At 39.0% G+C, this 72,089-nt stretch overlaps 1 protein-coding gene and 1 long non-coding RNA gene across 2 annotated transcripts; one reads left to right on the forward strand and one right to left on the reverse strand.

The window, feature by feature from the left end:
- Nucleotides 1-36,939: 36,939 nt before the first annotated feature.
- LOC138901197 (uncharacterized) lies at nt 36,940-37,338 on the reverse strand. Its single transcript, XM_070188940.1, has one exon. It carries the CDS (start codon nt 37,336-37,338, stop codon nt 36,940-36,942), a length of 399 nt encoding a protein of 132 aa, XP_070045041.1.
- Nucleotides 37,339-66,474: 29,136 nt separating this feature from the next.
- Nucleotides 66,475-69,390, forward strand: LOC104115992 (uncharacterized). The gene is made up of 3 exons (XR_004512037.2): nt 66,475-67,558; nt 67,665-68,336; nt 68,409-69,390. It is a non-coding gene; the product is annotated as an uncharacterized lncRNA (long non-coding RNA).
- Nucleotides 69,391-72,089: the final 2,699 nt, after the last annotated feature.

Raw genomic sequence — 72,089 nt, forward strand, 5'->3', positions numbered from 1 at the left:
GGATTCTATACTTGAGTTGAAGATCATTTTTGAGACTTATTGAAATACTTGGGCAATAAGGTTCTTGAGGCTCATCGAATTGTCTTTGGCTTGAAAGTTGTGATTGATGTTCATTTAGAATATTCATTTAATCACTATCCTTGATGATATTAATGCTTGTTACCTTGCTTGTCATTGATATGCATATGCTTGGTTAGGAAGAGTGTAAATCACGAAGGGTGATGTCGTGCTATTGCATATACATTATTATGTGAGGAAGAGTATAAAGTACGAAGGGTGATACCATGCCATTTTATTTACATTATCATGTGAGAATGAGAATTAAAATATAAAGGGCAATGCCGTGCCATTCCATTTACACTATCATGATCCCATTTATATTATCATGTGAGGATGATAGTAAAAACACGAAGGGTGATGCGTGCCATTTCACTTACATTATCACGTGAGGGTGAGAGTAAAAGCACAAAGGGTGATGCCGTGCCATTTCATTTACATTATCATATTTATAAATTATCATGTGTTTATGGCACGAAGGATGTTTCCGTGCAGGCGAGGACGAGGGACATGTATTATGTTGTGATATCTTTTCCTTGTGTACACATTCATGCCTCTACCTTGATCTGTTACTGTTGCACCTATGTATTTTATGTGATTTGTTGTTGTTGTTCGGTCTTTGTCCTCTGTCTCAGTTGTTGTTGTGTTGTTCATCCCTTCTATCTGTTTAACTTGCAAATATCATTTTTTCTTCTTGTTGTTATATCTATATCCATGCCGTTTCTCATTTGTTGCACTTTCGTCTAAGCCTTGTACCATATTAGTTGTTCATGCCTTTTATTTGTTAGCTCATGAAGATCATGCTATCCCTCTTATTTGTTATATATGCATCTAGGCCTTCTACCATGTTAGTTGGTGGAATTTATGTTCTTCTTTCCTAATTGTTGTCATTACTTCTATGCCTTTTACCTAATCTATCACCGTTGTCCATATGTAGTGCCTTGTTCGTTATTGCTACATGTGTGTTTTCCACTTTGACATTATTGTTATTGACATTCTTTCACCCAGTTATTACTGTTATAGGCATATTTGGTGAGGATGAGATAAATATACGAAGGGTGTTTCCGTGCCATTCGATTTGATATCTTAAGTATATTTCTCATACTATGAAAGTTATAGATTTACTACCATGGTTTGTTGGTTATCGCTTTAGGGAAAGGATTGGTCGTGATATTGAGGAATGTTAATCGTGATTTTCTTCTAGTCATCATTTATTGCTTCGCATTTTCGTTTCTTGTACTCTTTCCTGTTATGTTGTAGTATCGTTCTATTGCTAGTCTACTGCACAAGTTATATCAGTGACTATCTTTTAACTAAAAAGTCTCATCACTACTTCACCGAGATTAGTCAAGATACTTATAGAGTACATGGGATCGGTTGTACTCATACTACACTTCTGCACCTTGCATGCAGATCTTGGAGCGGAGCTGCGATGGATGACGGGAGTTGGCTCTGAAGACATTCGTGCCTTCCGTGTGTGGCTACCACTTGTCCCTGGGTAGTTCTAGAATTAAATTCTACTTATGTACATTTTGAGCAGAAGTTGTATCCATTTCATATCAATTTTTGCAATAATCCAGTCTTAGTAGCTCATGCCTTGTACTACTAGTCCTTGGGATATTGTATGGAATCCAAATATATCATTTGTTGATCACTTTTATTTTTTTAGAATTATGTTAACTGTTAATTGGCTGATTGAACAGGTTGGGTTAGGTGCCATCACGACTAGTGGATTTTGGACTGTAACAAATAAACTAAATATTTACCATAGTATATCCACTAAATAATTCTTTGTTATTTAATTCACTTATTATAGTCATATTATTATAATCTTGGTAAACTTGTTTACCAACCAAATGATCCCTTAGCTTATTCTTCACTATTCTAACAAAAATATTTGAAGAACATAACCCCTTAATCCATGTTCGAAAAAACATGAAAATTCTCCACTTGGTAGCTAGTCAGCACCTATCATTCTCTTCCTTTTTCTTTTTTATTTTTGTTGAGAAAATTACCTAGTTTGGCAACCTAGAGCAAAAAAAAACTATTAATATTAGTTCCACTAATTAAAATAAAATACTATGGTTGATAATATTGTTGACATTTATTGGACTTAATTTTGAAGACGTAACTAATGACGTCCACAACATAACTCTAAATGAGATAGATTCGGTCGTATTCAATATAATTAACTCAGCTATCAGTAGAAGTCGAATATCACCGAAAACCATATGAGGGCGATCAATCTAGTTGAGGAATTGTCACTAATCACTACAACTTTATGCATGTATAGCTACGGTCTCTTAGCTACGAATTTAAAAACAAACGTGGCTATTACCAAATATTAGCCACAAAAATTACAATTTGGTGGCTATTCAAAATTTCGTAAAATTTCTTAGCTACACAAGTTAAACTGACAAAGCTAATTTTTTTTATTTTTGCTATAGTTTCTAATTATCGTGGCAATAACTGCCAAAATAGCTACAAAAGATAAAAACTGATAAAGCTAATTTCTCATTTTTGTTATAGTTTCTAACTTTCCAAAATGATTTTCGAATCTAAAATCTACTAATGATAAAAACTAATCTACAAAACGAGTGAAATGATCAATGACAATCACAATCAAGGAAACAAGGTATTTTAGAACCTAGGAATTCAATTTAACTCAAGATTAATCCAATTTTGTCACGACCCAAAATTCAATCAGTCGTGATGGCACCTAACTCAACCCGCTAGGTAAGCTAGATAACAATCAATACAACTGTAATGAAGTAATAAGGGATCAATAAATGAAATAACTTAAACTTTATACAAAATTCCAAGGACTAGTAGTACAAATAATGAGCTTCTAAGATTTAGAATTTATAAAACTAGTACAAAATAAATATATCATCTGTTCGGAATATACATAAACAAGTGTGCAAATCTAAGCTACCAAGGACAAGTGGTGGCTATAACTGGAACGCATCTTCAATGCCAGCTCCTGCAATACAAAGCAATATCAACTCCAAGATCTGCATGCAAGGTGCAAAGGTGTAGTATAAGTATAACCAATCCCATGTACTCAATAAGTATCCTAGCTAACCGCATCGATGTAATAGAAGCAAGAACTATAAATGATACTCGCTGATCACCTGTGCATTTTATAAATTCAACAAGTACATAATAGATATATGATCAAATCAAGTAAATCACAAGTAAAATCACCTTGGTGCTCACAATTCTTTGTTTTAAAGTGTTCTACTCAGTCATCAATCCATCATATAAGGAAGATATGGAAGTAAATCAGTCGAGGAAATTGCAAGTAAAGATGAAGTGCAAAAACCATATATCAGTCCGTTGCGGCGTGCAACCCGATCCATATAACAATAAGCCAATAAGACAGTTACGACGTGCAACCCGATCCAAATAACAATAACCAACACTCCCAGAGCTTACTTCAACAAAAAACCCGTCGGTTTCTTACAATCCGCATGTATACTATCAAGAGAGAAACATGAGAGGGTGACCCTAGGGGGATGGATCCTTATCCGCACACAAGCACGACCAATTCAACGTGATACTAGCCCGTCATGGTCACAGGCTCAATATAACGAATCCGCCCGTCATGGTCACATGCTCAATATAACGGATCCGCCCGGCATAGTCATATTTTATATCACAATCCGCCTGGCGTGGTCACATGCATATCATCATAATCCGCCCGGCGTGGTCATAGGCATATCAACACAGTCTGCCCGGTGTGGTCACATGCATAACAACACAATCCGCCCGGCGTGGTCACAGGCATAACAATATAATCAGCCCGGCGTGATCACATACATAACAACACAATCCATTCGGCGTGGTCACAGGCATAACAATACAATCCACCAGGCATGGTCACAGGCATAACAATACAATCCGCCTAGCGTGGTCATATGCATCCAGTCCAAATCATATCATATAAGATCAAATGTACAAGAACACATGTATATGATCCATGAATATGAAATGTCATTCTCCTGGACTGGTATAAGTTACATGCTAAAGTGTAGGCATGTGCAACGTGTGCTATCATAGCTCATATTGGCAATTTTATCGCAGCAATAGCAATTATCAAGTTCATTCAGGAATTTAGCCTCTACGTAGTGTCAAACATGGACAAATAGTTCACAACAAGGTTATAACTATGAGAAACATTATAGCTTAAATATTAACAGTCTAACTCTAGGTATATCATGGCCTAAACACTACCCCGAACATGGATAAATATCTCGGTGCTCGCACATGGGCTCAAACTTCACACATATGCGCACCCATAACACGTAGCTACCACAAATTATTCAAGCAACTAGTACCTCAATCATGTTTAAATAGAATACTTACCTCAAGCAAACCAAATCAAATACCAAGCAAGCCATACAATACTCTAGAAACACCAATCCTGCGCAAACCAACCTCCGAACGGCTCGAAACTAGTCAAAAGCAATTTAAAATATCAAATAATGCCTTAGAAAATAAACCCAAGCAATAAAGGTCAAATTTTTAATCAATTACTCAAAGTCAACCAAAACGTCAAACCCGAGCCCACACCTCGGAATCCAACAAAACTCATAAATTTCGACAACCCATTCAATTATGAGTCGTACTATACTAATTTCACTAAATTCCGACTCTGAATCGATGTTCAAAACTTAAAAATTTACTTTAGGAATGTTTAAACAACCCCCCCTCCCCCCAATTTCTCTTTAAAATTCATAATCCAAATGCCAAAATCAAAGATATATCCATGAAATATAATCACAACTGAGTCAAAAATACTTACCCCAATCGATGTGGCCCTTCAAAATCGCCCAAAATCGAGCTCCAAATCTCAAAAAATGAATAAAATAACTCAACCTTGGAATAAATAGAACTGCCCAGGCATCTTCGCATCTACAAAAAAAATACCACACTTGCGGTGTCGCTTTTGCGACAACATATCCGCTTTTGCGGAAAATCGCCTAAGCGCGACTCCTCCCACATGCGGGAACTTATCCGCTTCTGCGACATCGCAGGTGCGAGCGACGTTCCGCTTCTGCGTACAATCTCACTTCTGCGCACTTCCACAGATGTGGCCCTATTCAACATCTGCGTTCTCTTGATCTCAGCTCCATTTGCTTTTCTGCGCTATGCCTGCCGCATCTGCACCCAGAATTCTGCAGGTGCAGTCACACCAGAACTTAGCCAAAACGAGCATTAATGAATAAGTTCTAAAATGATCTGAACCACGTCCGAAACTCGTCTGAGCCCCTGAGGACCCAGTCCAAACATACTAACAAGTCCCAAAACACAATACGAACCTACTCGAGGTCTCAAATCATACATAACAACATCAAAACACGAATCACACCTCAAATCGAACTTAATAAACTTTTGAACTTTTAACCTTCAAAACTCGTGTTGAACCATATCAAATCAACTCGGAATGACCATAAATTTTGCACACAAGTCCCAAATGACATAACGAAAATATTACAATCTTAGGAACAACAATCTAAATCCGATATCATCAAGGTCAACTCCCGGTCGAACTTATGAACATTCCAAATCTTAAAATTTCTCACTTTCGTCAAATGGTGTCGAAACCTTCTAGAAACATCCAAATGCAAATCCAGACATATACTTAAGTCCAAAAATCTCTATCCGGAACTAACAGAACCATCAAAACTCCGACCCGATGTCATATACACAAAAGTCTAACTTGGTCAACTTTTCAAACTAAAAGCCTCCTAATTAAGAATCATTCTTCCAAATCAATCCCTAATCACTTGAAAAACCAAAACCGATGATTCACATAAGTCATAATACATCATATGAAGCTACCCAAGACTTCAAACAACTTAACGGAATGCTAATACTTAAAACGATCTGTTGGGTCATTACATCTCCCCTACTTAAACATAATTTCGTTCTCGAATGTGCCAAGAGTCTTTCCAAAGACATCAAATCACTATGTAACCTTACCATGCACATACTCGGGGGTGATCTCACATCACCCCAGTCCAAGCAAGCCTGACAACACAATATAACCGAAGATTCTTCCTTCAACCTTAGTCCATAAACCTTGGAATCAAATCTCCAATATCCGGAATCCATTGCAAGACCCGATCCTCACATTTATACACTGTATAAGTCTAAACAAGCCAAATCAATCCATAACCACAACCCAAAAAGGTAATCACATGATATACCACATTACTCAGATACTCATAGCAATAACTTTCGATCACAATAGCTGCTTAATAATGAATATGGTACCGGTAACAAACCTCATATCTAATAAAATCTTGTTCTAAATCTTCGTACACTACCAATGATGAAAAAAGCATGCAGAGACTCATAACCACCCATCAAATCAACAAGTCACGAGGCTTTCTCTCATCCGACAAGAACCATTGCTAAATTCTAAGTTGATTAGAGACGTTATTCTTCCAAACATACCATAATCAAATTTGATGGCACTCATTCCAAGTCTAATGACCCCATCTCATCCAGTACAAGTTGATCAACCGATAAGCCACACCAATACCACCTAAAACCACAAATCGTGCAACCCGTGTACCAATAAGCAACAACTCAAATGCACCCCAAAATGGAATATGAATCAAATGAGAGAACCGTCTCGCAAGCACAACAGGTACCACCATGAGAAAAGTGCTATAAGCCCGTCACATAGGGAGAATCAAGACACACAAAATCAACCCAAAGGATCATAACCCAACATAACTCAGCTGCGATGCGTGACCCAATCCACACACCGGTCCACATAAAATACCTCGAGTCATAATGCTCAAAATCAACAACCACAAGCAAATCAACATCAAGTACACGAGGTGCTTGGCCATAACCATTGATAAACGAATAGCACAATATACCACAACCCATAAAGACCATAACCAAGGCGCAATCAACCATTTAACACCCGAAGAGCCATCTCGCTCGAATTCCGCCACAAGGCTCAAACAGATTCGCATCATGTGTGCAAATAACCAACAAATCACAATCCAATTTATCATAGACGAGTAACACATAGAACATATCAGAACATACACAAACTCAACTCTAACCGAATGACACATCCCTCAAAAGTAGTAGTGTTGAATCAATAAATCCGACATGGTGTAGAATACACATCCTCATTGGGCCTACTAATGGCCCCCCAAATCAACTCCGATCATCCACATATAGATAAATAACCTTCCAAAAGTCCACAATAACCAAATCGTAACACATACTATCAATTGTCTAACTCTGGCTATATCTTCACAATCCCCAATCAAGGAACAATTTGCCTCTGAGTACTCCCAGTCTCCAAATTCCCTAGAATACCAGAATCACCATATCCGATCTGAACTCGAGCATTCAAGTGATTGAAACATCCTTCATACACAAGAAATACTTTCAAAATTCTCTCGTGCCACATAGCAAAATTTGAACATTAGTAGTCGACCGACCAGGCGAGTATCGCAATACTAATGAAGCATCTACAAGTCAAATCACAATGTGCCTTCTGAAATGTGCGCCCTTCTCAGGTAATACCAAGTAGTAATAGCATTCATCTAAACATCTGAGACCGTCCATGCCGTCTAAAATTCACGACCTTCCCTCCAAAATTGAACCGCAACCTTGTACATGCAAACCTCAATCCCACACGACACACCACATCTATCAGACCATCATACAAAAATACGAGTACGCCATTATAATCTCTGAGTCACAAGCAGAATACATAATCAATTAGCTAGAAACCTTCCACTTGACCCCATTTAGGAGAAAATCATAACGCACAACAAACTCCCCATGCCAATAGAAAATATCCATCTCAAGCCGTGGTAGAAATCACTGAGAACTCTTCGAAATCCATTTGCACATAACCAAGCCATAAACACTAAATTCCTATAACTCAACCAAGTTATGAAGGTCGCCCAAACTCAAGAATATTGCCACAAAACACCGACAAAGCCTCACCACATCATAAGAACCAAAAGAATCGATCATTCCCATTACCATGCCGATCTAAACCACTACCAAGCTGATCTGTTTCTTCGAATTCCTTCCAAATTACCTTCAAGTTAACACTTTTCCTGGCCAGAACACCTTGATCCTTACCCAAAGCTCACTACAAGAGATCCTAGCATGAAACCACATTGTCCTAAAGTCTATAAGCCATAATATTCCCTCTTAAGCACCCCCACAAGTATCACAACCGAGATACCCACTCTGAAGAGACCTTATGTGAATTAAAGTTGTTTCATTAACCTTCCTGATACTGAAATGTAGAATCCATAATGATACAAAAATACCGCGAGCCTAACACATCCAATGCAAATTTCATATTTATCCATATACAAATCCAAAAATTCCTTAAATACCACATATGAATGTTGAACCCATTTGAACTTTTTCGAGAGTCATCGACACTATTCTAATCTCAGATGCACCGCTCAAACAAGCCGAATGGCCTGTGCTCCATTAGCACACCAACACCCAAAGAAGTAACCTCACCCTAACACAAATAAGTGACTCTATTTTCTTAGCACATTATATCCATCACGAATAACAACCCAAATCATTCCAAGATTTTCATATATCCATAAAGTGTAATACATCATACATCCAGAAATTTTCTTGCTTGAGCATCCTCAAAACTAACCTTTGCAAGTCATAACCTATCCACAAGTATGCCTCTGACCGAAACCAATACAACACATAACATGTAATCAAATCGTCGATAGCAGACTCCCTCACTTGGATCAAAGCCATAGATCATAATATTCGATAACCCACAATACCTTTACTTCACAAATGCCTTGATCTCGCATCATAATTCAGCTAAATCCTTCATATAATACCTCAACCCATTCGCTAAACTCACATTCATCCTCATGACAATCAAGACAACTTCCTCAAGCAATCCAAACTCAAATTTCAACACATATAACCCACAAGTAGAAAGAAGTTTCCACAAAATATCATAAGAATTACATATCCGAAGATTATCCCGCAGGTGATAACCCACCTTCTTAGCCTCAAACTGGCATCTCACTATGCACTACCATGGCCACCACCACTATGAAATCACCAAACTTCCCGAGTGTGAACTCATCAACAAGACATAAGAACACACTTCAGTTCACATACGAACAACTGAAAGATCCCTAACACACCCGATCCTCAAGACCGAACAATACATCAAGACGAAATCAAGCACCCATTAGTCCTTTTGACATCCCAAGCAAACACATCTCGTCACATCCAATCCATATGAACACATCCTTCAATAACATCATACTCATTATATAGCCATCCAACCATTCACTAGCCATCAATCCCGCTCCTAGGGACACCATCAGACATATACGTCCAAAAGTATATGCTCACACAATTGAAACCACCAAGCCCAAGCTGCGGGCAAAACCCGGCCTCAAGTCCTCCAGACTGACCTATCACTAAAACACAGATGACACATCTCTCACCTCATCCATGGAATCACAAGTCGTCAATGTATATCTGATACCGAATGCTCAACCACACATACGAGTGAGTGGGAGGAATTCAAACGCTTCAAGCTGAATCAATGCCGCACGATAAAGAAAAAAAGATGAGAAGTTTATCCTAGATGCCATGAAGCCTCTCAAAGATAAGTATGGATGTCATCATACCGATCTAGAAGACTCTACTAGACATTTGCTCATGACTCGTAGAACCTATGAAGCTAGAGCTCTGATACCAACTTGTCACGACCCAAAATCCAACTAGTCATGATGGCACCTAACTCAATCCGCTAGGTAAGACAGATAACAGTCAATACAACTATAATAAAGTAATAAGGAGCCAATAAATGAAATAATTGAAACTCCATACAAAATTGCAAGAACTGGTAGTACAAATCATGAGCTTCTAAGACTTAGAATTTACAATGCTAGTACAAAATAAATACATCATTTATTCGAAATATACATAAACAGGTGTGAAAATCTAAAGCTACCAAGGATAAGTGGAAGCTATAACCAGAACGTAGATACATCTTCAATACCAGATCCCGCAGTATACAACAACATCAGCTCCAAGATCTGCACACAAGGTGCAGAAGTATAGTATGAGTACAGCCGACTCGATCTACTCAATAAATATCCTAACCAACCTCGGCGAGGTAATAAAAGTAAGAACTATAAATGATACTCACTGATCACCTACGCAGTTCATAAATTTAACAAGTATCAAATTAGGTAAATCACAAGTAAAATCACTTTGGTGCTCACAATTCTTTGTTTTAAAGTATTCTACTCAATTAGCAATCTAGCATATAAGAAAGATATGCAAGTAAATGAGGTAAATAGTCTAGGAAATTGCAAGTAAAGATGAAATATAATAACCAAATATTAGTCCATTGCGGAGTACAACCTGATCCATATAAAAATAAGCCAATAAGGCCTGTTACAACATGCAACCCGATCCAAATAACAATAATCAACTCCCCTAGAGCTTACATCAACCAGAAACCCGTCGGTTTCTTACAATTTGCGTGTATACCATCAAGAGAGAAATATGAGAGAGTAACCCTAGGAGAATGGATCCTTATCCAAACACAATCACGACCATTTCAATGTGCTACCATCCCGGCGTGGTCACATGCTCAATATCATAATCCGCCCGGCGTGGTCACAAGCTTTATATAATAGATTCGCCCGACTTGGTTACCGACTGTATAACAATCTGCCCGGCATGATCACATGCATAACAACACAATCAACCCGACGTGGTCACATGCATAACAACATAATTCATCCGGCGTGGTCACATGCACAACAATACAATCTGCTCGACGTTGTCACAAACATAATAATACAATCCATCCGGCATGGTCACAGGCATAATAATACAATCCGGCTGATGTAGTGTAGGCATGTGCAATGTGTGCTATCATAGCTCGAATTGGAAATTTCACCGCAACAATAGAAATTATCAATTTCATTCATAGCCTAAGCACAAGGTTACAAATATGAGAAACATTATAGCTTAAATCTTTACAATCAACTCTAGGCATAACATAACCTAACCACTACCCCAAACATGGATAAATAACCCGGTGCTCGCACATGAGCACAAACCACACACATAGCGCATCCATAACACGTAGCTATCATAAATAATTCAGGTAACTAGTGCCTCAATCAAGTTTAGATAGGATACTTACCTTAAGCAAGCCAAATCAAATACCAAGCAAGCCAAACAATACTCTAAAAATGCCAATCATGAGTAAATCAACCTCTAAATGGCTCGAAACTAGCCAAAAGCAATTCAAAACATCAAATAATACCTTAGAAAACAAACCCAAGTGATAAAGGTCAAATCTTTAATCAATTACTGAAAGTCAACCAAAACGTCAAACCCGGGCCTGCACCTAGGAACCCGATAAAACTCACAAATTTTGATAACTCATTCAATTATGAGTACAACCATACTAATTTCACTCAAATTTGACTCCAAATCGATGTTCAAAGCTAGAAAATTCATTTTAGGAAAGTTTAGACCCCCAAAAACCCCCCAATTTCTCTTTAAAATTTATAATCCAAATGCCAAAATCAAAGATAGATTCGTGAAATATAATCACAACTGAGTTAAAAATATTTACCCAAATCCATGTGGTGAAAATTTTCTACAAAATCTCCCAAAACCAAGCTCCAAATCTCAAAATGTGAATAAAATAACTCAACCCTCGAATAAATAGAATTGCCCAGGCATCTTTGCATCTGCGAACAAAATACCGCACCTGCGGTGCGCTTTTGCGACAACAGCTCCGCTTATGCGGAAAATCACCTAAGCCTGACCCCGCTCACCTGTGGGAAATTATCTGCTTCTGCGGCATCGCAGGTGCGAGCGACGTTCCGCTCCCGCACACATTCTCGCTTCTACGCCCAAATGATCCGGTTCTGGGCTTTGACAGATGCGGCCCAATTCCACATCTGTGATCTCCTACTCTCAGCTCTATTTGTGCTTCTGCACTATGCTTGCCGTATCTACGACTCTGTACCTGCGCCCAGAATTTCGCAGGTTTGCGATTACGCCAGAACTTACCAAAACCAACATTAACTAATAAGTTCCAAAATGATCTGAACCACACCAAAAACTTTCCCGAACCCTCGGGACCGCATCAGAACTTACCAACAATTCCCAGAATACAATACAAACCTACTCGAGTACTCAAATCATACATAAGAACATCAAAATCACGAATCACATCTTAAATCGAGCTTAATGAACTTTTGAACTTTCAAACTCCAAAACTCGTGCCAAACCATATCAAATCAACTCGGAATGACCTCAAATTTTGCACACAAGTCCCAAATAATATAACGAAGTTATTTCAATTCCCGGAACTACAATCCGAACTCGATATCATCAAGGTCAACTCCCGGTCAAACTTATGAATATTTTAAACCTTCAAATTTTCCACTTTAGCCAAATAGTGCCGAAACCTTCTAGAAATATTCAAATGCAAATCCGGGCATACGCTAAAGTTCAAAAATTCCTATATAGACCTAACGGAACCATCAAAACTCTAACCCGAGGTCAAATATACGAAAGTCAAACTTGATCAACTTTTCAAACTAAAAGCTTCCTAGTTGAGAATCATTCTTCCAAATGAATCTCGAATCACCTGAAAACCAAAACCGACGATTCACACAAGTCATAATATATCATAAGAAGCTACCCAAGACTTCACACAGCTGAACGAAATATAAATACTCAAAACGACTGATTGGGTCGTTATAAATTTATTAATAAAGTCTACTAATTAATCATATGTTATTAGCCTTGAAAATCAATTACATATTAGTTTTCCTCAACAATTAATAGATTCTTAACTACCCACTAATAGTTCCTCAACATAGTAGCAAGTCTAACCAATTTTGATTATCTCTTATCCAATCAAGAAGCATTAAGAACATTCCAATTTAGGCTACAAGATGAAAAAATTATCTCTAACCACAATTCATTATATTAGGGTAAATTGGCCTCTCTAATTATCCTAGAATCTTATTAATTAATTTTCTAACCTTAATTTTCTCTCTCGAGATTTATTTGGGTTAACTGGGTAGTTCTAGGATTGGTCACCCCCTTTGAAAAGCAATAAAAATCATGAATAATTAAATAAATAAGAGACCTATTTCATAAATAGCAAAATTTAAAATCAACAACATTAACTGAAAATATTCATAACTAAAATGTCAAACGCATCTTAAGATAATCAATACAACAACAATATCAACCCAGTATAATCCCACTAGTGCGGTCTGGGGAGGATAGTTTGTACGCAGACCTTACCCCTACCCTGGGTAGAGAGGCTGTTTCCGATAGATCCTCGACTCCCTCTCTCTAAGAACTCTCCACCTTGCTCTTGGGGTGACTCGAACTCATAACCTTTTGGTTAGAAGTGGAGGGTGCTCACCACTAGAGCAACCCACTCTTGTCATCTTAAGATAATCAATACAAAGCATGAAAAATAAAAATTTGAATAACAAGGGTTAAGAATTTCTCATTGAAAGCCCAAATCTTCACTCCTTCAAGGTGTTTTGGATGTTGCCTTCTTGCTCCCAAAGCTTGAAAGTGACCAAAGATAGGTTTAAAACTCTAGGACTATCTATTTATAGTTATTACAAATTTAATATAAATCTGACAAAAATGACCATATAAGTGCAAAGTGCGGTCTGCACAATATTGTGCGGGCCATATTTTTATTTTCTTGTTTGAGCACTTTTGCTTGGCATTTCTCAGCTTCAGTTCTTTTGAAAGATGCAGAAAAGCATAATAAAGTGTGGTCCGCACTTTATCCAATTTGCCCTTCATACATTTGCTCCATACTTAGAACAATATTTGATCATGAACTGAAGGTTCTTCTGCCATGTCACGACCCCAAAATTCTACCTTAGGAATCATGATGACCCCTAGTCCCTGGAATTATGTAAGCCTAACAAATGCTGAGAATTAACGGAATTTAAACAACTGAACTGCAAAACATTAGTTAATAACTGAAATAACATAGCTGAACTAACCTTAATCGTACAATCCCAAAACTGGTAGTACAAGTCATTAACTATTCAAAGAGTAACTAGGAATATCAATACATTACCGCCCCTGAATAATAGTAAACAATGAAAATGAAAGACAAGAGAAAGTGACTCTGGGGCCTGCGAATGTCAAGCAAGTATACTTTAAAGTTTTCAGCCACACAGACATAAATCTCCAAACCAACACGATCAGAAGTACCTGAATCTGCACAAAAATGTGCAGAAGCGTAGCATGATTACACCACAACAGTACCCAGTAAGTATCAAGACTAACCTCAGTGGAGCAGTGACGAGGTAAGTCAAGACACTCACTATACATAAACATGTGCATGATATTAACATAAAGCTAGCAATGGAAAGAACGTCAATGCAAGGATAAAAACGCAAAAATTATTAATGTAAGACCAACAAAGTGATAATAGTACCACAATTGGCAACAAGAAGTAAACTGGTAATAAAGTAGCAACACAATCAGAATAGATATGAAATATGAATGAACTCAAATTAGGAAAATAGATGACAATTCAAGTAATCAAATCGTCCCAATGCATGAATTACAACAAGAATTTCCCCTAGGCACCACTTCTCGTAACCAGAAATCATAAGCCACAATTTCGAATCTTACATGCATGCCATCTCGTGCCCATATTATCAATTAGCCTCGCACGGCAAAGTCCACGTGCTACCATATATATTGTATCCATTTCAATTTCCAAATAAAATGTCCGAGAGATTTATTGAAATACAATAAGGCATAATAACAAATCTTGAATAAGGTAAGGCGTCAATTGAGATAATGAGTTTATTTTAGAAATTAAATAAAGTAAAATAAAGTACAGTTTATACAAAAAAAATAGAGTATCAAAAGAGTTTAGTTAGAAATTAATAAGGTAGAGGAAAATAATATTTTTAAACAAAATAAAACATTAGATAAATTAACGAGTTAAATATAGAATTTGTTAAAGCAAAACGTGGTAACAATTTTAAGTAGAGTAAAACATCAAATGGGTAATGAGTTTAATTTGAGGACCCAATTAAAGCAAAATGTGATAACCTTTTTTAAAACTAGTGCAACACCCAGAGAGATAACGATTTCTATATTAAGAGTCGCATAAAATAAAGCACGGTAATAATTTATTTATTTAAAATCCTATCCACGGTACAATAGCAATAGTCAACACAATAAAATAAGTTTTCTCCGTCGCGGCGCACAACCCAATCCACAAATATATATATATATACACATACACACACACACACACACATATATATATATATATATATCAATTCTTCTGCGGCGCGCAACCCGATCCACAAATATATATAAAGAAAATACCGTTGCGGCATACAATCCGATCCCACCTAAATCATATCATCCGTCCTTATCTATCCATATCATATTTTTTTATTTTTTATCGTGGCGTGCAACCCTATCCCAATAATATTATATTATTAACATAAACAACTGAACAACAATATCTACGAAATATCAATACAAAGAAGATGAAACGTACGGAACATTAAAGAATTACCAATACAATGGAGAATATCCTACACCTCGAAATCCCAAACAATATGAATTAAACAAACAAACTACAACCAACTACTGCGTGTCACAAAATTAAACGCAATAAAGGAACTAAATAAAGAAAGTCACAAAGTGGATAAAATAGTTATATCATAGCTCACAAAATCAAATAGCAAGTGATGGCAGTTCATAAATAAAGACACGGTTATAAAGAATTAATTAACAAGTAAGGCATGCAACGGATAAAGACATGAATTCAACGAGTAATTACAATTAACAATTAAAGAATATAAGAGTATACTTGACAATAAAAGGTAGAACATGCACTAGCAACTTCAATTTAATGAATGAAAGAAACCCAAGAGTCCAAACCGGTCAAATACCATATATAAGCCAGTGTACACACTCGTCACCTTATGTACACGTCTTTCACGTAATTTAAATAGTACAATCAACCCAAATCCTAAGGGGTAGTTCTCCTCCCCCCCTACAAGGTTAGACAAGGTACATACCTCAATTAGGCCAGTTCATCACTCAAAATAGCTTTTCCTTTAAAAATACACTTCTGCTCGGCTCAAATCTAGCTAAACACGACTTAATAATATCAGATAGTGCAAGAGAAACTATTTCTAATTAATAAAGTTACGATCTTAATAAAAATTTTCAAAAGTCAACCCCGGACCCGTCTGATCAAAACCCGAGTCGAAGGGTAGGTCTCGATTACCCATAACCCTACGAGTTCATATATGTGTTTTATTTTCACATCCAAGTCCAATCCCACTGTCAAATCTCGGATTTTTATTTTTAAACATAAACAAAAATCCCTAAATTTTTCCTTCAAATCCCATGATTTTGATGTTAAATCTCATAAATAATCATATAATATAATATAATATAATTAAAAATTGGTCAAAATCACTTACCCAATAGTTTGGTATGAAAATCTCTCCACCAAATCGCCTCCTACCGAGTCTAGGGTTGAAAATATGATAAAATAAAGCTAAGTCCCGAAATACTAAGCTACAAACAAGTTGCAGGTGTCGCATTTGCGACCTGGGGTTCGCAAATGCTCACTAACCCTCGCAAAAGCGGAGAATCCTTCGCAAAAGTGAAGCTTGAACAATTCTCAGCCCATCGCAAAAGAGACAAAAAATGTCGCAAATGCGAACACTGGCCTTTTCGCAAAAGCGGCCAGTTGGTCGCAAAAGCGACCCTTTCCCAGCCCAGGCCATTATCACAAATGCGATCCGGAGTTCGCAAATGCAAACTCTGCAGGCCTCAGTCAACTTCGCAAAAGAGAGGGAAAACTCGCAAATACGGTGGTCACAAATGCGATCAATTCCTCGCAAATGCGAGACTAGAACACCAGCAAAATCCGCACCTCTCAATGTAACAACCCGACCGGTCGTTTTGAGTATCATAACCCCATTCCCCCATTTACTATTCAATTTATACCTTACAGTTGATTTATGACTTATCGGGTTAGTTGGTTCGGGTCTGGAAGGATTTCGGAGTGAAATGAGACACTTAGTCTCATAAATGAAAACTTAAGTTGGAAAGTTAGACCGGGAGGTTGACTTTTTTATATCGGGGTCGGAATCCGATTACGAAAATTGGAATAGGTCCGCTATGTCATTTATGACTTGTGTGCAAAATTTGAGGTCAATCGGACTTGATTCGATAGGGTTCGGCATCGAATTTAGAAGTTGAAAATTTCATAATAGACTATAGTTTCAAGTGAGTTTGCACAAGACCCAAATTTGAACGAGAATATCTCTCTCTCTCTCTCTCTCTCTCTCTATATATATATATATATATATATATATATATATATATATGGAGTTATGTGATGATCTACCTATCAAATGTAAGATCTTCTAGTTTAGTTTCTAACGCTTCAACCCGTACGTCATTTGGACATTCCTACAAGACGTTATGACCAAATTATCAAAGTGTGGAAAAATGCGATTCTGCGACCAATTCTGCGATCGTAGAACTATTATGCGATCGCAGAAGTAATTATGCGACCGCAAAATGGTCGCAAACCTGTCCAGTAAAGCCCATTCTGGGCATCGATTTTGCGATGTATTTTGGAATCCGCATACCCATTATGCGGTCCATTGTGCGACCGCAGACCTACTTTCGAAGGGTTAATTTTTTTTATTTTTATAACCCGATCCCATTTTGATAAATAGGCTTTGGGACTCATTTTGGAGCAAAAAATCTGACATTTTTAGAGAGAAGGGAGAGTGTTATAGAGAGAGAAAGAACCTCAAGTGCTTTGTTCATCAAGATCTTGTTCAAGCTTTGAAATCCAACAAGGAAATATCACAAGATCTTCACCCAAGAGGTAAGGTTCTAACCCCTAGTCTTCAATTTCAAGTTTGGGTAAAGATGAGTGATTAAGAGTATAATTATTGGGTGTAATAGTATTATTTATACATACCAATAAGTTTTGTGAAAAGATTGTTGAGTTCAAATGGGTAAAGATTGAGTTGAAAATAGTAGAAATCTTCAAAGACTTTAACTTAAGATTTGAGGGTCGAGTTGATGTCGGAATTTGGTGAAATGTATATGGTTGGACTCGTGATTGGATGGGCGTTCATATTTTGTGACTTTTATCGGGTTCCAAGACGTCGAGTTTTGAAGTTAATTTTGCATTTTTATTGGAAGATTAGTATTTTCGTATGAAATTATTACAATAATTGGGATTGACTGAATTGAAATATTAATGGCTAGATTCGAGGTGTTTGGAGGACAATTCATGAGGCAAAGGCATACCGGAGTAAAGAATTACACGGTTTGAGGTAAGTAATACTTCTGAACTTGGTTCTGAGGGTATGAATCCCCGAATTTGGTATGATATGAATTGTTTGGAGGTGACACACACGATAGGTGACGAACATGTAGACGTGCACCACAGAAAGTGTGTCTTGAATAAATCCCGTGAAGTAATATAATTAAAAAATCATGTTATTATCTGAACATGTGGCACGTGTTAGAGGAATTAAACTGAGGCTAGTAATAAAGATCATGTTTAGGCTATGTGCCGATATTTTAGGACCCATGGGGTCGTGATGCTGTTGAATTAATTGTTCTAAAATATACATTTCACACTCAGTAATAATTATCCATTGTGAGGATATTTATGGCATTGAGCTGCGCAATGCAGCATGCCATAATAGCTTTATACATTATTATTGTTTTGGATCGGGGTTGCCCGCCTGTAGCAAGCCTTATTGGCTTTACTATTTTATGGATCGGAGCTGCCCGCCTACAGCAGGCCTTATAGGCTTTGTTATTATACGGATCGGGACTGTCTGCCTGCAGTAGGCCATATTGGCTTTGTATTACGCATGGGCTCAAAGAGCCCCTCCGGAGTCTGTACACCCCTAGTGAACGTAGATGATTATATATATTCGTGATGGACTTCCCAGGGCATGGACTAGCCTTACTTACGATGATTATATATATATTCGGGATGGATTTCCCAGGGCATGGACTTGCCTTACTTACGATGATTATATATATTCAGGATAGATTTCCCAGGGCATGGACTTGCCTTACTTATTTGTATTGTAATGAGTTTACCTGGACATGGATCTTGTCCGTATTAGTTATATTTGGGGATAAAATTATCCCAGGGCTGGATTGGCCTTATATGGTACAGGGTGACTGACTGTCAGTCGATGTGTATTTATATACGGATTGGAACACCATGGGCTGGATTGGCCATAAACAGTACCGAGTGACTGAATAATTTGTGACCAGTATTTACATAAGGCGCTTTTTACTGAGATGTCATATTCCTCATATCATGCAGTATTGATTTATTTCACTTGTACTGTGTTTAACTATTAAATTTGAAAGCATGCCTATATTTTGTACCATTATTTATAATGGACTGTACCTGCGGAGCTCGTCATTGCTTTCAGCCCAGAGATTAGTCTTGTTACTTATTGAGTTAGTTGTACTCATACTACACTCTGCACCTCGTGTGCAGATCCAGGTGCTCCCGGATATGACGACTGTTAGAATTCGGAGTTCTTTCCGTTGGAGAAAATCAAGGTAGGTGCTTGAATATCGCAAACTTGATTCCCTTCATGTTTAGTTATTGTACTGTTCTACATTTCAGACAGTGATTTTTACCAGTCAAATTTTGTATTCATTTAGATGCTCATGTACTCAGTGACATCGGGTTTTGGGAGTGTTTATATATGTATTTGTGAATTTTCTTCCGCTGAATTTAATCACTTTGTTTTTAAACATAAAAGATATAGGAGTTTATTGAGATTTTTGGCTTGCCTAGTATGGAGATAGGCGCCATCACGACAGGTGAGATTTTGGGTCGCGACAAGTTGGTATCAAAGCCCTAGGTGACATAGGTCTCACGAGTCATGAGCAGGTTTAGTAGAGTCTTGCAGATTGGTACGGAGACGTCTGTACTTATCTTCGAGAGGCTGCCGAACCCTTAGGAAAATTTCACTTTCTTGTATTCTGTCGTGCGAACTTGTTGATTCCGGAAACTAAAAATCCTGTTATTCTATTTTCTCACAGATAGTGAGGACACAAACTACCAGATCGGACGGTCAGCCACCAGTGCCACCAGTTAGGGTCGCGAGAGGCTGGGGCCGTGGTAAAGGCCGAGGCTGAGGTATAGCCCGTACCATGGTGGGACCAGCACCTGTAGTACCACCAGTTGCACCAGCTCAGGCACTAGCTGTGCCCATTGAGATTCTAGGCCTTCAAGAGAGTTTAGCCCAAATATTAACAGTTTGCACTGGCCTCGCTCAGGTGGTTTCGGCTCAGGCCACACCTGCCATTTTTCAGGCTGGGGGAGGTACTCATACCCCTGTTTCCCGTACTCTAGATCAGGTAGTAAAGGGACTTAAGATACCGAGGGCACAACCAGCCCAACCCGTTGCAGTCGCTCAGGCCCCGGTAGTCCCTGTTATGTCAGATGATGAGTAGAGAAGACTTGAAAGATTTGAGAGGCTTTGACCTCCACCATTTAGCGGTGCTGAGTCAGAGGATGCTCAGGATTTTCTGGATAAGTGCTAATGGATTCTTCGGACGGCAGGTATTCTGGAGACCAGTGGGGTCTCGTTCACTACTTTTCAACTTTTTGGGGCTGCCTTCAGATGGTGGGAGGCTTATGAGAGGCGCAGGCCGGTTGGTGCAGTACCACTTACATGGTAGGAATTCTCCGTTTTATTTTTGGAGAAGTTTGCACCGCAGTCTCGCAGAGAGGAGCTGCGTAGATATTTAGAGCAGTTACGTCAGGATGGCATATCATGACGCAGTACGAGATGAGATTTTCTGAGTTAGCTTGTCACGTAGTTTGGTTGGTTTCCACTGATAGGGATAGGATTAGGAGGTTCATTGATGGCCTCACGTATCAACTGCGGTTGCTTATGACTAGGGGGAGGGTATCTGGTGCCACTTTTGACGAGGTGGTTGACATTGCTCGACAGATAGAGCTAGTCCGTAGCCAAGAGCGTAATGACAGGGAGGCTAAGAGGCCCCGAGGTTCGGGCAGTGTTGGTGGGGTACCTTCTGGAGGGTAGTTCTACCACAACAGGGGTCGTCCAGTTCACCGTGGTGCATCATCCAACTATGAGTCATATAGTTCTCATTAGAGTCAGTCATCTCTTAGTGCACTTCCAGCCCCGAGTACGCTCCGTGCACCATCAGTTCAAGGATCATATTTACCAGGCCCTTCTAGTAGTCATTCTGGTTCCCGAGGTCTGCCTCAGAACTCGCCACCATTCTTCGAGATGGAGTGCTATGAGTGTGGAGAGTTGGGCCATGTGAGGAAATATTGTCCCCGCCGTACGCGAGGTACAGTTCAGCAGAGGAGTCATCCTACTACTTCTGCACAAGTTGCTCGACCACCCGCTCAGCCAGCTTAGGGTGGAGCTCAGTCAGCTAGGGGTCACCCAAGAGGGGGAGGCCGATCTGGTGGCGGTCAGGCCCGGTTCTATGCTTTTCCTGCCAGGCCAGATGCTGTTTCCTCAGATGTAGTGATAACAGGTATTGTTTCAGTATACCACAAGGAGACTTCTATATTATTTGACCCTGGTTCCACTTATTCATATGTATCATCGTATTTTGCTCATTATCTGGATATGCCCTGTGAGTCCTTAGTTTCACCTGTTCATGTATCTACGCCGATGGGCGATACTATAATTGTATACTGAGTGTATCGGTCGTATGTGAGAATTATTGAGGGACGAGACCAGAGTTGGTCTTTTATTGCTTAGTATGGTCAATTTAGATATTATCTGGGTATGGTGAGATATCAAATATTTTGTTATATGGCCTTGGGCCAAGTGGGGGAGTCCGCTATCTACGATTTGATTGCGCTTTATGAGTATATAAAAAATTGGGGGATGAGTGAGTTATTATTTGTGAATGATGTAGTGCGCACGGAGTATGAATTTGATAGGTGGTATTAAAGTAGAGTTATTTCTTTGAGTGTTGATGTGCTAATGGGGCACGTTCCTTGGCCCATTTGGGCGGTGCAATGTGGATTTGAACAAAGGGGGTGACTCTCGAGAAAGTTCTAATGGATTCGAGATTAATATATAACAATTGATAATTTTTGACGGATTTGTTTATGGCTATAATATGAGATTTAAGTTGGATGGTTCATGTGTACTTATTCGATTGATCTTGTATGATATACTTGGATTAGAGGCCTGTGACCATGCCAGACGGATTATGTTATTGGCACGTGAGTTGTCCGTGCGGATCCATGTACTGATATTTTTGGCACGTGAGTTGTCCGTGCGGGTTCAGATATTTGTATTATTGGCACGTGAGTTATCCGTGCGGTTCCAGATATTGATACTATAGCACGTGAGTTGTCCGTGCGAGTGATGTTAATGTGAGCTCTAGAAGAGCTGGTTACTGTTATTAAATTTGTGTGTCTTGGTTCTACCTTATATAATGAGCTTATAGCATTACAGTTGTAGTGGTGCTTATTGAACTTGCAACACAGTTCTCTTCCTTGAGACATCTCCCATATTTGGGTACACAGATTGTGCAGTTGTGGATTGAGTTGCATTGGTGTGGCATGTCAATGGGATAATTATGTTTAATAATATAAGGTCATTGGACCTAAAATAGATACTATCAGGTTTGATTCCGGTATATTGGAAGGATAATATTGAAAGTCGGCTTAAGAGAGGATTGTGGTTCTGGTTGGGGCGAGAGAGCTCCATGGATAGTTGATCTGATGAGTGGTTATGAGTTTTGATTGTTCTTTCATCATTGGCAGTGTATGAAGGTTTTGGAATGAGGTTCTGTTGAATGCATGGTTTTATACTAGTACTTGGTTGATTTTGAGTAGTTACTGTGGTCATAAATGGTGTTATGAGTATGCGAGTTGTGTAGTATGTTATGCGATTGTATATGGGATTATGGTTATGGATAGGTAGAGCTTGTTCAGGCTTATACAGTAGGTAGATGTGAGATTCGGGTCTTGAAAAGAATTCTGGATGTTAGAAATTTGGCTCCAAGGTTTTTGGCTAAAGTAAAATTAATGATCTTCAATTGTGTTGTGTTGTCATATCTATAGAATAGGTTGGCGTGGGATCACCCCTGGGTATATGCGTGGTAAGGTGGAATAGAGATTTGAAGGTTAAGAATAACTCTTGGCACGTTCGAGGACGAACGTATGTTTAAGTGGGGAAGAATGTAACGACCCGACCGGTTGTTTTGAGTATCACAACCCCATTCCCCCATTTACTGCTCAATTTATGCCTTACAGTTGATTTATGACTTATCGGGTTAGTTGGTTCGGGTCCGTAAGGATTTCGGAGTGAAATGAGACACTTAGTCTCATAATTGAAAATTTAAGTTGAAGACCGGGGGGTTGACTTTTTGATATCGGGGTCGGAATCCGATTACGGAAATTAGAATAGGTCCTTATGTCATTTATGACTTGTGTACAAAATTTGAGGTCAATCGGACTTGATTCGATAGGTTTCGGCATCGAATGTAGAAGTTGGAAATTTCATAATAGACTAAAGTTTCAAGTGAGTTCGCACAAGACCCAACTTTGAATGAGAATATCTACATACACACACACACACACACATATATATATATATATATATATATATATATATATATATATATATATATATATGGAGCTATGTGATTATCTACCTATCAAATAAAGGATCTTCTAGTCTAGTTTCTAACGCTCAAACCGTATGTCATTTGGACATTCCTACAAGAAGTTATGACCAAATTACCAAAGTCTCGAAAAATGCGATTCTACGACCAATTCTGCGATCGTAGAACCGTTATGCGATCGCAAAAGTAGTTATGCGACCGCAAAATGGTCGCAAACCTGTCCAGTGCAGCCCATTTCTGGGCATCGATTTTGCGGTGCATTTTGCGATCCGCATACCCATTCTGCGGTCCATTGTGCGACCGCAGACCTGCTTTCGGAGGGTTAATTTTTTTATTTTCATAACCCGACCCCATTTTGATAAATAGGCTTTGAGACTCATTTTGGAGCAAAAATCTGACATTTTTAGAGAGAAGGGAGAGTGTTATAGAGAGAGGAAGAAGCTCAAGTGCTTTGTTCATCAAGATCTTGTTCAAGCTTTAAAATCCAACAAGGAAATATCACAAGATCTTCACCCAAGAGGTAAGGTTCTAACCCCTAGTCTTCAATTTCGAGCTTGGGGTAAAGATGTGTGATTAAGAGTATGATTCTTGGGTGTAATAGTATTATTTATACATACCAATAAGGTTTGTAGAAAGATTGTTGAGTTCAAATGGGTAAAGATTGAGTTGAAAATGGTAGAAATCTTCAAAGACTTTAACTTAAGATTTGAGGGTCGAGTTGATGTCGGAATTTGGTGAAATTTAGATGGTTGGACTCATGGTTGGATGGGCGTTCATATTTTATAACTTTTGTCGGGTTCCGAGACATGGGCTCCACGGGCGATTTTTAAAGTTAATTTCGAATTTTTATTGGAAGATTAGTAATTCCGTATGAAATTAATACAATAATTAGGATTGGCTGAATCGAATTATTTATGGCTAGATTCGAGACGTTTGGAGGACAATTCACGAGGCAAAGGCATACCGAAGTAAAGAATTACACGGTTTGATTTGAGGTAAGTAACACTTCTAAACTTAGTTCTGAGGGTATGAATCCCAGAATTTAGTATGATATGAATTGTTTGGAGGTGACACACACGATAGGTGACGAACATGTAGACGTGCACCACAAAAAGTGTGTCTTGAATAAATCCTGTGAAGTAGTAAAATTAAAGAATCATGTTATTATCTGAACATGCGGCACGTGTTAGAGGAATTAAACTGAGGCTAGTAATAAAGATCATGTTTAGGCTATGTGCCAATATTATAGGACCCATGGGGTCGTGATGCTGTTGAATTAATTATTCTAAAATATACATTTCATACTCAGTAATAATTGTCCATTGTGAGGATATTTATGAGATTAAGCTGCGCAATGCATCAGGATATAATGGCTTTATACATTATTATTGTTCTGGATCAGGGCTGCCCGCCTGCAGCAGGCCTTATTGGCTTTACTATTTTATAGATCGGGGCTGCCTGCCTGCAGCAGGCCTTATAGGCTTTGTTATTATACGGATCGGGACTGCCCGCTTGCAGTAGGCCATATTAGCTTTGTATTATGCTTGGGCTGAAGGAGCCCCTCCGGAGTCTGTACACCCCAAGTGAGCGTAGATGATTATATATATTCGGGATGGACTTCTCAGGGCATGGACTTGCCTTACTTACGATGATTATATATATAGTCGGGATGGATTTCCCAGGGCATGGACTTGCTTTACTTATTTGTATTGTAATGAGTTTACCTGGACATGGATCTTGTCCGTATCAGTTATATTTGCGGATAAAATTATCCCAGGACTGTATTGGCCTTATACGGTATTGGGTGACTGACTGTCAGTCGATGTGTATTTATATATGGGTTGGAACACCATGGGCTGGATTGGCCATAAACAGTACCGAGTGACCCGATAATTTGTGACCAGTATTTACATAAGGCCCTTTTTACCGAGATGTCATATTCCTCATATCATGCAGTATTGATCTATTTCACTTGTACTGAGTTTAACTGTTAAATTTGAAAGCATGCCTACATTTTGTACCATTATTTATACTGGACTGTACCTGCGGAGCTCGTCATTGCTTTCAGCCCAGAGGTTAGTCTTGTTACTTATTGAGTTAGTTGTACTCATACTACACTCTGCACCTCGTGTGCAGATCCAGGTGCTCCCGGATATGACGACTGTTAGAATTCAGAGTTCTTTTCGTTGGAGAAAATCAAGGTAGCTGCTTGAAGACCGCAAACTTGATTCCCTTCATGTTTAGTTATTGTACTATTCTATATTGCAGACAGTGATTTTTACCAGTCAGACTTTGTATTCATTTAGATGCTCATGTAATCAGTGACACCGGATTTTGGGAGTGTTTATATATGCATTTGTAAATTTTCTTCCGTTGAATTTAATCACTTTGTTTTTAAACATAAGAGATATAGGAGTTTATTGAGATTGTCGGGTTGCCTAGTATGGAGATAGGAGCCATCACGACATGTGAGATTTTGGGTCGTGACACTCAAACTCTTAGTAACGCATCTGAAGCTCACTTGACCCCTCGGGGCTCTAAAAAACGTCTACACAAGTACATAAAGTGAGAGTCATCCTTCTATATAAATTCCGAACGACTCAAAAATCAAAGTCGACGATACACACAAGTCATAATATACCAGACGAAGCTACTCATGACCTCAAACTGCCGAACTGAATACAAATACTCAAAACGACCGATCGGATCGTTACATTCGAACAAGTGCAGCGCCACACAATAAAGTGTAGACTACACTTTTTTTTCCTCCATAGTTTTACTTCAATTCTCTTGAGTCCAAAGCTTCTCAACTTGCTTCTCTTTGTTCTTTTATGCTCCTTTTTTTTACTCTTTTTGACATTCAATATTTCAAAACCTGAAAGTCAATAATTTTAGATGAGTTAGGGCTATAATTGTTACTTAAAGACTAAAAGTAGGGGTGGCATGTGGGCCGGGCCCGGTCCTAAGTGGGCTTCGTGAGTCCGTTCCTAAGTGGGCCGGTCCTAAGCGGTCCCGAATTTCGCGGGCTGCTCGTTGGAATCGGTCCAGGACCGGGACCACGAATATATATATTTATACTATATATATAAGATGTATATATATAGTATAGTATAGTATATATATATATATATATATATATATATAGTATAGTATATACTATATTATCACTTATATGAGCATTAAACGTTGAGTTTATGGGATTTCTATATTCATATGCATCAACTAAACTTTCATACATGTAATTCCATCTAGTTGGACAAGGTTTAGAAACCTTTCTTTCTCTTAGGCCAAATTCATCGCATCTTTTAAAATATTCTCTAAGTCTACTTCTACGGTTTGAATAAAAAAGTCCTTTTCAATTTTAACATTTAAAATTTGCATACCATCACCCACAATTAAATGGTAAATATGACAAATACATCTAACATGAAAAATATTACTAAATGCAGGACTTAGTGTAGTGGTAAGCAAGGCTACAACATTTGTGTTACTAGTAGCATTATCCATTGAAACTGATATTATTTTATCACTAATGCAAAAATATCTACAAATATCCGTAATCGTGCTAGAAATAAACTACCCTATGTGACGTGAATTAATTATTCTATAAGCAATAATGCGCTTTTGCATTATCCAATCCTCATCAATCCAATGACTGGTAACAGTAAGGTAATCACAGTCATTACCACTTCTACCAATATCAGTTGTAATAGCAACACGATAATTTATATCAGTAAATAAATAGCGCAAATATTGTTCATATTCATGTTTATATTTATAAATATCACTCTTTACGGTTGTGCGAGAAAAACCTTTATAAGTAGGATTATAAACTTTTCTAATATAATGCACAAAGTGAGGGTTAGAAGGAAAACTATAGGGTAAGCACATAACAGTAACTATTTTTGCCAATTCTTCCCAATCTTTTTTTGGATCATAATATAAAATACCACCGGTAATAGTGTTAATTCCCGGTTGAAATTGATTTGACCCGGTACTAAGGTCAGCCTGACTAGGTGCACTTGTCCCCTTGGCCAAAATTTTCATACGAAAATATCTAGCTTTATCTTGAGAGTGTAGTAATATGTGTCTAGTCAAACTTCCCGTCCTCTCCCCCCTCCTCCCTCCCCCGACTTCCAACATATTTAAAAACTAACTCTTTGCCACAAGTTTTACACTTAGCCCTATTTTTTTCTCTTATTTGAGTAAAAAATGGCCAAACAAGAGATGTTTCTGCCCGTTTAGAAGGTTGTCTAGAAAAAGTAGGGGCAGTAACATGAGGGTCAGACGGGGGATCATTTGGATTATTATTAGTTGGGTTAACTTCAGGAGCAGGACTAGTGGGTGTATCGTCATCCGGTTGCGTTTCATCAAAATCTATTTCTTCATCATCATTTTCATCAATAGTTGGATTACCATAAAGAACATTCATATATTCATGGTTTAATTGTTCACCGGGGGCAATATTATGGCAAAATTGACTCTCGGTAAATTGTAATAAACTATTATCGCTATCAAGAATAGCATGTGTAGGACGGGTAATAGGTTTCGACCGGGGAGCCGGGGGAAGTAGAGGAGGAACAGATTGGCCACTAGATTCACCACTTTTGGATTTTTTCTTATTTTTACTAAATATTTTTTTTAGGGAATAAGCCATCTTAATTAATCAAGCAAAGTAAATAAAACAAACAAAACTATAATATTAAAACTTAAGAGTTGGAACGAGTTTACCGAATTGACGAACAACTTGTTGAAAAATAATTATCGTTGAAGATTTCAATTCACCAACTTCACAATTTTGCATAAATTATAACAATTAAGTAAGCAATTATAGAAGAATATTAGAGAGAGATTAAGAGAGATTGATGATTTTGTGAGAAAAATAAAAGAATGACGGGGTATTTATAGTTTATTAAGGGAAAAAGTATAATTATAAAAAGTTTGGGGTTAAAACAAAATTTGGGGGATTAAATGGCTATTTTGCAAATATCCAACGGCTATTTTGGCAGACCAAACAGCTAGTTTTTAAATGGCCAAATGGTCAATTTTTTTTTTAAAATTATCCGTTGGGCCCGTTTAGGACCGCTTGAACCGGCCCACTTCTGAGCCGGTCCCGGTCCTAAACAGTCCCGGTCTCGCGGGCCTCCCCTATGAGACCGGCCCACTACCCGGCCCACCACCCCACGATCCCGGTCCTATCCGGTTAGGACCGTTTAGACCCACCGCCCATGTAGGCTTGCGGTCCTGGGCCGGTTCCGGTCCTAACCGGCCCACGTGCCACCCCTAACTAAAAGAAAGGAATATGGATTAGTAGGCAAAATACTGACTTCTCAGTAATTAAACTTTTGTCACAAGGAAATCTTCTACATTTGACTCACATGTAAAATCATATTAGCTTTGCGAATTTGACGTATATCATTGGGAACATAACTAATTTGCGTGTTTCTTAAGTTTATAAGGTACCTTGCTTTGCTAGTTTTAATTTGGTTTCATTGGTCCAATATATTTGAGGAGCCCATGTTGTTGTTCGATTATATTTTTGTGATTAATCCGAATTAGAAATTACTATTAAATATTAGTTTGTTAGATTGGATAATGATTAAACTGAAAACGTCATTGATAGTCATGGAAGCTTCGAGTTCGAAAATTTGTAGTTAAGAAATTGGGGTTTGTCATTGGTGAGTGTTGTTGGAATAGATTGTGTACATCTCATGGAGTTAGAATCTCAATGTTTAGATGATTTAGTGGAGATTTGAGATAGTTGGATTGAAATTTGAGGCAAATTCAAAGTAGAATATGAACCTGAAATGATATGAGATGTATATCATATGCATCATTTGTGTATCCAATATGTAACCATTGTGTATCTCATGTATATCCATGTAAAGTTTTGTGTGAGATGTGTATCGCAAAGAATATTTCAACTACAAAATTTGGACTCCAAACCAATCCAAATCATCTCTAATCTTCCTTAAGTTTTATATACCGCCTCATATGCTATACCATTTGCAGCTTCAAGATTCTTGAATTGCCTAATTGGTGTCCCATCTACTGAAAATTAGGTATAAATTTGAAAAAATCAAATAGAAAAAGATAAATAACTAGCAGGCATATGTCTAACTAAAAAAATTGCACTCAAAATTTTATTATACCATCAATGAATATAAGTTAAATCCTTATTTTAATAATGATTTTTAATTTGGTGATTTTCATATAGTTTCTTAACTTTATTTTCCCCCTAATTCATTGTACATACAAGTTATGCATTACCTGGAATAACAAGAACAATTAAGATAAGTAGTAATAGTAGACTATCTAGTGTTCCAAAAATTCACTGGCCAGACTAACTTTAAATCGTAATTTTGACATATTATAGTCTCAAACGTCATTTTAGTCCGAATAATTTTCAATTAATATTAGTTTTTAAAGCATACAATAAGTTAAGTGTGACGACCCGATATGTCGTTTTGAGCATTAGCCTTAATTTTCGTATTCCGAGATCTCTTATAGGTTCATTTGATGTTTCTTGATTTGTGTGCGTGGTATGTGTCATTTTTCGGAAAGTTTTACGTAAAAGTTTACAAAAAATGTGATTTTTGTCCTAAAATGGAACTTGAGTTGACCACTGTCAACATTCTTGGTAAACGACTCCTGATCAGTGTTTTGATGATTCTAGTAGGTTCGTATGATGTTCTTGGACTAGTATGAATGTTTGCTTGGGGTCTAGGGTGACCCGAGCGCATTTCTGCGCATTATATGAAAAATTATAAAATTGAGTTTTTAAAGTTGAAATCTTGAGTTTTGAGAATAGATTCTTGTTATGTGATGCTATTTTGATGATTTGAGCTAGCGAGCAAGTTTATATGATGTTGTTACACTTGTGTGCATGTTCGATTTGGAGCTCGAGGGGCTCGTGTGAGTTTCGGGTGCGTTACAGAAGTGTTTGGAAACTGCTCGTGCAAGCCTCCAGATATCGCATTTGTGATGCCAGCCTCGCATTTTGCGAGCCTCACTTTTACGGTAATTGGATCGCATTTGCGATGTGGGGACTGGGGAGTTGGGCATCGTATTTGCGAGTGGAAGTTCGCTTTTGCGAAGCTTGGGCAGTCGCTTTTGCAAACACATTGGTCGCATTTGCGCCCACTGAGCACTTAGGACAACTTCACATATGTGAAGCAGTTATCCACTTTTGCGAAGGCGGGCAGTTCGTAATTGCGATATAAATGCTGCATTTTCAACATCATTAGGACTGATGCACTGATCGCATTTGCGATCCGTGTGTCATATTTGCGGGGGTTGCATTTGCGAACAAGTGTTCTCAAATACGATACCTGCAGTTGGGTAAAATAGGAAAAAAACGGAACTTAGCTCATTTTACATTATTTCTCAACCCTAAACACTCTCGAGGTGATTTTTTGAAGAACATTTTCTTCCCAAATTCATGGGCAAGCAACTCCAAATCATTTTCCATCAATTGCCCATTATTTTTTATGAGATTTTAACATCAAATCTAGGAATTTAATGGTAACAATTAAGGATTTTGGGTAGAATTTAAAATTTTTGTAAAATTGACATTTAGACATCGAATTGAGGTCAAATTTCGAGATAAATTACTCAACTAGGCTCGGGGTGAATGGGTAATCGGATTTTGGTTTGAATCTCGGATTTCGACCAAGAGAGCTCGGGATTGACTTTTGTTGACTTTTTTAAAAAAATGATCAAAATTGAACCTTTTTCATTCGTGAGTAGTTTCTAAAGCATATTTTGAATTGTTTGAACAATATTTGACTAGATTTGGTTGGTTTGGAGACTTGTTCGAAAGAAAAGGTCGTGATTGAGTATTTATTTGATTGTGAAATGAGGTAAGTGTCTTGTCTAACTTTGACTTTAGGGAATTAGGACTTGTTAGTCTATTTGTTATGTGAATTATGTGAAAAAATGGTGTATATGAGAGGTGACGAGTGTATATGCGCTGCCATGGGTTAAAGCATGCGTGTTGGACTATTTACATTTATGTCATCACTTATTCCATGTTATCTCTTATTATATGATTTGATTGCTACACGATCTTACTTGTTATCCATGCTTTACTCGTTACCTGTCAATTAACTATTACCTTTTTTGATTATTCATTTCTCGCTCAATAACTGCTTACCTGCTATATGTTCCTACATGTATTAATTGTAAACCTTCATTGTTTCATGTCTTTACTTGCCTTTATTGTATTACGTTACTCGTTGCACTTTATCATGTTATACCTGATTGTGTAAGTCGTTTAGCTGTTCTTGTACTAATTAATTGTCGAGGTTTGTGATTACGAGGTATTGGTTGTCCTCCGTTCGTGCTGGTAGTTCCTTGATGTTCCGTACGCTTTATTTCTCTTTTTGTGTTGAGATTCCATTATTGGTTAAGTTGTTTGTGTTTAAGTGTTGATATTGGGAACGGGTTGCGCACCGCAACATCGTTGAAATGAATTGATAATGCGGATGGGTTGCACACTGCAATAGATATTAATATAATGGGATTGGGTTACATGTCGTGGCAGATATTGTGAAATGATATTGGGATCGTGTTGCATGCCGCAACAGAGTATAGTGTGTTGTAGCTGTTTGTAGTTGTAGTGGTTTATCTCGATACTTTAATATGAGGTTTGAGATGATGTTATTCTGGGCCCTTTGTTAGTTGACCTTCTGGTCCCGTACTTCTGAGTTTACTGCTTTATCTGTATTTCTATTTTCTGATTATTATTATTATTATTATTATTATTATTATTATTATTATTATTATTATTATTATTATTATTATTATTATTATTATTATTATTATTATTATTATTATTATTATTATTATTATTATTATTATTATTATTATTATTATTATTATTATTATTATTATTATTCATACAGGTTTATAATGAGCGTCCTGTCATAGCCTCATAAATACTTCTTCAAGGTTAGGATCCACACTTACAAAGTACATGGGATCGGTTGTACTCATACTACACTTCTGTACTTCTTGTGCAGATCTCGATGTTGGTCCTAGCGGCGCGTAGAAGAGACAACTCGAATCTGACTACTACATGAGACTTGAGGTAGAGATGCTCGGCGTTCGCAGTTCCTGAAGTCCACTTCTATCTTGTTTTTACTGTTATTCTAGTTTCAGACAGTTGCATTTTATTTCGGACCATATTTGTAGTATCCTAGATGCTCATGTACTGGTGTTCATGAGATTATTATAGACCGTAGTATTTTTGGATTTATCAGATGTATTTCAGTTTTTACCAATCGTTAATTAACATTATTACTGCTCTGCTTTTAAATTATTAAAAATGGTTAATTACTTAACTAACATTAGCTTGCCTAGCAAGTGGATGTTAGGCGCCATCACAGCCCCACAGTTTCGTGACATAAGGTGAATTTCAGAGAATCGAGTACCTTAATTCGATTTAGACATCACTATTAAATGTTAGTTTGTTGGATTGAGCCAGAGTATTATACTGAAAATGCCGTGGACAACCATTGGAAAGTTATAAAGATGGAAGAACCGAAATGTAACGACTTAATCGAGCGTTTTAAGTTTTAATATGAGACCAGATAGTTCGTTTTGAGAACTGGCCTTAATTTTCGTGTTACGAGATTTCTTATAGCTTTCTTTTGGTATTTATCAGTTTACATGCATAGTCCGTGCTATTTTTCAAAATGTTTTTACGTAAAATTTTGAAGAAAATATAATTTTTGGCCTAAAATGAGGCTTGAGTTGACCACGGTCAACAATTTTAGTAAATGATTTCGGATTGGTATGTTGACGATTCTGGTAGGTTTGTATGATATTTTTGGACTTGTATTCACGTTTGGTTGGGGATTAGGGTGACCCGAGCGCATATTGGCGCCTTATGTAAAAAATTGTGAAAATTGAGTTTAAGTTGAAATTAATGAGTTTTGATGATTGTTTCTTATTATTTGATGATATTTTGATGAATTGAGGTAGATAGTAAGTTTGTATAATGTTATTGCACTTTTTGTGCATGTTCGGTTTGGAGCCCAAGGGGTTCGGATGAGTTTCAGATGCATAACAAATTGAACTTGAATTGCTAGTGCGGTTCTGTTGCAAGTGTGAACTGCAGGTCTCGCATTTGCGAGCACCTGTTCGCAAACGCAAACTCTGCTTTTGCAAATTTGAGCTTGCATTTGCGATAAGGGGATGGGTAGGGCAGTCTTTGCATTTGTGAAGAGATTTTTGCAATTGCGGACATCTAGGATAGCTTTTGCGATGGTTAGTCACTTTTGCGACTAGTACTGGACTTAGGCAGATTCGCAAATGCAAACATTTGACCGCATTTGCGATGGATTGGGACCTTGCAAATGCGATGTTTTTGTCGTATTTGCGGCTTATGCAGGCTGGGGACAATGGTCGCAATTGTGACCTATGTTTCATTTTTGCGATTGTCGCAATTGCGAACATGAGTTCGCAATTGCGATACATGCAGCTGGGTAAAATAGGAAAAAATCGGGACTTAGCTTATTTCACTCTATTTTTCAAACCTACACACTCTATAGGTGACTATTTTGAGAGCTTTCTTCACAAAATCATTGGTAAGCAACTTCAACAAGTTTTTAATCAATTTCCATTACTTTTCATGGATTTTTAACATCAAATATAAGAATTTCATTGTAGAAGTTAAGGGTTTTGAGTAGAATTTAGGAATTTTATAAAATTGAGATTTAGACCTCAAATTGAGATTGGATCCCAGAACAAATCCCATAACTTTGCTCGGGGGTGAATGGGTAATCAGGGTTTGGTCCGAATCTCGGATTTTGATCAAGCGAGCTTGGGGTTGACTTTTGTTGAATTTTTAAAGAATGATCAAAATTGAACCTTTTTCATTCGTGTGTAGTTTCTAAAGCTTATTTTGAATTATTTGAACGATATTTGGCTAGATTTGATTGGTTTTGAGGTTTGTTCGAAAGGAGAAGCTGCGGTTGATTGTTGAGTTTGTTGCGTAAAGAGGTAAGTGTCGCGTCTAACTTTGACTTGAAGATATTAGGACTTGTTTGGTCTATTTGCTACGTAAACTATATGTGGGGTCATCGTATATGCGAGGTGACGAGTGTATATGCGTTGTCATGGGTTCAAGCATGCGGGTTGGGCTATTTACCTTTATGTCATCATTTATTTATGTTATAGCTCATTACATGCTTTGATTGCTACATGTCCTTACTTGTTATTCATGCTTTATTTGTTATCTGTCATTTAGTTGTTATCTATTTTTATTTATTCATTTCTCGCTCAATATCTACTTACCTGCTATGTATTTCTACATGTATTAATTTTATATCTTCATTGCCTCATGTCTTTACCAGCTTTTATAGTCTTTACATTATTTGATGCACTTTATTATATTATATCTGATGTTGTAGTCCTTTAGCTATTTCGGTATTAATGAATTGTCGTGGTTTGTGAATATGGAGTATTGGTCATTCTCTGTTGTACATGTAGTTCCTTGATGTTCTATATGCTTTAGTTCCCTTGTGCTGAGATTACGGGATTTGGTTATGTTGAGTCAATTATGTTAATGAGTTGTTATTGGGAACGGATTGCGTGTCGAAACAATATTGAGATGAATTGATAATAGGATCAGGTTGCACGCCGCAACAGGTAATGATATGAAATTGGAATCGTTGCACACAACAACAAAGTATGTTGTGTTGTAGCTATTTGTAGTTGTAGTGCTTTATCTCAGTACTGTAATATGAGGTTATGAGATGATGTTATTCTGGGGCTCTCTGTTAGATGACCTTCGGATCCCGTTCTTATGAGTTTACTGTTTTATATATATTTTTGTCTTTCCTTTATTATTACTCATACATGTTTATAGCGAGTGCCATGTCATAGCCTCATCACTACCAGTTATTTAAAAGGTATTTTCGAGGCGAGCCCTAGGTTGAGGTGCTCCAAAAATACCTCGAGGCGATGGTGGGGGGCGAAAGTCTCAAGTGGTTATGCCTGGCAATTGGGACATACGCTCGGGCCTTGAGGCAAGTTTTTGAAGTGAGGCATAAGCCCAAGTAACTTTTTCAAATTAAAACAAAATTTTCTAAATAAGTCCTTAATATAATACCCAAATTCTCAAAAGTCAGCTTGTAATTACTCAACAACAACAACAACAACAACTTGGTGTAATCCCACAGGTAGGGTCTGGGGAGGGTAGGATGTACGCATCCTTACTCCTGCCTTGGAAGGGTAAAGAGACTGTTTTCGATAGACCCTCAACTAAAGAAGATGGAAGAAGCGATGATAGCAAGTCATGATCAAAACAATATATTTAGAAACTAAATCAAAGATAGCAATAAAGAATATGAAAGAAGTACCGATGCCAAGAAAATATATTTAGAGAACTAAATCCGAGGGTGCAATAGAGAATATGAAATGAGTACTAATAGAAAACTAAGGAAGTACTAATGTGAAGTAATAATAGAACAAGATATGCGATAATAGCAAACTCAAGATAAAAAGGGTACCATATTAACACTAATACTATCGAACTAATGAAGACAAAGGGAAACACACGACTACCTACTAACCTTCAACCCTAATACTCAACCTCCATACCCTCCTATCCAGGGTCATGTCCTTAGTTAGCTCAAGCTGCACCATGTCCCGTCTGATCACCTCTCCCTAAGACTTCTTTGGCCTTCCTCTACCCTCCCTCTTACCCCCCAAGGCCAACCTCTCACACCTCCTGATTGGGGAATCTGTGCTTCTCCTCTTAATATGTCCGAGCCATCTCATCCTCGCCTCTCACATCTTTTCCTCCACATGGGACACTCCCACCTTGTCCTGAATAACTTCATTCCTAATTCTATCTAACTTAGTATGCCCACACATCTATCTTAACTTCCTAATTTCAGCTACTTTCATCTACTGGACATGGGAGTTCTTGATTGGCTAGAACTCTGCCCCATACAACATAGCCGATCTAACCACTACCTTGTAAAACTTACCCTTAAGTCTCAACGACACATTCTTATCATACAAGACACCGGAAGCGAGCCTCCACTTCATCCACTCTACTCTGATACGATGTGTTACATCCTCATCAATCTCCCCATCATTCTAAATTATAGACCATATATACTTGAAACTCTCTCTCCTGTGGATGACTTGCATATCAAGCATCACATCCCCGTTCGCTTCCTGGGTAACACGACTGAACTTGCACTCCAAGTATTCTATCATTGTCCTGCTCAACTTGAAACCCTCAGACTCAAGGGTATGTCTCCTAACCTCCAGCCTCTCGTTAACACCACCTCGCATCTTATCAATCAGGACTATGTCATCTGCAAATAACATGCACCAAGGCACCTCCCCTTGAATGTGTAATGTCAATGCGTACATTGCCAAGGAAACCAAAAACGGGCTAAGTGTTGATCCTTGATGCAACCCCATGTCAACCGAGAAGTACTCAGAGTCTCCTCCTGCTGTCCTAACCCATGTCTTAGCTCCACCATACATGTCCTGGATCACTTTAATATACACTACATGCACTCTCTTAGCCTCCAAACATCTCCATAGGACCTCTCTTGGGCTTTGTCATAAGCTTTCTCAAGGTCAATGAACACCATATGCAAATCCTTCTTCATCTCCCTATACTGCTCTGCCAATCTCGCAATGTGGATGACTTCAGTAGTCGGCCGTCCCAACATGAATATAAACTGGTTCTCGAAAATGGACACACTCCTCCTCATCCTCCCTTCAATCACCCTCTCCCAAACTTTAATCATTTGGATTAACAACTTGATACCCCTATAATTATTGCAATTTTGGATATCCCCTTTGTTCTTGTACAACAGAATCATCGTACTCTGCCTCTACTCTTCAGGCATCTTCTTCATCCTAAAAATGACGTTAAACAACCTAGGGAGCCATTCCAAGCCCGCCTTACCCACGCACTTCCAAAATTCCATAGGAATCTCGTTTGACCAGATCGCTCTACCCCTACTCATCTTGCGCATAGCCCATTCAACCTCCCCCAATTGTATGGGTCTACATTACCCAAAATCACGATGATGCTCCGAGTACTCCAACTCACCCATGCTCAATGCTCCTATCCCCATCTTCATTCAAGGGTTTATGGAAGTAATTACTCAATAATTTTAAAAAGAAACTGCAACATTAAATTAAAAAGTCAAGACCTTTATTTATTGCTAAAAGCCCAAATTTATGGTCTTTGCTTATTATTTATCTTGTCCATTAGTCTGCTACTATATCCCAAAAGCAACGAACAATCAATTATTATTATTATTATTATTATTATTTTTTTGCAAATACAAAGAAAACTCATTCTTCTCCATAGCAACAAGTTCAAAGTTTAAATTGTAGGTTAGTCATTCTTTTTGTTCCTCAATGTAGAAAACTTTATTCTTTTTAACTCAAGTTATTTGTGCTTGTAAGCAGCGTATAATAGATTATTTTGACTAGTTTTTTATGGGTATGAAGCACATATATATATTTTTCACTTATTTATAGTTTTCTTTAGTTTTTATGCAATTTTACCTATTTAAAAATATATACTATAATTATATTTTTTTTTAAGTATTAAAGATTAAATATCCATGGGGCTTATGCCTCATTGAGGCATATATAAAACGCCTCGTCTTACGCCCACGCCTTTTAAAACACTGGTCACTACTTCGTTGAGCTTAGACTCGACACTTACAGAGTACATGGGGCCGGTTGTGCTCATACTGCACTTCTTGTGCAGATCCTGGTGTTGGTACCAGCGGTGCGTAGAGGAGTTCGCTCGGATCCGACTTGCCCAGGAGACTTGAGGTAGAGCTGCTCCGCATTCGCAGCCCATGAAGTCCCTTTATATTCTGTCTTTACTATTTATTTTGCTTCAAACATATGTATTTTATTCAGACCATATTTGTAGTATTCTAGTTGCTCATGTACTTGTGACTCCAAATTTCTAGGATTAGTATAGATTGTATTACTTATGTATTTATCACATGTATTTCAGATTATTTTAGTTTTGAATTATTAATGTTCTGCTTTACATTGTTAAAATTGGTTAATTCTATGGTTGACGTCGGCTTGCCTAGCAAGTGGATGTTAGGAGCCATCATGGCCTCTTGTTTGAGATTCTGGGTCGTGACAAGTTGGTATTAGAGAACTAGATTGCCTAGGTCTCACATGTCATGAGAAAGTTTAGTAGAGTCTAGAGGATTGGTACTGAGACGTCTGTACTTATCTTCTCGAGGTTATAGGGCTTTAGGAAATGTCAGTTCTTTCTTTCTCTATCGTGCGAATTTATTCTATCGCTAAAGTTTGAATTATTCTATTCTTGTTATCTAATAGATGGTGAGGACACACACAAAATCCACAGCCGAGCAGGAGCTGGAGCCCCAGGTTGCAGCCACTACTAGGGATAGAGGCCGACACCGAGGTAGAAGCAGAGGCAGAGCTCATCCTAGAGTCCCACAACGCCACCGATTGCAGAGCCTCAAATGGAGCAGGATGAAGTCCAGCTAAACCAGATCAGGACCTAGAGGGCTTCAATGCTACCTCAGTACTTCAGGACGCTCTGGTCTGTTTGGTTGGTTTCATGGAGAGTTTGGGCCAGACTTACGTATTTCCTATCGCACTAGCCGTGTCTCAGGCTGGGGGAGGGGCCCAGACTCCAGATACTCACACACCGTAGCAGATGGCTCATGAATATCAGACTTTGGCAGTTCCAGTAGTTGGAGCAATTCAACTTGTCATTGCTACACAGCCCACGGGGGAACCCGCTATGTCGTCCAAGCGACTGAAGAGGTTGGATAACTTCACCAAGCTCTTTCCTATTCATTTTTGTGGTACAACGTTTGAGGACCTACAAGATTTCTTAGACCATTTTGATGAGATGTTGCCCAACATGGGTATTGTGGAGTCCAATGGAGTCGACTTTGTAGTGTTTCAGATGCACGATTCCGCCAAGAGGTGTTGGTAGGACTATGCTCGAGGCAGACCAGCAGGTTCACCTCCACTCACTTGGGATCAATTCTTACAGCTATTCTTGGAGAAGTTCATCCCTTTTACTTTGAGAGAGGACTACCGTAACCATTGTGAGTGTCTACAGCAGGGTAGCATGACTGTCACCAGTACGAGACCAGTTTTGTGGATCTATCTCGTCATGCATTTGTCTTTATCCCTACTGAGAGGGACATGGTGAGGAGATTTATGAATGGTTTTACTTATAGTATCAGGTTGTAGATGGGCAGATTAACTGAGGGTGATATATCTTTTACTCAAGTTGTAGAGATTGCTAGACGGATTGAGAGGATTAGTGTCAGGGCAAAGAGGCAGAATCTAAAAAGTGACCTCGTCATTTTGATGGTTTCAGTGGTGCCTCATCTGGGGGGGGGTAAGGGTTCATTTGGTAGAGGCCATTCTCCCAGGACAATTCAGTCAGTACTTCAGGTAGCACATGGTGCTTCAGGCTGTCGTTGTTCTTATGGGTCGCATCCTCAGAGGCCAGTATTCAGCACACCTTCAGCTCCTATTAGTGCATCACTGCTATAGAGTTACTATGGTGGTCATTCGGGTCATCAGGGATCATTTCAGATTCAATAGTTACGCTAACCGCGGGGTTGCTTTGAGTACGGCGACATGCGTTATATTAGGAAGAACTGTCCTAGATTGAGTAGAAGCAGACCATAGCAGGGTACTCATGCCATGATTCTAGCACCGGTTCCTCCACCACCCGTTGAGCCAGCTAGAGGCGGGCGTCAAGTAGCCCGCGATGGTGGTTAGGCCATTAGAGGTGGAGGAAAGCTAGTTAGAAACCGTCCGAGAGGCAGAGGTGAGATTGGTGCGGCTCAGCCTCGTTGCTATGCTTTCCCAGCTAGACACGAGACAATGTCGTCTGATGCGGTCCTCACAGATATTGTTGCGTTTTTCCATAAAGATGCATACATTTTATTTGATCACGACTTTACTTATTTGTATGTAGCATCCAATTTTTCTTCATATTTGGATATGTCTCGTGATTATTCGAGTGCTCTTGTTTATATGTCTATGCATGTTGGGGATTATATTGTGGTAGACTATATTTATCACTTATGAGAGCTCTCTATCGGGCTTTATGAGACTAGGGTACACCTTCTGTTACTCAGTATGGTAGACTTTAACGTGATCTTAGGCGTGAATTGGTTGTCTCCATATCAAGCTATCTTGGATTGTCACGCCAAGACTATGACATTAGCCATGTCGAGGTTGCTTTGATTGGAGTAAAAAGAGACGCCTTTCCACTCCACTATCAGGGTCATTTCATATATGAAGGCTCGACGTATGGTCGAGAATGGGTGTCTAGCGTATTTGGCCCTTATCTGTGACTTTAGTGCGGAGGTTCCTTCTATGGATTCAGTTCAGGTTCTATGTGAGTTTCTAGAGGTGTTTCCTACAGACTTGCCTAGCATGCGACCCGACAGAGATATTTACTTTTGCATTTACTTAGTTTCGGATACTCAACCCATTTCTATTCCACCATGTTGTATGGCCCCAGTTGAGTTGAAAGAGTTAAGGAGCAATTACAGGATTTGCTTGATAAAGGATTCGTTAGACCAATGGTGGAGTGCACCAATGTTGTTTGTGAAGAAGAAAGGAGGCTCTATGAGGATGTGTATTGACTACAGGTAGCTTAACAAATTCACTATCAAGAACTAGTATCCGTTGTCGAGGATTGATGACTTATTTGACTAGCTTCAGGGTGTCAAGGTGTCATAGAAGATTGATTTAAGTTCTGGCTACTATAAATTTTAGATTAGGGCATCGGATGTCCCTAAGACAGCTTTTGGACTCAGTATGGAAACTATGAGTTCTTAGTGATGTCATTTGGCTTGAATAATGCCCAGGAAACTTTTATGGATTTGAAGAACCGGATGTTCAAGGCCTATCTGGATTCTTTTGTGATTGTCTTCATTGACGATATCTTGGTTTACTCCCACAGTAGAGAGGAGCATGATCAACATATGCTGATCTTACTTTAGACTCTGAGGGATCGTCAATTATATGCCACGTTCTCAAGGTGTGAGTTCGGACTCGGTTGTTTTTTTGGGCCATGTTGTATCTTCCGAGGGCATTAAGGTGGATCTGAAGAAGATTGAGGCAGTTCAGAATTGTCCTAGATCTAGTTCAGCTACAGAGATTCTGTGCTTATTGGGTTTGGTGAGTTACTAACGCCGGTTCATGGAGGGGTTTTCATCTATCTCAGCCCCATTGACCAAGTTGACCCATAAAGGTACTCTTTTTAGATGGTCCAACGAGTGTGAGTTAAGCTTTCGGAAGCTGAAGACTGCATTGACTACAACCCCATTGTTGGTTTTTCCTAAAAATTTGGGATCTTACACCGTGTATTATGATACATCGCATATTGGGCTTGGAGCGATATTGATACAGAATGGTAGGGTGATTGCCTACGCATTTTGACAGTTGAAGGTTCATGAGAAGAATTACCCTGTGCATGACTTAGAGTTGGCAGCCATTGTTCACGCGCTAAAGATTTGAAGGCACTATCTATACGATGTTCAATGTGAGGTCTACAACAACCATCAGAGTCTCAAGCACCTGTTCAAGAAGAAGGTCCTTAATTTGCAGTATCAAAGATGATTAGAGTTGTTCAAAACTATGATATCACCATATTATATCATCCGAGGAAAGCCAATGTTGTGGCCGATGCATTGAGTAGGAAGGCAGAGAGCATGGGCAGTTTGGCATATTTACCAGTAGTAGAGAGGCCACTAGCCATGGATGTTCTGGATTTGGCCAATCGGTTCGTGAGATTGGATGTTTCAAACTGCATCCAGGTTCTTGCTTGTGTTGTGCCACAGTCATCGTTGTTGAAGCGTATCAAGGCTCGCCAATTTGATGATCCTTACTTATTTGTGTTAAAGGACACATTGTAGCGGGGTGGTGCCAAGGAGGTTGTGATTAGAGATGATGGTGTTATGCGGATTCAAGGCTGGATATGTGTTCCAAATGTTGATGGGTTCAGAGAGTTTATCCTTGAGGAGGCTCACAGTTCGCGCTATTCTATTCACCTAGGTGTCACGAAGATGCACCGTGACTTTAAACAACATTATTGGTGGTGGAGAATGAAGAAAGATATTGTTGCTAATGTCTCTCGATGTTTGAATTGTCAACAGGTGAAGTACGAGCATTAGAAAATGGGTGTGTTGACTAAGAGATTTGAGATATCTGAGGGGAAGTGGGGTGCATCACTATGGATTTTGTGGTAAGTTTACCACATAACTTGAGGAAATATGACGCATTTTGGGTTATTATGGATCGGTTGACTAAGTCCGCATACTTCATTCTGGTGATGACCACCTATTCGTTAGAACATTTGGCTCAGATTTACATCCGAGAGGTTATCCGCCTGCATGGTATGCCCATTTATATCATTTTTGACCGAGGTATGCAGTTCAGATTGCATATTTTGAGAGTCGTGCAACATGAGTTAGGTATGCGAGTCGTGCTGATTACCGAAATTTCATCCTCAGACTGATGGACAGTTCGAGTACACTATTCAGATCTTGGGGGACATGTACGTGCTTGTGGTATTGATTTTGGAGGTTCAAGGGACCAGTTCTTACCTCTAGCGGAGTTCGTCTACAACAATAACTATCAGTCGAGCATCCAGATGGCTTTGTATGAGGCTTTATATATAAGGCAATGCCATTCGCCGATTGGTTGGTTTGATCCTGGAAAGGCTAGATTGTTGGGCACTGATTTGTCCCGTGATGCTATAGAAAAGGTTAAAGTGATTTATGAGCGAATACGTATATCCCAGTCCAGGAAGAACATTTATGCGTACCGGAAGGTTTGAGATTTGGTTTACATGGTAGATGAGAAGGTTCTTCTCCGAGTGTCGCCTATGAAGGGGATGCAGCTTGGGAAGAAGGGCAAGTTGAGCCCAAGGTTCATTGGCCCGTTTGAGATCTTGGAGAGAGTTGGGGAGGTTGCTTATAGGCTTGCATTACCTCCTAGCCTAGCAGGGGTATATATCGAATTTAGTGTCTCCATGATTCGGAAGTACCATGAGGATAGATCGCATGTTTTAGACTTTAGCACGGTGCAACTTGATGAAAATTTAGCCTATGACGAAGAGCCGGTGGATATTCTGGACCGATAGGTTCATAGGTTGAAATTCAAGAATTTTCCTTATGTGAAAGTGGAATGGAGAGGTCAGCCGATTGAGGAGGGTACGTAGGAGTCCGAGTCTGATATAAGGAGTAGATACCCCTATCTCTTTAACAGTCCAGGTACTTTTTTATATTCGTTCGAGGACGAACAATTCTTTTAAAGGTTGAGAATGTAACGACACGACATGTCATTTTGAGCACTAGCCTTAATTTCCGTATTCCAAGACCTCTTATTTCTTCCTTTGGTGTTTATCGATTTGCGTGCATGGTCCGTGCTATTTTTCGAAAAACTTTTACTTAAAATTTTGATAAATTTTGGCTGAAAATGAGACTTGAGTTGACCAGGGTCAACATTTTCGGTAAACGACCCCGGATTGGTATTTTGATGATTTTGGTAGGTTTGTATGATGTTTTTGGACTTGTACGCATGTTTGGTTGAGGGTCCGGGGTGACCCAAGCGCATTTCGGCGCCTTATGTGAAAAATTGTAAAAATTGAGTTTAATTTGAAATTCTTGAGTTTTGATGATTGATTCTTGTTATTTGATGTTATTTTGATGATTTGAGGTAGCTATGTAGTTTGTATGATGTTATTACACTTGTGTGAATGTTCGGTTTGGAGCTCGAGGGGCTCAAGTGAGTTTCGGATGCATAACAGACCCAATTGGAATTGCTGGTATTGTTTTGTTGCTAGTGTAAATTGTAGGTCTCACATGTGCGAGGACCTGTTCGCAAATCCAAACTATGCTTTTACGAAGTCGAGCTCGCATTTGCGATAAGGGACTGGGCTAGGCAATTATCACTTCTGCAAAGACATGTTCACAATTGCGGACATCCCGGGATCGCTTTTGCGATGGCTTGGTCGCTTTTGTGACTGGGCACTAGACTTAGGCAAGATTGCAAAATGTGAACCTTTGACCGCATTTGCGATGGATTGGAACTTCGCAAATGCGATGTTTTTGTCGCATTTGCGGCTTATGCAGGTTGGTAACGCGGGTCGCATTTGGGACCTATGTTTCGCATTTGCGATTGTCGCAAGTTCGCAATTGCAATACTTGCGGCTAGGTAAAAGAGGGATAATCGAGATTTAGCTCATTTCACTGTATTTTTCAAACCTAAACGCTCTAGAGGCGATTTGTTTTAGAGCTTTTCATCCCAAAATCATTGGTAAGAAACTTTAACTAGTTTTTAGTCAATTTCCATTACTTTTCATGGATTTTTAACATCAAAATCTAGGAATTTCATGGTAGAAATTAGTGGTTTTGGGTAATAATTAGTGTTTTCCGGTAGAATTTAGGAATTTTGTAAAATTGAGATTTAGACCTCAAATTGAGGTTGGATTTAGAAATACATCACATAACCGGGCGCGTGGGTGAATAGTTAATCGGGTTTTGCTCCGAATCTCGGATTTCGACCAAGCAAGCCCGAGATTAACCTTGATTGAATTTTCAAAAATAATCAAAATTGAAATTTATTCATTCGTGGGTAGTTTTTAAAGCTTATTTTGAATTGGTTGAATGATATTTGTCTAGATTTGGTTGGTTTGGAGGCTTGGTCAAAAGAAAATGTCGTAGTTGATTGCGCAAAAAAGGTAAGTGCCGTGTCTAACTTTGACTTGAGGGAATTAAGACTTGTTTGGTCTATTTGCTACGTGAACTATGTGTGGGGATGACGTTTATGTGAGGTGACGAGTGCATATGCGTTGTTATGGGTTCGAGTATGCAGGTTGGGCTATTTACCTTTATGTCATCATTTATTTTATGTTTTATCTCATTACTTTCTTTGATTGCTATATGTCATTACTTGTTATTCACATTTTATTTATTATCTGTCATTTAGTTGTTACCTATTTCGATTTATTCATTTCTCGCTCAATATCTGCTTACCTGCTATGTGTTTCTACCTATATTAATTATATATCTTCATTACCTCATGTCTTTATTAGCCTTTATAGTCTTTACATTACTTGATGCACTTTATTACGTTACATCTAATTGTGTGAGTCCTTTAGCTATTTCAATATTAACGAATTGTTGAGGTTCGTGAATATGATATTGGTCATTCTTTGTTGTACACGTAGTTCCATGATATTCTGTACGCTTTAGTTCCCTTGTGCTGAGACTACGGGATTTAGTTATGTTGAGTTAGTTATGTTTGATATTGGAAACGGGTTGTGCGCCGAAAACTATTGAAATGAATTGATAATGGGATCAGGTTGCACACCGCAACAGGTTTTGATATGATATTGGAATCGGGTTGCACGCCACAACAAATATTGCGATAAATGTTGGGATCGGGTTGCGTGCCGCAACAAAGTATGCTGTGTTGTAGCTATTTGTAGATATAGTGCTTTATCTCGGTAATGTGATATGAGGTTATGAGATAATGTTATTCTGGGGCCCTCTGTTAGATGACCTTCGGGTCCCGTTCTTATGAGTTTACTGCTTTATCTATATTTCTCGCTTTCCTTTATTATTATTCGTACATGTTTATTGTGAGTGTTCTGTCATAGGCTCATCACTACTTCGTCGAGATTAGGCTCAACACATAAAGAGTACATGGGGTCGGCTGTACTTATACTACACTTCTGCACTCCTTTTGCAGATACTGGTGTTGGTTACAGTGGTGCGTAGAGGAGTTCGCTTGGATCCGACTTGCCCAGGAGACTTGAGGTAGAGCTGCTCGGCGTTTATAGTCCCTAAAGTCTCCTTTTATTATGTCGTTACTTATATCTTTATCGCATTTATTTCATATTATTTCAGTTTTGAATTATTAATTTTCTACTTTTAAATTGTTAAATTGGTTAATTCTATGGTTGACGTCAGCTTGCCTAGCAAGTGGATGTTAGGCGCCATCACGACCCCATGGTTGGGTTTCTGGATCATAACATTTAGAACTTCATTCCCCTATTTGAGACTTTTCGTAAGTCTATTTGATATTTTATGACTTGCGGGTATGGATAATCCAGGTCACGATAGGTTCACAAGTGATTTGAAATACTTAGTTCCTTACTAGAAGCTTAAAGTTAAGAGAGTTGATCAAAGTCAATATTTGCGGTTAAAGGGCCCGGATTGGTAATTTGAAGTTTCCAGTAGATTTGTATGATGATTTTGGACTTGTACATATGTTTGAATAGATCTTAGGTAGCTCGGGGAAGGATTTGACGATTTTGGGTGACAATTAGCAATTTGAAGAACTTTAGAGTTCTTAAGTTTGACTTGGGATTGACTTTTGTGTTATTGCATTTCGTTTCATGTTTCGAGCCTTTGGATAGGTCCATATAGGTTATTTGAATTTGATCAAATGGTTTAGAGGTGGTTGAATGAGTTTGAGAGTGATTCAGACCTATTATGTGAAATTGGAAATTGAATAACTTAAGAAAGTTCATATTTCGGTTTGGGTCTTGATTCTTAGATGTGATGTTTTTGAATATATTTTGAGCTCTTGAGAAAGTTCGTATAGGGTATTTGTACTTTTCGGATAGATTGAGGGGTCCCAGGGGGTCAATGAGTTATGAGATGCTCATGGAGGGTTTTCTAGGGAAACAATACCAGCAATAATTGCACCAGTAGCCACTTAAGCCATTTTCTGCAATTTCAACTATTTTACATCACTTAGTATAAATAACTTTATTTCATGCTTAAGGGTTTATTTTATTATTTTGGGAGCTAGAGAGCTTGGATTGAGGTAATGTTTTAGGGAATTTTCATCTACTTCATTGGGGCAAGTAATCCTAACTCGAATCAATGAGTTTACATAATTCTATCACTAGGTTTAACATCAAACATGGGGTTTAAAAAGTAAAGTTTGGTCTTTTATTAAAAAAATTCAATAATGTATTTTATGGGTTTTGAGTATCAATTTGGATTTGAATTTAAAAACTAATTACTTATTTAAACTCAGGGGTCAGTGAAATTCGACCTTGAGCTCGGGTTTAAACCATGTGAGCTCGTGTTGACTTTTTGTTGACTTTTAAGATTTTAATAAAGATTGAAATTTAGTATTGGAGTTAATTTTATGGCTTTTGACCTTGTTGAGTATTATTGGATAGATTTTTAACATTTAGAGGTCGAAGATAGAGGAAAGTGTAGGTTGGAAGGTTGAACCTTATTCCGAATAGGGTAAGTATCCTAGCAAATCTCTCCAACCATGAATGCAACATCGCGAATCTTCCAATCCGCATATCTCTTCTGTCTAGATTGGGTTGTACGAAGTCGATCCTGGATCAACTTGACCTTCTCCAAGGCATCTCGAACCAAATCTATGACAAATAACTTAGCTTCTCCCTGCTCAAACCAACCAACTGGAGAACGACACCGTCTCCCATATAGGGCCTCATAAGGAGCCATCTAAATACTCGATTGGTAGCTGTTATTGTAGGCAAACTCTGCAAGCGGTAAAAACTGATCCCAAAATCCCCTGAAATCCATAAGGCAGGAACGAAGTATATCCTCCAATATCTGAATGGTGCGCTAGGACTATCCGTCCGTCTGGGGGTGAAATATTGTACTCAACTCAACCCGCGTGCCTAGCTGATGCTGTACAGCTCTCTAGAAATGCGATATGAACAATGTGCCCCGGTTAGAGATGATTGATACCGGCACGCCATGAAGTCGGACAATCTCGCAGATATAGATCTGAGCCAGCTGCTTTGAAGAATAGGTAGTCACTACCTGAATGAAATGAACCGACTTGGTCAACCTATCCACAATCACCCATACCACATCAAATTTCTTCTGAGTCCGTGGGTGCCCAACAACGAAATCCATGGTAACACACTCCTATTTCCATTCGGTAATCTCAAATCTCTGAAGAAACCCCCCCGGCTGCTGAGGCTCATACTTCACCTGTTGACAATTAAGGCACCGAGCTACATACTCCACTATGTCTATCTTCATCCTCCTCCACCAATAGTGCTACCTCAAATCCTAATACATCTTAGCGGCACCCGGATGAATGGAGTACCACGAACTGTGGGCCTTCTCAAGAATCAACTCATGCAACCCATCCATATTGGGCAAACATAATCGGCCCTACATTCACAACACACCATCATCTTCGATAGAAACCTCATTGGCATCGCCGTGCTAAACTGTGTCCTTGAGTACAAGCAAATGGGGGGTCGTCATACCAACGCTTTATGATGCGGTCATGTAGAGAAGACCAAGAAATCATGCAAGAAAGAACTCGAATTGACTTCGAAACATCCAATCTAACAAATTGGTTGGCTAAGGCCTTAATATACAATGCCAATGGCCTCTCCGCTGCTGGTAGATATGCTAAACTACCCAAACTCTCCGCCTTTCGACTCAAGGCATCAGCCACTACACTGTCCTTCTTGTGATGATATAGAATAGAAATATCATACTCCTTAAGCAACTCTAACCAACTTCGCTATCACAAGTTAAGATCTTTCTATTCGAACAGATGTTGAAGACTCTAGTGGTTGCTAAAGACCTCAGAAGGGCACCATACAAATAGTGCCACAAAATCTTCCAAGCATGAACAATAGCTGCCAATTCTAAGTCGTGGACTGGATAATTCTTCTCATGAAAAGGTCTCTTAGGGGTACTACAAATAATGGACTTTCAATTGCCGAGACGCATAGGCAATCACCCTACCTACTTGCATCAACATCGCGCCAAGGCCAACACGTGACACATCACAGTACACAGTGTAACACCCCTAGCCCATGGGCAACACCAACATTGGGGCTGTAGTCAAAGTAGTCTTGAGCTTTTGAAAGCTCGCCTCACACCCCTCGGACCATCTGAATAGAGCACCCTTCTGGGTCAATTTAGCCAAAGGTGCAACAATAGATGAGAAACCCTCTACAAAATGGCGATAATACCCGACTAAACTAAGGAAACTCTGAATCTTAGTAGTTGAAGATGGTCAGGACCAACTTTGCATTGCTTTAATCTTCTTCGGATCTATGTTGATCCCCTCACTCGATACTCCATGACCCAAAAATGCCACCGAATCAATCCAGAATTCACATTTAGAGAATTTTGCATACAATGTCTTCTTTCTCAAGGTATAAAGCACGATCCTCAGGTGCTGCTCATGGTCTTCCCGGCTGCGAGAATACACCAAGATGTCGTCAGTAACCACAATGATGAATGAATCAAGATATGGCTGGAATACATTGTTTATCAGGTGAATAAATGTTATTGGGACGTAGGTCAAACCAAATGACATCACGAAGAACTCGTAGTGACCATACTGAGTCCTAAAGGCAGTCTTCGGAATATTCGGATCCTGAATCTTTAGCTGATGATAACTGGATTGCAAATCAATATTTGAGAACACTCTGGCACCCTGTAGCTGATCAAATAAGTCATCAATGCATGGCAATGGATACCTGTTATTCACTGTAACCTTGTTCAACCGTCGATAATCAATAGACATGTGCATAGAACTATCCTTCTTCTTCACGAACAAGACCAGAGCACCCCATGACGACACACTAGGCCGAATGTAACCCTTATCAAGAAACTCTTGCAAATGATCCTTTAACTCCTTCAACTCCATTGGGGCCACACGATATGGTAGAATATAAATAGAATGAGTGTCTGGCAACAAGTCAATACCAAAATCGATATCCCTATCGGGCGGCATTCCTGGAAGATTCGTTGGAAATAGATTTGGGAAGTCTCTCACTACCGGAACATACTTAACAGTAGGAGTATTAGCACTAACATTTCTCACAAAGGCAAGATAAGTATCACACCCCTTCTCAACCATTCGCTAAGCCTTTAGAAATGATACAACCCTGCTAGGAACATAATCCAATGCACCCCTCCAATCTAACCATGGCAAACCTGGCATAGCCAATGTCACAGTCTTGGCGTGATAATCCAGAATAGTATGATAAGAGAAAACCAGTACATTCCCAAGATAACATCAAAGTCTACCATACTAAGTAACAAAAGATCAACTCTGGTCTCAAAACCACCAATAACAATTAAACACGACCGATACACTCAGTCTAGAACAATGGAATCTCCCACAAACGTGGATACATAAATCGGAGAACTCAAAGAATCACAAGATATATCTAAATACGAAGCAAAGTAAGATGATACATATGAATAAGAGGATCTCGGATCAAATAAGAATGATGCATCTTTATGGAAAACCGGAACCATACCTGTGATGACTACGTCTGAAGTAACTGCCTCGGTCCTACACGTAAAAGCATAGAATCTGGCTTTTCCTCCCTATCTAGGATGACATCTACCCACCTGTCCCCCAACATAGCTGGCTCTGCACGTGGAGCGGCAACTGGGGCAACAACCATTCCCTAAGAAGACTAGAGACCTGACTGGATCCGTGGAGCCTGAGTAGTCTATGGAGGTCCACCCTTCATGAGTCTGGGGCAGTCTCAAACCATATGAAGGGTATCAACACACTCAAAGAAAGCTCTTGGTGGTCGTGGCTGCTAGGACTGGCTTGGGCCTGCTATTGGATTGATCGTTTAATGCATCCCATGTAGGAGGTGCACTAGAAAATGGCTTAGCAAAGTGTGCAACCTGAGACCTCGGAATAACCGGAGAACCACTAGAAGCTGGAAGTGCTGAGTGAATTGGATGGCTCATATAGCCTCTACCATGATAGGTTGTAGCTGCAGTGTGGACACCACTAAATCCTCTAGTACCTAGATGCCTTTGGCCCTCCCTGTCCACTCTCTCATGTCCCAACATACCCTCCAACCTCCGTGCAATCTCTACCACATGCTGATATAGGGTATCTGTTTCCAACTCTCGAGCCATGATGAATCTAATACCATAGTTTAGTCCCTCAATAAATCGACGGACTCGCTCTCTAACTGTAGAAATCAAGGCAGGTGCATGTCTGGACAAGTCACTGAATCAGACAGAATACTCTGACACCATCATAGAACCCAGGCGTAGCTGCTCAAATTCCGTGCGCCATGCATCCCTAAGGGTCTAAGGAACAAACTCTCACAATAATAGCCTTAAAAATCGAGTACATGTAAGTGATGCTGCATCGGCTGGGCTACGTTCCTCGTATACTCGCCACCACTGATACGCTGCTCCTGATAGCTGGAATAAAGTAAAAGCAACCCCACTCATCTCCATAATACCCATGGTGCGGAGAATACAATGGCACTTCTCTAGAAAACCATGTACATCCTCTGAAGACAAACCATTGAAAGTATGAGGGTGATACTTTTTGAACCTTTCAAGTATAAGTTGCTCCTCCTAAGATGTTGTTGCCCTAACCGTGGGCTGAACCAGAATAACAAGGTATACTGATATAACCTCTGGGACCTGATCAACATGGACCCACTGCTATGGGGTACTGGCCGCAGGGGTTTGAGCCCCCCCCCAGCCTGAGATGTGGCTACTGCAAATGGAATCAACCCCGCTTGAGATAGAGTACCATACATGCTCAATAACTAGGTGCTCTAGCCACATCACGTGCCCCTCCTCAGCCTCTGCCCCGACCCCAGCCTTTCGTGGCTCTAGCAGGGGGAGCAGGTGTCTGATCGGCGGATCCAGCAGTGCGTGTCCTCACTATCTATGAGAGAATATAAATTAAAAGATTTATTTTTTGAAGTCAACCAATTCGCATGATAAGGAATCAAAGAGGTGAATTTTTCCTAAGAGTTTCATAGACTCTCGAAGATTAGTATAGATGTCCCCATACCAATCCGCAATACTCTACTAAACCTGCTTTTGACTCGTAACACCTATAAACCTAGAGCTCTGGTACTAACTTGTCACGACTCCAATTTTCCTCCTTAGTATGTCGTGATGGCATCTAGTCTCTATGACTAGGTAAGACTAACATTTGATAACAACTTGACAGATAATTAACAGATATACTAAAACAAGTATAATAAACTCATATAATCTTCCGAAACAGAATTTCAACAATACACTCCCTAAAACCGATGGAACTTAGTCATAAGCTCTACATAGTAATACTAGAATGTCTACTACATCATTGTATGACTGAAAATAGAACATGAAGTGAAGATAAGGAAAGATGACTCTGAGGCCTGCAGGTGCCAAGCAAGTATACCTTGAAGTCTCCGGATAGCAACTAATAGTCAATCACTATCGTCCAACACGAGAAAACATACCAGGATCTTCCCAAAAATATATACAGAAGCATAGTATGAGTACACCACAACGGTACCCAGTAAGTATCAAGACTAACCTCAACAGAGTAGTGACGAGGCCACCTACTAGGATATAAATAAACAGTATGAAAACATAATAAGGATAAATAGTGGAAGGCAGAGAAACAACTGATACGAAACAAGTTAATAGCATGAACTAATACTAGAATATAAGCATGGAAATAACATAAAGAAATCAATTAAAGAGAACCACAATGACCATACACGGATAATGACTTATAGAACAATGAAGAACAAAACAACAAGGAGTGTTCCCACCAAAACTCTTTGCAACATGAGACAAACAACACGAATCACAATGAGGTACCGCCTCGTGTACAATAAGAATCACAACCGAGGTACCGCCTTGTGTAAATATCAAGAATCACAACCGAGGTATCGCCTCGTATTCACAATTCACAATCTCAATCACAATCTTTTCTTATACCTCCGCGTGAGCCTTACATTTGAAATAGTTTTGAAAAACAGTTTTCCCGATAGCTACACACACTTTATCCCACCTTATGATGCCGCGTGGCTTCACGTAATTCCCTTACAAGCAATACGCACATAAGTCCTACCTTATGTCACCGCATGCACATTAACCCCTAGCCTTATACCGCCGCATGCGCTTCAATATTACATCATAATAGCAACTCACACCACAAGTGCTCATATATTACAACTTACCAATAATCAACAATATCAATGTTTCTACAACATTAGCCCATGGCTCAACCACATTGTGAACAAGAGTATCAACAACAACAATGAATGTAAAATTCTCAACAAGAAAGATGTCCCAACAATAAACAATTTTGCCTCAACGTGATAATATCTTCCACAACTTCAACACCAACAACTCATTAATAAGAGAGAGAATGTATAACTACGATATTAAATAAGAATAACTCATAATGGAAGAGATAACATGTAACAGTGACTTCAAATAATGGTAATCAACAATGAAAGAGATAACAAGAACAATAAAAGAGGCAACAAGTTCAACTAAAGCATCAGAGCAATTTATCAATTAGGATGTAGAACAAGTGTTCATTTAAGGCATGTAAGGATAAACTAACACAAGTAAAAATAAATTGACTATGAAAATTTAAAACATGATATGACAATTCAATTAAAGCATGGAAAGAGTCTAAGTAACCTAAACCGGTCCAAAACCACATATAACACGTGTACCCACTGGTCACCTTGCGTACACTGCTTTCACATAACATGAATGACACAATCACTCCCAAATTCTAAGGGGTAATTCTCCCACACAACGTGAGGCAAGATACTTACCTCAACTAGGCCAATTCAACTCTCATAAATAGCTTTTTCCCTTAAACTCGCCTCCACATGGCTGAAATCTAACCAAAATTGACTTAATATCATCAAACAATACAGGGGAAATTATTTACAATAGATAAATCCATGATCTTTATATTTTTTCCAAAAAGTCAACAAAAGTCAACCCAGGGCTTGCCCGATAAAAACTCGGGTCCAATGGTAGATTCTGACTATTCATGACCCCACGAGTTCATATTTGTGACTAGGTTCAAAATTCGAGTCCAAATCGACTCTCAAAACTCAAATTCTTATTTTTCAAAAACTTGACAAAGTTTCACAAATATTCACTTTGATTCAAAAGATTTTCATGTTAAAATCTAAGATATATTGATGGAATATGATTGGAAATAGATTAAAACCACTTATCCAAAGTTTGTAGATGAAAATTCCCTCTCCAAATCGCCTCCTACCGAGTCGAGTGTTCTAAAATGGGAGAATATGAGATGAAATCCTAACTTCCAGCCCTTATGTTCAGTTACACTTATTGCAATTGAGATATGGATTCGCAATTGTGAATACTCGCAACTGCAAAGATAATCTCGCAATTGTGGCATTGACAGAGTTAGGAACAACTCGCAAATGCGAAGATGGGTTTGCAATCGCAATTGTGAACCCTGTCCCCCTCGCAAAAGTAACAATTTCGTCGCAAATGCAAACCTAGCCCAGTCCCAAGCATTATCGCAAATGCGACCCAGACATCGCAATTGTGATTCCTATGGTTCCCTGCTAAGGTCGCAAATGCGACTCTGGTATTCGCAAATGCGACTCTGGTGTTCGCAAATGCGACACTAGAAGCACGAGATACCAGATTTTCATTTTTCAGTTCAAAACTCATCAGAGCCCTCGGGGCTCCAAACCAAACATGCACACAACTCTAAAAACATAATAAGAACTCGCTTGCATGATCAAAAATACAAAAATAATATCTAAAACTATGAATCGAACACTAAAACATATGAATTTCAAAGGAAAGTTCAAGAATCTCTAAATTACAACTAAACGTCCAAATCCTATCAAATCAACTCTAAATGATGCCAAATTTTGCATAAAAGTTCTAAATAGCATAACAGACCTATTCCAAGTCCCAAAATTAAATTTTGAGCTAAATAACTAAAAGTCAACCTACGATCAAACTTTTTAACTTCAAATTGCTAAATTTCGGCAAATCAACATACGGACATCCGAAATCAATTTCAGGAATATGCCCAAGTGCAAAATCAGGATACTAAGTTATCGAAGCCATCAAAATACCGTTTCGGGGTCATTTTCACAAAAGTTAAAGTTTTGTCAACATTTATTCTTTAAGCTTCTAAGTCAAAACTCAAAGGGTCTAAATCAACTCGAAAACTTTCCAAAATGAAGCTAATTGACCCCGTAAGTCATAAAATCATAAACATACATGTGTGAAGCATAAAAAGGGGTAACATAGTGCAATTACGCAAAATAACTGGTCGGTTGCTACATTCTCCCCCTCTTAAAACAAACGTTCATCCTCGAACGTACATAAGGAAATACCTGAAGTGATGAATAAATGAGTATAACGACTCCACATGCCGTGATCGGTCTCCTCCTCGACCAAATGACCCCTCCATTGAACCTTCACTGATGTAATGTTCTTTGGTCTCAACTTCCGGACCTGCATGTCCAAGATAGCCATCGACTCCTTAATATACGTCAAATCTTTGCCCAAGTGGACTGTGCAAATGTCTAAAACATAATACAAATCACCATAATACTTTCGGAGTATAGAAACATGGAACACCACCACAGATAAACTATGTGGCAATGCAAGCTTGTAGGCCACATCACCACTCCTCTCAAGGATGTCAAAAGGTATGATATACGTAGGGCTCATCTTTCCCTTCTTCCCGAACCTCATCACACCCTTCATGGGTGAAACTCGGAGCAAGACTCGCTCTCCAACCATGAATGCAACATCGTGAACCATCCGATCTGCATAACTCTTGCGTCTAGATTGGGTTGTAAGAAGGAGATCCTGGATCAACTTGACCTTTTCCAAGGAATCTCAAACTAAATCTATGCCTAATAACTTAGCCTCTCCCGGCTCAAACCAACCAACTAGAGAATGAAATTCCCATATAGGGCCTCATAAGGAGCTATCTAGATACTCGATTGGTAGATATTGTTGTAGGAAAATTCCGCAATCGGCAAGAACTGATCCCAAGAACCCCCGAAATCTATAACATTGTACGTCCATCTGGTGGTGAAATGTTGTACTCAATTAAACCTATGTGCCTAGCTCACATTGTACAGCTCTCCAGCATCGCGATGTGAACTGCGTGCCCTGGTCAGAAATGATGGATACCAGCATGCCATAAAGTCGGATAATCTTGCGGATATAGATCTGAGCCAGCTGCTCTAAAGAATACGTAGTCACTACCGGAATGAAATGAGCTAACTTGGTCAACCTGTCCATAATCACCCATATCGCGTCAAATTTCTTCTGAGTCTGTGGGAGCCCAAAAACAAAATCCATGGTAACAGACTACCATTTCCGCTCGGGAATCTTAAGTCTCTGAAGTAAACTGCCCGACCGCTGATGCTCATACTTCACCTGCTGACAATTTAGGCACCGAGCTACATACTCCACTATGACTTTCTTCATCCTCCTTTACTAACAGTTCATCTTCAAATCCTGATACACCTTAGCGGCACCCGGATGAATGGAGTACCGCGAACTGTGGGCCTCCTCAAGAATCAACTCACGCAACCCATCCACATTGGGGACACATAATCGGCCCTGCTTTCGCAACAGACCGTCATCTCAGATAGAAACCTCCTTGGCATCGTCATACTGAACCGTGTCCTTAAGTACAAGCAAATGGGGGTTGTCATGCTAATATTTTCTAATGCGGTCTTATAGATAATACTGAGAAACCACTCAAGAAAGAACTCGACTGGGCCCCGAAACATCTAATCTAACAAACTGGTTGTCTAAGGCCTGAACATCCAATGCTAATGGCTTCTCCGCTGCCGGTAGATATGCTAAACTGCCCAAACTCTCTGCCTTTCGACTCAAGGCATCGACCACCATATTGGCCTTCCCAGGATGATATAAATTAGTGATATTATAGTCCTCAAGCAACTCTAACCACCTCTGCTGCCGCAAGTTAAGATCTTTCTATTCGAGGAGATGCTGAAGGCTCTAGTGGTCGGTAAAAACCTCACAAGGGACACCGTACAATAGTGTCGCCAAATCTTCAAGTCATGACCAATAGATGCCAATTCCTGGCGGTGGACTGGATAATTCTTCTCATGGGTCTTCAACTGCTGAGACATATAGGCAATCACCTTATCGTCTTGCATCAACATCGCTGAGTATTCTATGAAGGTGCAGCCTTCCTGAGTCTGGGGCAGTCTCAAACCATATGAAGGGTATCACCATACTCAAAGAAATCTCACGGTAGGCGTGGCAGGTAGGACTGGCTTGGGCCTAGCCGGTTGGATTGACCGCTGAATGCACCCCGTGTAGGAGGTGCACTAGAAAATGGCTTAGCAAAGTGTGCAACCTGAGACCTCGGAATAACCGGAGCACCACTAGAAGCTGGAAGTGCTAAGCGAATTGGATGGCTCACATAGCCTCTACCATGACAGGTTGTAGCTGCAGTGTGGACACCACTAAATCCTCTAGTACCTAGATGCCTTTGGCCCTCCCTGTCCACTCTCTCATGTCCCCGCATACCCTCCAACCTCTGTGCAATATCTACCACATGCTGATATAGGGTATCTGTCAAACTCTCGAGCCATGCTGAATCTAATACCATAGTTGAGTCCCTCAATAAATCGACGGACTCGCTCTCTAACTGTAGAAACCAAGGCAGTTTGATATCATCTTAGGTATGTATTGGCTGTCACCTTATCATGCTATATTGGATTGTCATGCCAAGACAATGACCCTAGCTATGCTGGGATTACCTCGGTTAGAGTGGAAAGAAACTCCTAGTCATTCTGCGAGCAAGTTTATTTCTTATATGAAAGCTCGGCGTATGGTAGAGAAAGGGTATCTAGCCTATTTGGCTTATATTCGCGAGCCCAGTGCGGATGTTCCTCGGATGTTCCTCCTATGGACTCAGTACCAGTTGTTCTTGAATTTCCAGAAGTAATTCCTGCAAATTTGCTAGGGATGCCACCCGACCGAGATATTGACTTCTGTATTGATTTAGCTCAGGGCACTCAGCCCATTTCTATCCCACCATACCGTATGTCCCCATCGGAGTTGAAAGAATTGAAGGAACAGTTACAAGACTTGCTTGATCAGGGATTCATTAGACCCAGTGTCTCGCCCTAAGGCGCAACGGTACTATTTGTAAAGAAGAAAGATGGTTCAATGCGAATGTGTATAGATTATCGGTAGTTAAACAAAGCTACTATTAAGAACAAATATCTGCCGCCAATAATTGATGACTTCTTTGATCAGCTTCAGGATGCCAAGGTATTTTTGAAGATAAATTTGAGGTCTGGTTACCATCAGTTGAATATTAGGGCATCTGATGTCCCTAAAACAGCTTTTCGGACTCGGTATGGGCATTATGAATTCCTAGTGATGTCATTTGGGTTGACAAATGCCCCAGCAACATTTATGGATTTGATGAATCGGGTGTTCAAGCCCTATTTGGATTCTTTTGTGGTTGTATTCATTGATGATATCTTGATTTACTCCAGCAGTCGAGATGAGCATGAACAACATCTTCGGAGTGTGCTTCAGACTTTGAAGAATAATCAGTTATATGCCAACTTTTCAAAATGTGAGTTTTGGTTAGACTCAGTTGCCTTTTTGGGGGCATGTTGTATCGGCAGAAGGCATAAAGGTGGATCCTAAGAAGATTGAGGTTGTTCAGAATTGGCCTAGACCTACTTCAGTTACAGAGACCTGGAGTTTCCTGGGTTTGGCAGGTTACTATCGTCGGTTCGTGGAAGGGTTTTCATCTATAGCAAGCCTATTGACCAGAATAACCCAGAAAGGTGTCCCATTCAGATGGTCAGACGAGTGTGAGTTGAGCTTCCAGAAGCTCAAGACCGCTTTGACTACGGTGCCCGTGTTGGTATTACCCACAGGTTCAGGATCATATACGGTATATTGTGACGCATCTCACATTGGGCTTGGTGCAGTATTAATGCAAGATGTCAGGGTGATTGTATATGCGTCGTGGCATTTAAAAGTTCACGAGAAGAATTATCGTGTTCATGACTTAGAATTGGTAGCCATTGTTCATGTGCTAAAGATTTCGAGGCATTACCTCTACGGTGTCTCGTGTGAGGTATTAACTGATCATTGTAGCCTTCAATATCTGTTCAAACAAAAAGATCTTAATTTGAGACAGAAAAGATGGCTGGAATTGTTAAAGGACTATGATATCACCATTTTGTATCACCCCGGAAAGGCCAATGTGGTGGCCGATGCTTTGAATAGAAAGGTCGTGAGTATGGGCAGTCTTGCGTATATTCTGGTTCGTGAGAGGTCGTTAGCTGCAGATGTTCAGACTTTGGCTAATCAGTTCGTGAGGTTAGATATTTCAGAACCCAGTTGGGTTCTAGCTTGCACAGTCGCTCGGTCTTCTTTATATGAGCACATCAAAGAGAGGCAATATGATGACCCTCATTTACTTGTCCTTAAGGACACGGTACGGCACAGTGATGCCAAACAGGTTGCTGTGGGGGAAGATGGAGTTCTGCGAATGCAGGGTCGTATTTGTGTGCCTAATGTTGACGGGCTTCGTGAATTAATTCTTGAAGAGGCACACAGTTCCAGGTATTCTATTCATCCAGGTACCACCAAAATGTATCAAGATTTGCAGCAACATTATTAGTGTAGGAGAATGAAAAAAGATATAGTTGCATATGTAGCTCGGTGTCCGAATTGTCAGCAAGTTAAATACGAGCATCAGAGGCCTGGTGGTTTGCTTCAGAAGTTAGAAATTCCTGAATGGAAGTGGGAGCGTATCACTATGGATTTTGTTTTTGAACTCCCACGGACTCAAAGAAAATTTGACGCAGTTTGGGTCATTGTGGACAGGTTGACCAAGTCAGCACATTTCATTTCAGTGGAAATTACCTATTCTTCAGAGCGGTTAACTGAAATTTACATTCATGAGATTGTCCGCCTACACGGTGTGCCCGTGTCTATTATTTCAGATCGAGGTACGCAATTTACCTTACACTTCTGAAGGGTTGTACATCGTGAATTAGGCACGCGGGTTGAGTTAAGTACAACATTTCATCCACAGACAGACGGACAGTCAGAGCGCACAATTCAAATATTGGAAGATATGCTTCGCGCTTGTGTTATAGACTTTGGAGGTTCTTGGGATCAGTTTTTGCCACTTGCGGAGTTTGCTTATAATAATAGATACCAGTCGAGCATTCAGATGGCTCCATATGAGGCACTATACGGAAGGTGATGTCGTTCTCGAGTTGGCTGGTTTGAACCGGGAGAGGTTCAGTTGTTCGGTACCGATTTGGTATAGGATGCCTTGGATAAGGTCAAGGTTATTCAGGATCGACTTCGCACAGCTCAGTCTAGGCAAAAGAGTTATGCCGACCATAAAGTTCGTGATATTGCATTCATGGTTAGAGAAAGAATATTGCTCCGGGTTTCACTTATGAAAGGTGTAATGAGGTTCGGAAATAAGGACAAGTTGAGCCCTAGGTATATCGGACCCTTTGAAATTCTTAGAAGGGTGGGTGAGGTAGCCTACAGGCTTGCATTACCACCTAGTTTATCAGCGGTTCATCCAGTGTTCTATGTGTCTATGCTCCGAAAATATCATGGTGATCACGTGTTAGATTTCAGCTCATTCCAATTGGACAAAGATTTGACTTATGAGGAGGAGCCGGTAGCTATTCTAGCCCAGCAGGTCCGGCAGTTGAGATCTAAGAGTTATCTTTCGGTTCGGGAGCAATGGAGAGGTTAGCCAGTAAAGGCATCTACCTGGGAGTCCGCGTCGGACATGCAGAGTAAATATCCACACCTTTTTACCAGCTTAGGTACTTTTTCTAACTGCGTTCGAGGACAAACGTTTGTTTTAGAGGTGGAGAATGTGATGACCCAAAAGGTCATCTTTAAATTTGATAATTAATTTTGTATTCTAAGATCTCGAAAAGCACTTTTTATCATTTCTCGACTTGCGTGTGCAGTCCGTAAAATTTTCCGAAAAGTTTTTGTGTGAAAAATAGATTAAAATTTGAAATAGAGCTTTAAAACTCAACTAAGTTGACTTTGGTCAACATTTTAAGAAAACGAACTCGGATAAGTGTTTTGACAGTTTCGGTAGGTCCGTATCGTGATTTGGGACTTGGGTGTATGCCCGGAATTGAATTCCGAGATCTCTAGCTCGAGATATGGAATTTTAAAAAAAATTAAAAGTTTGAAAGCTTAATTATTCTTAAGAATTTACTGATGTTTGATTTATTGACACTGGGTCCGTATTTTAGTTTCGGAGCCCGATAAAGGTCCACTATAATACTTATGACTTGTCTGTCGAATTTGGTGAGAAACGGAGTTGATTTGATGTGATTCAGATGTCCGGTTGTGAAAATATAAGTTTTAAAGTTTTCTTAAAAATTTTCTTTGATTTGGTGTCTGATTCGTAGTTCTAGGTGTTATTTTGGCGATTTGATCGTGCGAGCAAGTTCATATGATGTTTTAAGACTTTGGTGCATGTTTGGTTTGGAGCCCCGAGGGCGAAGGGTGAGTTTCAGATAGGCTACGGGATGCTTTTAAACTTAGAAAATCTGATTTTTGAGCTTCTGCTGTCATCTGGTTCATTGTGCTTCGCGATCGCAAAGCCATTCTTGCGATCGCGAAGACGAAATTGTGAGCCGTGAATTACCCTTCACGTTCGCGAAGATAGGCATGTGAACGCGTAAGGTTAGCTTCCAGTGCACTGCGAACACAAAGGCCAAGTTGCGATCACGAAGAAGAAATGAGGCAGAAGCTGAAGCACCGAATTTGTGCTACGCGATCACATAAGCTTGTGCGCGATCGCGTAAGGTTGAGAAAATGCACTCTGCGATCGCATGGCGATTTACGCGATCGCGTAGAGTAAAAATGGACCTGGGCAAAAGTGTTCTACACGATCACGAACGATTTTACGTGATCGCGATGAGTAAAAAATCTGGGCAAAACAGAACTTAAGTTCTGGAAAATGGGATTCGTCCCATTTTCAATCATTTTTCATTTTTGAGCTCGGGTAAGGCGATATTTAGGCGATTTTTACGGGAAAACATTGGGATAAGTGTTCCTTATCCAATATTGATTATATTTCATGATTCCATACTCATTTATATCATGAATCCGTAAAATTTTTGAGAAAAAGCAGATTTTTACAAAATCATCCAAAAATAAAAATTTAAGATTTGAATGTCCATTTGACATCAGAATTTGATAATTTTTATATGGTTGGACTTGTCTCGGAATGGGTATTCGGATTACGTAAGTTTTTTCGAAATTTGAGACGTGGGCCCCACTGTCAATTTTTAAAGTGAATTTCGGATTTTATCCGAAAAATTAGTAAATTTATATGGAATTAATTCCTATGATTCGTATTGAGTATATGGAATTGTTTGTGAATAGATTTGACATTTTTGGAGATAAATTCAAAAGGAAAAGTTGTGGTCGAGTAATTGATTGAAATTGCAAAGCGAGGTAAGTGTTGTGGTTAACCTTGACTTGAGGGAATAAAACCCTTAAATTATTTGTTATGTGAAATGCATGTCAACGATGTATAGGTGAGTTGACGAGTGTCTATACATCGTCAAATTAATTATTTGCATAATTATTTGAAAATCATAAATTGTTCTAAGACACAAATTAGTTGTTACAATAATTTCTCCTCTCCTATTTTTGTCAAATATTAATTCTTGAATTCCTGCAATAATTGTTACATGCTTATTTGATTGTGTGTCTTAATTGTTACTTGACATTTAGCATATTAAATATTAAATTACATATTTTCTCTCTGATTTCTGAAATAAATTGCTACTTGTCGTTGTCTGTTTCATAAATAAATTATAATTATTGTAGGATTGTTGTCTTATAATTTTATATTAATTGTTGCATTTATTGGGCAAATTTCTTTTATAAGAATTGGTAAATGAATATAATAGAGGAGCGGGTTGCACGCCGCAATGGAAATGAATTGAATATATATATTGGGGGATCGGGTTGCACACCGCAACAGACTTATTAAAATAATTATATATTGGAGGAGCGGGTTATACGCCGTAACAGAATTGAATATGAATATATTGTGGGAGCGGGTTGCACGCTGCAACAGAAATTGATTGAAATAATAATTGGATATGACTGTTGAGTTGGTTTTAACTATTAAAATGAGTTACCTGATTTATTTTTACTATTGTGGTTATTACTTTTATTGCGTACATGTTAATGTAAGTGACCTGCCTTAGCCTCGTCACTACTTCATTGAGGTTAGGCTCGACACTTACCAGTACATGGGGTCGGTTGTACATATACTACATTCTGCACTTCTTGTGCATATTTCGGAGTTGGTCCCAGTGGCTTACCATAGACTTGCTCGGATTTCAGCTACCCAGAGGAGACTTGAGGTATAACTGCACGACGTCCGCTGTTCTGAAGTCCCCATCTACTTACTTTAGCTGTGTATTTGTTTTAGATAGTTCTATTTTTTTAGACCTTTATTTGTGTTATTCTAGAAGCTCGTGCACCTGTGATACCAATTCTGGGATAGTATTTAGACACCGTTATTTTATGAATTATTCACTATATTTCAGATTTTACTTCCGTATTTAATTCTTTGTTATTAATAAATTTAAAAATTATTTTAAAATGGATAATATTATTCTAGCGTTGGCTTGTCTAGCAAGTGAAATGTTAGACGCCATCATTGTGTCAAAGGTGAGAATTTCGGATCGTGACAGTTATCAACATACTCGTATCATTACGATATGTCGCTTATTGTTTAATTATACCAAAGTAAAATACTAAAAAATAATGCAGAGAAATGAAAATGATTTCTCAACATAAATATCTTACTCCATACCAACTTCATCCTATATGAATTTTGATTATGTCCAAGTTTGAATATTAGTAAAAACATCACTTTAAATTCCTTTCTTTGTTGTGAAAAACATTGACCATTTAGTAGTAGTTGAGTGGTAATATTAAAATGCCTAATTTATTCAATAATTTGTACACATGGTTTACGTAGATTATATGGTATTTTATTTCTTGAGGTATATAAAAAATTATATTAGCGGAAAGAATATTGCTTTTAGTAAATTTTGAAATACTAAATTTTAGAAGTGAATAATAATTATATTAAAATTTATCCCCAAAACTACACAGTGACACAATATTATTGGTTATGTTAGTAAGACCAAGAATGAGCTAATTAAGTTATTCAACTCATAAGCTACCTATTGACAATTCCATCGGCATTTCATATATTTTTTAATTTTTTTAATATTGTTTGTTACATTAACTCTAATATGATAATTGACTAAAACCTTAATAATACAAAATATAACATACATAAACGCTAAGGTAGGTAACAATTGATGTGAAGGAATAAGATGGGGACTTTTTAATCTTCATCACTGTCAGGTACAACTATGTATTCTTCTTCGCCAACAGCTTCTTCATCGTCCTCTTCGTCCTCGACTTCTTCCTCGAATTCTAGACCCCAATTATCACGTAGGTCTTGAACTTCTTGGGTAAAGCTAAAATCACCATAGACATGATTTCGACAATAATTTGGCACTCCATAGTTCAATGTTTGTGGTAAATATTTTGGAAGTCCTATCCATTCTTCAATTGTTGGGTATACTTAGATATGTTTGATCGCGATGCAATTTTGTGTTTTCTAATACCGCCTAATGATCTTCTTCACTCCCCTCTACCATGTTTAGTTCATTCAAACCATGAAAGGTGTCTAGTATTTTTTTCATCTCCAAGATTTCTTTCATCAAGTGCTGGATAACTAGTGCTTCGTCTCTGAACTTGCATTCTTGGAAAGTTGCTGAAACTGCTTGTGGTATAATGAGGTTGTGCCAGCGGCATAACATCTCATAGTCATATCTCTTCGAATATAACTCAACTCACTGAGGTTTTTCACCCAAACTCGAACTCATTCATGCTTTGTTGAGTGTGTGGTACCTTCAATAATATGTCCTTCTATTTCAAGATCTATATAGATAGAAATAGGTTGATTTTATAAGGGGTGAAGAATACCATAGCACTTCTTACCCTAAAGATCGGTATAACAACCTAACATATTTTTTTCAAAATATGATTCAATTCTATTTAATATTTCGCTCTTACCATGGGGGATTCGTGAACTAACTTCTTTTTTTCTCCTCTTGAACAAACCATTGAAAGTTAGCTTCTTAGGCATTATTCTAAATGTAAACCAAAGAAAATCAGATAGATATGTGCAAACAACTTGAAGGATGTAGTTCTCGTAGTATTTATAGTGTCATACTACGTCCCATTATGTGAAAAGAAACTCAAATTGTGCGTCATGATAAAGTAACATATTAGATAAATGAATAACGTTTTGAAAAGTAGTCAAGATTCGTGCGAATATGCAGGGTAGGGTGGGTGAATTTTTATGCTTTTAATTGGTACTTTATTCAATGTTATAAATGATATGACATATATGCATTTTTACTGATATTTATTACCATCAACTGCCTTGTCTTTTCAGGCTATATGGAAGCCCCTACGCACCCGGGCCCTTTTGACTCCCGTATGCTTGTGAGGCAAGCTGACCACCGTAGTCTGATATTAAACCCCACCGAAATAATATTCACGGTATTAAAAGCAGAATAATAATATAGCATCAAGATACGGTAATTAACAAGAATAAAAGAGTGACAACGACACCAAGATTTTTACATGGAAAACTCTTTTGAATAAGAAAAAAAACTATGACCCCGAAACGAGCAACTAATATTATTATAGCAAAGAATTTTACGCTTTGTAGGTCCGAGTAAAATACTCCAAAGACCACTACAACACTCAAAAGAAATAACCCTCTTTTGATATTCCACCTCACTACAATATCGCTCACTCTCTATTTTTCTCTACACAGTCTATTTCTCATAATGCCTGAGAAATACTCTCTGCAACTATTATGTTGCTTCTCTTTCTGTGTCGTGAAATGAAGAAGCCGAAACTCTCCTCTTATAGGAGAAATAGCCTACCTCTTCAACCAATCAGAACGAAGGATTAGTTATAAATTTGCAATGCAAAATTTTTCTTTCTTCCTCCTAACAATTTAACATTTTCGTTATACAATGCAAAAGAAAATATGGCTGCCCATGTCAAAGAAATAAAGTTATCTTCCAGTCAGAAGATAGGGGATAGTGCTACGTGTGAGGAATTGATGTGTCGACGATAAGATGGTGAGTTTTGGAAACACAGAGAGAGACAGCCGTTACATGCACGGGTATGTCAGTACTTGCTGCAGGCAGGATTTTATGGTGTTGTGGTTGCTGGATACACAACACTTAATCATGATATGATAACACTGTTGGTGGAGAGATGGAGTCCACAGACACATACATTTCATCTTAGGACCGGTGAGGCTACGATTACGCTGCATGATATTGTTGTATTGTACGGATTACCTATTGACGGAGATCCTGTGACGGGGTTGGATGAAACTAGGGACGCTGAAGAATGGCCTCCCTCGATGATGACACTTCTCGGTTGGGCACCGGATGATACTGAATTTCAGGGGGCAGGATTAGAATGTCATCATTGATTGGACATATAAAGTTACTGAATCTGATTACCGATGATACCACTGAGTATGAAGTCTAGCAGCTGGTTCGTTTATACATGATGTGGATCATTGGAGGCATGCTTGCGGTTGATACATCTGGTAACAAAGTTTGTTGATTTATCTACCGTTTCGTCAAGACCTGGACAATGTTGGGTGATACGCTTGGGGAGCAGCCACACTAGCTATACTGTATAAATTTCTTTGTCGTGCTTCACAGTGCAGGACTAGCACCATCGGCGGATTTCTGCCTTTGCTTCAGGTAATGATATTAAATTATTTATTTATCGGTCATTGTTTTAAATATATATTTTTAGTTTTAATTATGGCATGAAGGTATGAATATACGAGAGAATTTTGCTCTTCAGGCCGCAGTTGAGTGAGTCGACTATCCATATTCACACGCCTCCGCCGCTAGCTCGTAGACGAAAGACCCCATTGTGCCGTGATACAGTAGCAGCACATCTACTATATTTATGTCGTGATCAGTTGGATGCACTAGTGGCGCAACACCAACTAAATACGTTTGGTTTATTTTATTTTTATTTGCTATGTGGATTAATTATGTATTATTTATTATTTATTATTTATTATTACATTTTGATACAGTTCTCATGGATGCCATATACTACTGAGATTATGGCTAACTTACCAGAGTATTGCCTAATTGGTGAAGATTTGTGGCGTGCTGTTGTACCTCTTATTTGCTGGGATGCAGTTGAATGGCACTATCCGGACATGGTGATGCGTCAGTTTGGTTTAGTCCAGTTCTCCCTAGGCCTATACAATGGGATCACATACACCTTCAGATGGACCGCAGGAGCCCACCTAATTTTGACTGGCAACAATTCTACTCCACTGAGGTACTACTATGGCATAACCGAAGAAGTTACATTGAGACATTAGAGATCCGAAGAGGGAATGAGGATGACACATCATATACACAATGGTATAATGTTATTACGCGTCACCTTGTCGGGCATCTTGATCACCAGTTCATACAGGGATATCAGACTTTTGCCGGAAAAAGTGAAGTTCTGGTATGTTTTATTATATTTTTATCGAAATTCACATGTTAATTGTTTATGTTTTAACTGAGTATTGATACGTAGGCTCGTGCCCGACATCGCGTACACAGGAGAACGTTGAGTGTCCAGGATAAGATGTTTGTGAGCTTGAACTTGAGTTGTCTCAGTTGACTTTGGATTCATTTAAGGCTGCAGGTGAACAAAGTAGGGGTAACATAGAGACAGAGTATCCACGTGGTGATACATATGCGGAGTCACATAATGTACTGAGGCGTAGAGTTGGCAGAGAAGATGGAGGCGGTGGGTAGAGACGCCTAAGTAGATAGGGGTTTGCTAGTGACGCTCCTGGTTCACATGGCGCTTCTTTAGATGTTCCTTCATATGACCAGTCAAGGAATGAGCATGAGCAGTCAGATACTATAGGTCATCTTCTACATGACATGTCAACTGACATGTTTGGGGGTACACCTCCATGTCAGGGTGAGACGAGCGCTAGAGTCCCAAGCAGTCAGTACGCTAACCAAGTAGTTCTGTGTCGACCCTTGGGTCCAGAGTATTCATTTCAGACTCCATGCCCTACGGCACAGATGATGGTTTCTGAGTTTGTTCATTATTCACTTGCAGCATACCCACATCCATGGCAACATCTTCATATTGATCCAGTTCCCTTTTCATTTGGTGTTGGCCCAAGTGAAGGTTAATTTTGAATATTGACAAAGAAAGCTCAGGCATGAACCAGCTCCATCACTGGTAGATATAGACACGGGAAGATTCAAAGCATGTGAGATGTACATGCAGGAGATAAACGAAATTTGGCATAATAATAGATATCTCCTGATCGAAATGATTGCATAAATGATAAGGAGAAGTACTCCTTACCCAGCGAGAACATTATCCAAGATAAGGAAGGAGTTAGGAGTTGAGATTAACTAGAACTCTTCCACCAAGGAAGAGTAGCATTAGAACTCTAGTGATTTTCTACTCTACTAACACTATAAATCGTAGGATGTTCTCATTATGCAGGTAACGCACAAAAGCAGAAGTTAAATATGAATTGAGAGCAAAATAGCAAGGCATTTTGCAAGCAATTCGTGTGTGATTCAAGTGTGCGAACCTGAAGCTACTTGAACCAGATAGAAGAACTAGTTCCAAGTGTCTGTCTTTTATTCTAGTTCAATTGTAGTAGGTGTTTTCATATTGTACCTTTCAGCTTTATCTAGAGGCAGTTGCAATAGGTACTCAGAGTATTCAAGTTATAGTTAACTTGAAGTTGTCGCAATAGTTAGAGGCTGTGTGCCACAACGGGATTAGAGTTAATCCTAGGTTTACAAAAGTATTTTGTAAATGCAGTTTTTGGCTAAATGATTTAGTGAAGAGTTTTGGAAAAATCCTACTCGGAAGTAGGTCGTGGTTTTTTTTTACCTTTTGAGCCATGTGTTTTCCACGTAAATTCCTCGTGTTCTTTAATTTCTGCATTTATTATTCCGCAACAGTAGTATAAGGAACATATAGAAGAACAAGGTCCTTCTATAATCTGTACATGCGAAAAATTGGACACCACACAAATCACCTCCCCCTCCCCCCCCCCTCTTGTGTGGTATTGAAGTTAAAACATCAATTGGTATCAGAGCCAGGTTATCCTTGAAGAGGCTAACACCTTAGGATAAGATCAAGATGAGTGCACCACCTGGAAATTGGGAAGGATAATCAACTGCTATGCTACCACTCTTCAATGGCCAATACTACTCCTGGTGGAAAATAGAATAAGAGACCACATCATAGGAGAGGACTTTGAGCTATGGGACATTGTCACTGATGGTCCCCTGGCTACTATGAAAAAGAATGCTGAAAGAGTAGATGTGCCAAAAACAAGAGCTGACTACACTGTTGAGGACTTGAGGAAATGGGAGTAAAATTCTAAGGCCAAGAAATGGCTCGTCTGTGGACTTGGCCCAGATGAGTACAACAAAATTCAAAGATGTACTACTGCTAAGGAAATTTGGGACACTATGCAGGTGGCTCATGAAGGAACACCTCAGGTGAAGAGGTTCAGAGGAACGTTACTATATTCTCAATATGAGAATTTCACTATGAAGGAAGGGGAAACCATCCAAGAGATGTATACAAAGTTCACCATACAAACAAATGAACATAAGTCTCTTGGAAGGGTCATTTTTGAAGAAGACAGAGTTGAGAAGATTTTGACAAGGGTTCTGCCAGTCTCATGGGAGAGCAAAATCACTGCTATTCAAGAGTCAAAGAATATCGCCACTCTTAATTTGGATAAGCTAATTGGAAATCTCACTGCTTATGAACTTAGAAGGCGAACCATGAAGATGGATGTACCCAAGAAGGAAAGGAGTCTGGCACTCAGAATCACTGAAGGTTCTGATCTAGAGGAAGATGAAATGGCTATGATCACAAAGTACTTCAAGAAGTACCTAATAATAGGAAAGGATTCTTCAAGAAGTGGAAGTTACAACAAATCAAGGGTTACTGAAAACAAACCAATGAGGGCTGCTACAAGTGTGGGAAGACTGATCACCACATCAAAAACTGCCCTCAATGAGAAATTGAATGGAAGAAGGAAAGAGCTAAATGAAGAAACAGAAAGAAGGAACATGTTCATCCCAAGAAGAACAAAGAATCAACAAAGACTATGGTTGCTGCTGGGGGAGAAAGCTCAGATGAGGACTCAGATGATGAAGATGAAGATCAACAAGCACTTATGGCAATTGGAGAATCCGATGAGGAATCTTAAGTAAGTATAATCTATCTAAAATACACGATTAAGTTTTTGTCTAAAGAAAGGCTATCTGAGTTACTTCTAGATTTCATTGATGAATCTGAGGATATAAACAATGAAAAGGAACAGTTGTCTATGGAATGTGTGATTTTAAAAGTAAAGTGTAAGAACCTGGAACTTAGGGTTAGTGAGACTATAAGTGAAAATACTGCATTAAAGAACCAGGTTCATGCATTTGAATCAAATGTACTAGAACTTAGATCTGAAAACCTAAAACTAAAATTAGGAACAAGTAAGAAGACAACTGATTGCACACAACTCACTCTAGAAGAAAATGTAGGTAAACTAAAAGAAGAGTTGTATAAAAAGGATGAGCAGGTTAGAATTTTGAAGGAGGATTTAGGCAAAGTCAAGCATGAACTAGACAGAACTTGTAAATAGAACAGGTCCTCCGATGCACTTTCATGGCTACAAGAATATCATAATAGCAATAGAAGAGGACTTGGTTTTGGGAATCTCCCACCTAAATGGAATCCCAAAAGCAAGTACCTTACACTTCTTGAGAACAAGATTTGTACTCACTGTGGAAAACAGGTCACTATAAAAGTGAATGCAATGCAAAAGATAAGGCAAGTCAAAAGAACAAAGAATTTGTTCAAGGGAAGTATAGGCTACCAAGTTGGGCTAAAAAGAATATGATTCATCTTTTCACTTATAGAAGGGACCCAAACTAGTTTGGGTTCCTAAGACTAACCCCTGATTTCCTTTTGCAGGTCCAAGTGAAGGGGAGTAGCCAAATATAGTACATGGATAGTGGTTGCTAAAAGCACATGATAGGAAGTAAGAACCCGTTCCCTTCACTTGAGGACCTCAAAGGAGGTAATGTCTCCTTTGGAAATGGGAAGAAATGTGAGATCATTGGGGTTGGCAAGGTAGGTAAGACTGACTCTCACTCGATTGAGAATGTCTATTTGATAGACGACCTAAAATACAGTCTAATTAGTGTATCACAACTGTGT

Source organism: Nicotiana tomentosiformis, chromosome 11, assembly GCF_000390325.3.
Source record: "Nicotiana tomentosiformis chromosome 11, ASM39032v3, whole genome shotgun sequence".
Lineage (NCBI taxonomy): Eukaryota > Viridiplantae > Streptophyta > Magnoliopsida > Solanales > Solanaceae > Nicotiana > Nicotiana tomentosiformis.

What these genes read in the sequence shown, in the direction of transcription:
- LOC138901197 (XM_070188940.1), bottom strand. Translation starts at nt 37,338, where the DNA reads ATGTATGGTGGAGCTAAGACATGGGTTAGGACAGCAGGAGGAGACTCT.